Here is a 70,203-nt window from a genome sequence, read left to right as displayed (position 1 = left end):
TTGTATTAATATGCCCCTTCAGGACCCCTCGGCTGAGCTCCAGACATCTAGGGACGAGCCCCCGATTAGTAGGCCAGACACCAAGACCCTTTACCCTCCCTTACCCGAGGGTACAGCCCCTTATGCATTTAATTACCCGGTGTTCAAGAAACAACCCCTCCGAGAGTCCCTCAACCCCGCAGAAGAGGCAACCCTCGAAGAGGAAGCGGCCCGATATCACAATCCCGAATGGCCTCCTCCTTACGTGCCCCAGATTTGCGCACCTTCGTCAATGCCTCCCCTTACCATGCCCTTGCTTTTGCGTGCCAAAGAAGACTTAAGTCAAAGGGTTACGAAATTAAAGGATGTCTTACAACTTCAAAAAGAATTTGCCCAGCTTTCCAAAGATTTGTCCTCCCTCCAAGATACGCTTAAAGATTCTGTCTTCACACTCTACAAAAAAGACACCTGCACTCGAATGTTTATAGCAGCACAATTCATAATTGCAAGGCTGTGGAAACAGCCCAAGTGCCCATCAATCCAAGAATGGATTAACAAAATGTGGTATATATACCATGGAGTACTACTCAGCTCTAAGAAACAACGGTGATATAGCACATCTTATATTTTCCTGGTTAGAGCTGGAACCCATACTACTAAGTGAAGTATCCCAAGAATGGAAAAACAAGCACCAGATATACTCACCAGTAAACTGGTGTTAACTGAGCAGCACTTAAGTGGATACATAGGTACTACAGTAATAGGGTATTGGGCAGGTGGGAGGGGGGAGGGGGGCGGGTATATACATACATAACGAGTGAGATGCGCACCATCTGGGGGATGGTCATGATGGAGACTCAGACTTTTGGGGGGAGGGGGAGAAATGGGCATTTATTGAAACCTTAAAATCTGTACCCCCATAATATGCCGAAATAAAAAAAAAAAAATATTAAAAAAAAAGATTCTGTCTTCATTAGCCACCCACGTCATGAGACCGCCCAGTCATACGCCACCTTAAATAAAAAATCTTTAAAGTCCTCCCATAAAGCCCTAGCATTCCCAGTTGTTATTCGGTCTAATAGGCGAGAAGACCTTGCCGCCCCTTCTTCTAGTGAGTCCCCGCCCCAAGATTCAGATGACGAGAATACAGAAGAGAAAGAAAGGGAAAGTGAAGGTGATGACCCCCCGGAGGAGACAGTCCCGGGGCCCACTGCAGAGCCCACTGAATTTCGAAGACTAAAATTTAAAACCTTAAAAGAACTGAACTCTGCCGTGAGGGCGTATGGGCCCAATGCACCCTTTACCTACTCCCTCCTAGAGGTAGCCTCAGGGGGAGGCTACCTGCTCCCCGGACAATGGGTCAAGCTAGTACAGGCGGTCCTTTCTCGCGGACAGTTCCTCTCTTGGAAGGCCGACTTTCTCAACCGCTGTCAGACCACGGCTGCTAATAATTTTAAAAAACCCAATTCTGCATCTTGGACCCTTGAAAACCTTAGTGGACAGGGGAGATTTGCCACTGAACAGCGCCAAAGGGGACTCTCAATTGGACTTTTGTCCCAGACCGCCGCAGCCGCCTTCGGGGCCTGGCGAACACTTCCCTCTACGGGATCTGTCCTTACTCCCCTGACAAAAATCACCCAGAGAGCTCAAGAGGGTTTCAGTGAATTTGTGGGCAGGCTTGTAGAATCTGCTGAGAGGACCCTCGGACACGAAGATGAGAATAATAGGCTTATTAAACAATTAGCCTATGAAAATGCCAACAGCACTTGCAGGGCCATCCTCAGGGGTAAACTCAAAAATAAAGACCTTAATGACATGATTAGAATGTGTAATGATGTTGACCCCTTCGCCCATAAGGTATCGCAGGCCGTGCAGCTTGCGGTTGGGGCCGCCATCCAAGGGACCGAGGCACAGAGGGACTGCTTTAAATGCGGTCAGCCAGGGCACTTTGCGAGGCAGTGCCCCCTGGCCGCCTCCTCTGCTGCCCCTAACCTCAGTGAGCCGCCAGGCAGGCCAGCCCAGCCCCCCTCCCTCTGTCCCCGCTGTAGGAGGGGAAAGCATTGGGCCAATCAATGCCGCTCCAAGACTGATGTCTTTGGAAACTCCTTGCCCCCCCTTTCGGGAAACGGCCTGAGGGGCCAGCCCTGGGCCCCCTGTCCTATTCAATTCCAGTCGCGCTCGGCCTCAGGGAACAGCCGACAAGAGAGCCCCCAGGCTCTAGACTCCTCTGAGCAACCACAGGGAGCGCAGGAGTGGACTTGTTTGCCTCCTCCGACACAATATTAAGACCTGAGGATGGTGTCCAAATTTTGCCCACTGGCTCCTTTGGACCCCCACCGGCTAACATGTTCTTTTTTATTCTGGGCCGAGCCTCCTCCACTCTTGCAGGGCTCCTATTCCACCCCTCCATAGTAGATAGTGACTTTACCGGGGAAATTAACGTCTTAGCCAGTGCGCTTACCGGCCCTGTGTATGTCTCCAAGGGACAGCGCTTAGCTCAGGCGTTGCCCTTGCCCCTTAATACATCCTTCTCAGCCATCGCCTCTAACCGAGGTGCTTCCTGCCCTGGCTCTTCTGATCTCTATTGGGTCCAAGCTATCACCAAAGAACGGCCCAGCCTGCGGCTAAAATTAGATGGTAAACTTTTTGAGGGCCTTCTTGATTCAGGCACCGATTCCACGGTTATTGCCCAAGACGCCTGGCCCAATTCATGGCCACTGCAGCCTTCCCTTACGCACTTGCAAGGTATAGGACAGTCTAGAGATACTCTCCAGAGCTCAAAAATTTTGACGGGGGAAGACCCTGAGGGAAACAGAGGTACTACTCAACCCTTCGTAGTCCCGAGCCTACCTGTTAACTTATGGGGGCATGATATCCTTGCACAAATGAATGTCATTATGTGCAGCCCCAATGAAGTTGTAGCCAGCCAAATGCTTAAACAGGGATTCCTCCCAGGACAGGGTTTGGGAAAAGAGGGTCAGGGACTAAGAGCACCCTTAACCACCCTCCCTAAGTCAGATCAGGACTAGGGTTCAAAGACCATTTTTCGTAAGGGCCATTGATCCCCCTGCACTTCAGGCAGATAAAATCACTTGGAAAAGTGACTCACCTGTCTGGATCGATCAGTGGCCCCTCCCATCTAACAAACTAGCCGCAGCTACAGCGTTGGTGCAGGAACAATTAGCTGCCGGACACATAGAGCCCTCTACTTCACCATGGAACACCCCCATTTTTGTCATTCAAAAAAAGACTGGCAAGTGGCGGCTGCTACAAGACTTACGGGCTGTTAACCAAACAATGGTTCCCATGGGGGCACTCCAGCCTGGTTTGCCTTCGCCCGTAGCTATCCCCAAAGGCTACTATAAGATAGGCATTGACCTAAAAGACTGCTTCTTCTCCATACCATTGCACCCAGATGACTGCAAATGCTTTGCATTCAGTCTCCTGGTAGTAAACTGTATAGTACCCTCTCCGCGATTCCAATGGCGAGTATTGCCTCCAGGCATGGCCAACAGCCCCACCCTTTGCCAAAAATATGTAGCTCAGATAATTGATTCTTTTAGAATTCAACATCCTCAGCTATATATAATTCATTATATGGATGACATTCTTTTCGCTGGGGCCGATGAGGCTACCTTACATCAAGTTACCATGCAGGTTGTCTCGGCCTTACAAGCTCGAGGCCTCCGCTTGTCTCCTGAAAAGATTCAGGTCTGCCCCCCTCACCTGTTTCTAGGCTTTGAATTGTTCCCCAATAAGGTCCTCTCTCAAAAGGTACAGATCAGAAAAGACTCTCTTCAATGCCTTAATTATTTTCAGCGCCTTCTGGGCGACATTAATTGGCTTCGCCCATATTTGAGACTCACCACAGGACAGTTAAAACCCCTATTTGACATCCTGCAGGGAGATGCCAATCCAACCTCTCCACGCTCCCTAACTAAAGAAGGGCAGCAAGCGCTTAATTTAGTGGAGCAGGCCACAAATGCCCAGGCCATTGGCTACTTCTCTGATTCCCCCTTGTACTTCATTGTCCTTCCCACCCCCTTTTCGCCCACGGGACTCTTTGGGCAGGGCAAGCCTCTCTTTTGGTGTTAGATGCCTGTCGGCTTCCCCCCCTAAAGTCCTTCCCACCTACCCTTACTTAGTAGCTAAGATTATTCGCTTGGGGCGAGAAAACTCCCTTAAGCTCTTTGGAAAGGATCCAGATATCATAATACTCCCTTACAATGCTTCTCAAATTTGGTGGCTAATACAGAATGATGATGACTGGGCAGTTAACTGTATGTCTTTCCAGGGCAAACTAGATAATCATTACCCCCCTGATAAACTAATTTAGTTCCTCTATCGGACACCAGCGAACTCAGATAGAGCCTAGAGACCCATGATGGCCTGACACTCAGCCAGGTCACAGGCCTAGGCCTTTGCCTTCTAAGCCCAAGAATGCTCCCTCCCGCACCCTTAGAGAAAATATGCAATCAGCCAATTACTGTCAACTCCACTTTTCAGTATATTCAGGCATCTAACACCTCTTATTTTGCTTGTTCTTCCGGCCTTACCCCATATGTAGTCACTGCAACGTTTCTTGAGCATAGAGAATATTGTGTGTTAGTTATGCTCTTCCCCAGACTCACTATACGTCCTGGGGACGAATTGCTCAAATTTTGGGAGTGCGGCACCACAATGCCCCGAGAAAAGAGAGAGCCCATCATGCCCATAACACTCGCAGTTGTTCTAGGCCTTGGTGCCACAGGGGCTGGAACAGGCATAGCCTCTCTAGTCACCTCCAACCAGCAGTACCTGCAGCTCTCTGCTGCCATCGATAACGATCTCCGAGAGCTACAGCAGGGCCTAAAATATCTCAAAGAATCCCTCGCTTCACTTTCTGAGGTAGTGTTGCAAAATAGAAGACGTCTAGACTTAGTGTTCCTCCAAGAGGGAGGTTTGTGCGCAGCACTCAAAGAAGAATGTTGCTTTTACGCAGACAAAACAGGTCTGGTAGAAGATAGTATTGAAAGGGTTAGACAGAGCCTAGAAGATAGATAAAAACGGAGAGAACAAAGTGAGGCATGGTATCAAAATTGGTTTTCTACATCCCCCTGGCTATCCACATTGCTTCCCAGTGTCTTAGGGCCACTTGTAGGCTTTCTGTTGCTCCTTACCTTTGGGCCTTGGGCAATCAAAAAACTAACTGATTTTGTTAAGTCACAGGTAGACGCAGCCACACAAAAATCAGTCTCCGTGTTTTACCAACGGCTAGAACTAAGAGGCTCCAGAGAAGACCTCCATGAAGAGTCTCCCAATACACCCACTGAAGGTCTAAATTTCTCAGACCTTGCCTCAGACATGGAACGCAGTTGGTTCCAAAGGCTGTGGAGACGCCCATGACAGGATTATCGCGATGCCGTGTACCAGGTGCACACCCCGCCGACGGTGAGGTGACTCCATGATGGGAATATTGTAGGTCCATGCCCGGGGGCACACTTCATAATCAGAAGTGCCGGAGCTGGATGCCACCTACATAGCCTAAGACAGAGGCCTCACCTTCACGTTTATCGCCCGATCTTATATTTGGGGTGCTGGTCGCGGAAGCCCATCGCTTAGCCTAAGACAGGCTCTCCACCAACCTATATAAATCTCCCTCATATTAATAAAGAGAGGGGGAGATGTTAGAAGCTGGGACCCTCACACCCCTATGACTCGTCCTATGCACGGGCTTCGCCCTGGAAAATTCCTAGGACAAAAACAGCACCCCATCCTCTAGCTGTAGCTCCGAAAAGAATGCGTTCCATGATGTGCTGACCGCCAAATGCTCCAGGGTGTGCTAACTGCAATTGTTCCCGACCACCTGCCATGTTGGGGTCGAGTAATCAGTCACAAACAACCTCGATACTGATACCAATAAGACACTGATTGGGGCTGATTAGCCCAAACCCAAGACTCACCGTCACCCCACTGCATTTTTTGTTTCTACTTCCTTGTTTCTGTATGCTTATAAAACCTACAAAGAATCTAAGTAAACTAGACCTTGACAACCCTTTGCTTGGTCTCGTTCCTTTCTCTCACCCATCTCTTTCAGGCAAGGTCCCCCTTGACCCCCGAGAGTAACAGAAAGTACTGCGGGCCGGGACAGTCCTCAAAACTACACTTGTTGTGTGACCTACATTTTCTGAATGACTTAAAAACACTAGTTGAGGCCGGGCGTGGTGGCTCACGCCTGTGATCACAGCACTCTGGGTGGCCGTGGCGGGAGTATCGCTTGAGGTCAGGAGTTCAAATCCAGCCTGAGCAAGAGCAAGACCCCCATCTGTACTAAAAATAGAAATAAATTAATTGGCCAACTAATATATATAGGAAAAATTAGCCGGGCATGGTGGCGCATGCCTGTAGTCCCAGCTACTCGGGAGGCTGAGGCAGGAGGATCGCTTGAGCCCAGGAGTTTGAGGTTGCTGTGAGCTAGGCTGACGCCATGGCACTCACTCTAGCCTGGGCAACAAAGCGAGACTCTGTCTCAAAAAAAAAAAAAAATACTAGTTGAGTATACTTCTCTCCTCAGGGTTTAAATATCACCTCCTCAGGGAAGGCTTTCTGAGGCACCAGACCAGCTTGAGCTTCTGCGGTGACGATGGCCTCCCACGGCACCGGGTGACCAGAGAGCACTGGTCACGCCTGCCACTTAATCGGGGCCTGGTTTGTTTTCTGTCTCTCTCCCCTGCTAAAAGCCAAGCTTCACGGTTGTTTGTTTGTCCATGGCGGCGGCATCCCAGAGTCTAGCACGGTGCCTGGCACAGGAGGGGCGGAATCCACACGTGTCAGCTGATGCAATCCATGGGGGTGACAGGCCCCGCAGAGCAAAGCTGATTTTGCTTCTTATCTTAGGGCCATGGGGAGAACCCTTCACTCGAATTATGAGAAGAAAAAATACAGGATTAAAGACTCAGGGATGGCCGGGTGAAGGGCTGAGATTAGCACCCAGATGGACGGTGCATGTCTGCAAACACATTAGTGCAGTGGGAGCAGAGAAATCCAGACTTCTCCCATCCGCTTCCTGGATCAGGCAGGACTCCTTAGCTCCTGGCCTTGGGGGGCTGCCTTTCTTGGCCAAGCGCCTGGTGGAAAGTTGACCTGAGCCCCGTGGGTCATCATTTACTGGCAGGATGGCTCATCACCTCAAAATGTGGGGGACCCCTTCCGAAGGCATTTCTTTTCTTTTCTTTTTTTTTTTTTTTGAGACAGAGTCTCACTTTGCTGCCCAGGCTAGAGTGAGTGTCATGGCATCAGCCTAGCTCACAGCAACCTCAAACTCCTGGGCTCAAGTGATCCTCCTGCCTCAGCCTCCTGAGTAGCTGGGACTACAGGCATGCGCCACCATGCCCGGCTAATTTTTTAAAATATATTTTTAGTTGGCCAATTAATTTCTTTCTATTTGTAGTAGAGACAGGGTCTTGTTCTTGCTTGGGCTGGTTTTGAACTCCTGGCCTTGAATGATCCTCCTGCCTCGGCCTCCCAGAGTGCTAAGATTACAGGCGTGAGCCACGGCACCTGGCCGGTGAAGGTATATTTTGAAAGCACTAAAAATCAATAAAGTAGACCAGGCGCGGTGGCTCACGCCTGTAATCCTAGCACTCTGGGAGGTCGGGGAGGGAGGATTGCTCAAGGTCAGGAGTTCGAGACCAGCCTGAGCAAGAGTGAGACCCCATCTCTACTATAAATAGAAAGAAATTAATTGGGCAACTAATATATATACAAAAAATCAGCTGGGCACGGTGGCGCATGCCTGTAGTCCCAGCTACTCGGGAGGCTGAGGCAGGAGGATCACTTGAGCCCAGGAGTTTGAGGTTGCTGTGAGCTAGGCTGATGCCACGGCACTCACTCTAGCCTGGGCAACAAAGTGAGACTCTGTCTCAAAAAAAAAAAAAAAAAAAATCAATAAAGTAGACACCTCCAGTCTCTGGAGGCAGCTTTCCTTTGGTGTCCCTTACCGTCCAATGACAGTTTACCTTGAACACACAGCGTGTATGAATTCAATGTTTTGGAGACACACGTACACTTACAATCACCCCCAAAAATGTGAGGGTGAGCAGGCCGGCAGGGAGACATCCAGTCTTGGCAGGCTTGGTGGGGTGACACAGAGCTGGGTGTGTGTTTTCAGCCCTTCTGTCCCCAGCTTTCATTTTTGAGTGAGAGTGGTTGTAACTGCAGTTAGCATGAGCCAGTCCTTTCTGACTTTATCAGTTTGGATTAAGCTCGGCTGTAAGTAAGAGAAAAATTCCAAGTAAGTGGTTTCATAAGATAGAATTTCATGTCTGCTACATTTTTAAGAAGGCAGGAGGTAGTTTATCAGGGTTCGTTTGGGGATTCATGGTCCGGGATCTTGCATTTTATTGCACCCCAAATGAAGGTGGCCCCATGGGCCATGGTGGATGCTGAGGATTCAGTCACACGTCTGATTTTCATTCAGGCTGAGGACCTTTGCCTTCAAGGACACTTCTTAGCAGTGACACCCACACTTGTGTTTACATCCTATTAGCCAGAACTTTCTTTTGTGACCACATGTACCTGCAAGAGAGTCTGTGAAAGGAAGGTTTTGTCCCAGGAAGAAAAAAAAAAAAAAAAATCCCAGCCTGAGCAAGAGTGAGACCCCATCTGTACAAAAAAATAGAAAAATTATGGGGCGAGGTGGCGCAGGATTGTAGTCTCAGCTACTGGGGAGGCTGAGGCAGGAGGATCGCTTGAGCCCAGGAGTCGGAGGTTACAGCCAGCTATTATGATAGCTGGCTGTCTAGCTGGGACAGTCTAGCTGGCTGCAGTCTAGCTGGGACAACCAAATGAGACCCTGTCCCACCCCCTCCCCCCCCAAGAAAAGAAAAAATAATCAGAGACTATATTACTAAGAAGAAAAAGGAGACTGATTGGAGGATAATGTGATTGGAAGACAATATTCAATCTTTGTTGCTGGAATTATGTGTGCATTTTTTTGTTCCTAAACGTGAACTCTGTGTCAGTCTCTCCAGTGCATGGGGAGGGCTGGGAGGAGGGGACAGAAAGCTAGCATTTGAGTATCCTGAGGACGAGGAACTGGCTTTAATCTTGCTTTGGGTCTTTGAATGATCCGAAATCCAAATGTGGATACAAATGGATTTTTAAGAGTACAAATGAGGAAAATAGTCATTCACTTTGAGGAAATACAAAGTTACCAGATATATCTGGCTACAATGTATCATGCTGGATTTAGATGCTGAATTTCAAGGCAGCTCTTGAAATCCAACCAGCTCCCATTGTATGGATTGGGAGACATCAGTTGAATATTCAGGAGATAAAGATTCCCTGATTGGGCCGGGTGTGGTGGCTCACGCCTGTAATCCTAGCTCTCTGGGAGGCCGAGGCGGGCGGATTACTCGAGGTCAGGAGTTCAAAACCAGCCTGAGCAAGAGAGAGACCCCATCTCTACTATAAATAGAAAGAAATTAATTGGCCAACTAATATATATATATATATATATATAATTAGCTGGGCATGGTGGCGCATGCCTGTAGTCCCAGCTACTCGGGAGGCTGAGGCAGGAGGATCGCTTGAGCCCAGGAGTTTGAGGTTGCTGTGAGCTAGGCTGACGCCATGGCACTCACTCTAGCCTGGGCAACAGAGCGAGACTCTGTCTCAAAAAAAAAAAAAAAAAAAAAAAAAGATTCCCTGATTGTTCTTTCTCTGTATCTTCTCAGCTTACTGGAAAATGCTAGAGTCACCCAAATTTCTGTCTTGGGTTTTCTTCTCATTTTAATCCTTCCCCTGAGCTTTTCCAAATGCATCACGTTTAAATGTGAACTCTTCATCTTCCTTCCCAAATCTGTTCCTGGTTGTCCCCCAGCTAAGTAAACGGCACCAGCTATGGACTAAGCCGGGGACCGTTCTCCCCCTCCCAGCTCACAGTCTTGCCTAAAATTCAACTCGGCTCCAGTCTTGCCTCTCCTGCAATCAATCCTGGTACTTCCACAGGACTATTTACAGATTCCAGAAGTCCTTGGCAATCTCGCCTCCTTCTTGCTGCTTCCCTTCTGGAGCTTTCCAAGTTCCAGTCTTGCCAAACTTCCTTCTCTCCTGACGACCTCATCTTCTCTGTCACCTGGAAGCCCGTGTCCACGAAGGGTTCCTCCCCAGTTAGATCCTTTTTTTTTTTTTTGAGTCAGAATCTCACTCTGTTGCCCAGGCTAGAGTGTCATGGCGTTGGCCTAGCTCACAGCAACCTTCCACTCCTGGGCTCAAATGATCCTCCTGCCTCAGCCTCCCGAGTAGCTGGGACTACAGGCATGTGCCACCATGCCCGGCTAATTTTTTTTCTATATATTTTTAGTTGGCCAATAAATTTCTTTCTATTTTTAGTAGAGACGGGGGTCTCGCTCTTGCTCAGACTGGTTTCCAACTCCTGACGTTGAGCGATCCTCCCACCCCGGCCTCCCAGAGAGCTAGGATTACAGGTGTGAGCCACCGCGCCTGGCCCCAGTTAGATGCTTATTCTTCTTAGGTTGGCAGAGAAGATGACCCTTCCATCTAAGAAGCCTGTCTGAGCCTCCAGGTGGGGTTAGGCTCCTCCCATGTCCTGTGGTGTCACTATGTACCTGCAACATGGCTTGTAGCATTATATTGCAACTTTATGTGTCGTTGATTTTTTTGCTCTACTAGTCTGTAAACCCTGTGCTGTCTGAGCTGCATCCTTAGATTTCGGGCATTTTAGGCTCAGTTAAGTATCGATTGTATTGAATTATAGCACGTAAGATTGAACATGAACAACGCTATTTATTTGGGATATTTATTATATCCCAAATATATAATAAATAATCATCATATTAATATGATGATTATTCCCCATTTTAATGGCCGAACAAAGAGCCTGGCTTCCTTCCACTGCACAATGTCTCTCTGCTGAAGGCTTTGAAAAAATATATCGCAGGGCTCTGCTATCCTCCTGGGACTTCCAGCGGACAAGGCCCTTTCTCCTGGCAGGCTGGCCTCCACCAAGCCGGCCCTCCTTCTCCTCCCAAGCCACAGCTGTGTGTTGAAAAGCAGGACGCCCAGGCCCCTAATAGAGAGCAGACCTGCCCACCCCCTCCTCCCCTCCGCTCCGGAGCATGCATTTTCAAATTAAAAGTAACTAAAACTTAAGGCCTAAAGAGAAGGAGAGGCAAAGTAGGAGGCACAGCAATCTCCCTAGATTGAAGAAAAGGGTATCAAAAGCCAGAAGAGAGGGTCCAGTGTCACCACCACGTCTGTCCCAAGCTCCAAGGAGGAGTGCAGGGCCCGCGGTGGCGGCTGCGTTGTGCCACCAACAAGATGTCATCTTGAAGCAGGCCGCGATGTTAGCAACCTCTGCAGAAGGGGCAGCGGGTCACTGTCCACAGGGAACTGCTTTCTACCTGTCCCTGGAGAGAGGGGGGCCCCCAGGAACCCAGAAGAGAGGCTGCACTTTGAAATGCAGCCAGCAACCACGGAGAAAAAGAGGCAGGGGACTGGTGGAGAGGAGATAATTGTCGCCCAAAGTTACACGGACCCATCCGGACCCTGTTGGAGCACTCTTAGTCCTTTCCCAAGACTTGGGCAGCTTAGAGCGTGCAAAGAGCCTCCTTGGAGCTACCTTCCCAGCCTGGGCTGTGGCGGATCCGAGGCACGAGCCGTCGCCCCTCCGCGGGGACCTCGCATCTGTGCGCCATGCCACGTCCCCGGAGCCCTCCCGGCCAAGATCCTTGCGCTGGGCCCCGGGAGGAAACCCGAGGGGGTGGGAGGAGAGGCAGTGAACTCCGTTTTCTTTTGCAAGCCACCAAACGGCCCTTCGTTTTCAAATCGTGAAGCCAGACTCGGCCCCGCCCATCAAGTTCATAAAAAAAAAAAATTCACAAGTTTAAATGAGATTTTCACAAGTAAGGGCTTTGATAACTGTTCCGTTCTCGAATCTTCTACAGCAAAAGGACCTTCTGAATTCTCCGAGGGAAGTGGAATTGGGGGGCGGGTGGAATAGGGGAGCAGAGGAAGAGAAGACACAAAAAGCCACCTCTGCGGGGGACCTCCCACGAAAGCCCAAGGGGTGGCTGCAACCCGAGAGCCAGCCCAGGGGACAGGGCAGGGCGTGGTGAGATTTTGTTTTTGTGTTTTCAGTGACTCTTTTGATCTGGCTGCAGGAAGTTCAGGAGGCCAACCTCCTTTTGAAGGTTGGCTCATCGACTGTACTTCTTTGCACCCTGGCAGCTAATGTCACTCCTCCATTAGGCCAAGAGGTGCGAGGCCAAGGCCAGAGGCCGGCTCCCAGCCTCATCCCTGAACTCCCCGGCCCAGACCCACTGGCAAGTCCGGGCTCCTTTCTCTTGCATCGCAGCTGCCGGGATTCCTGGTTTGGGGAGAAAAAAAAAATCCTCATTCTTAACCCCTTGATGATCCCTCTAGAAAAAAACCCCAAGAGGTTGAACATCAAAATGCATGCTCGGTGGCCAGGCGTGGTGGCTCACGCCTGTAATCCTAGCACTCTGGGAGGCCGAGGCGGGAGGATTGCTCGAGGTCAGGAGTTCGAAACCAGCCTGAGCAAGAGCGAGACCCCTGTCTCTACTATAAATAGAAAGAAATTAATTGGCTGACTAAAAATATATAGAAAAAATTAGCCGGGCATGGTGGCGCATGCCTGTAGTCCCAGCTACTTGGGAGGCTGAGGCAGGAGGATAGCTTGAGCTCAGGAGTTGGAGGTTGCTGTGAGCTAGGCTGACACCATGGCACTCACTCTAGCCTGAGCATCAGAGTGAGACTGACTAAAAAAAAAAAAAATGCATGCTTGGTTTGACCTTTCCATAGCTGCCCGTGGAGGTGAAGGTCACTCCTTGGGGTGCCCAGGGCGGCGAGGGAGCAATCGGGAAGGATCCCAGAACAACCCTGCAAGAGGAGCACGGCTTGGCCCAGCCCCTAACTCCCCGACACCCGGGGCAGAACCACGGTCGCAGGCCCGACCTCTCCCGAAGCCTCGGCCCAGCCGCGGAGGGCGGAAAACACGGTTCAAACCCGCCTATGAGCACTGGCCGGGGCGGGGGCTGCCCCGGGCGGGGGGCAGGACTCGGTTTAAGCAACCAACCGCCTCGGTTCGAGGCCCGCCGGCCCCGCAGTTGCTCCTGACCACTGGGTTTATTTTGCTTTTTGCAGGGGAGGCAGATGTTGGCCTCTCTTCTTTGCAGGGTCCGGACTCGGCGACATCTACGCCACCCCCCGCCGCCCCCAGCCATTTGCTTCGCTGCGCCACCCCCCACCAGGGCGCTGTCCCCGGAGTCGGCTCCCCGGGCCTTTAAACCTTCCAGAATGTCACACATGGAAACCTTTAGCAAATGTTTGTTAATGATCGTAACAAAGGCATCATTCAAATTAGGCAGGTAATTACTACCAGAAGGGCAACTGGGCGCCCGCTTGGGCATCCATTGCTCTCCGCTTTAAACGCCCCAGGAGTTAAAACGCTCCGGGAACCCCCCGCCCGGCCTGTCTTTGGGGCCCCTTTAAACCGCTCTGAACTGAACTGCGAAGTTACCATTTGTGGGCGGGCAGCGCTGGGGCCCTGGGGACCGGAGACCCCGGCGTGACCGGGCTGGCCCCCCTGAGTAGGCTCCCTGCCTCGCCTCCTCCCCCCCTCTTGGTTACCTGGCGGAAAACTCAGATGTCCCCTGTAGTCATGGCGTGAGACCCAGCACCCACTTTTCATTTGCACTCCGCACGCTGACGTGTTGGGGGGGGGGCATTTGTCCGCGCGCGTCATCTACAAACATTACGGTATCCTGTTAGCATTCCGAACAAGGGGCTGTTCATATATTTGCCTTCAATGATTTCCTGGAGGAACATGTGGAAGTAATAGCGAGCGCGCGGTCACCCGAGCCGAAGACGCACGGGAGGCGGGCGCGCAGAGGAGCGGGGAGCAGCGGGGCCCCCAGCGCGGCCCCAGGCGGCCCCCTCTCCAGCCTGACACCTCAAGATCCTGGCCCAGCTGGGCGCAGCACTTCTCCGCCCCCCTCCTGTGCCCGCGTCCCCGCGTCCACCCTCCGGGCCAGGGAGAAGGTGGTGGCTGTTCGACGTGCGGGTCCCCGCCCGGCCGCCCCGGCCACTTGCAGAGCGCGAGGGAGAGGGTCGGGGGTCCCCGGGAGGGGGGATGGGAGACGACCCACCCCCGCCCCCAACGACAGGAGAATTCAAAAATCCGAGAAAGCCGGGAAGGGGGACCGCGCTCCCCTCCCCCGCTCGCAGTCGGAGCCCCGTCCGCCCGGGGCTGGTTCCTGGAGCGTCGGCGCCCCCTTTCCCCCGCGCGCGGCATCGCTGTCCCCGGACAGGGACAGCCGTCCCTCCTCGCGCCCGGGCACCGGCGTAGGGGCCCGGCTTTCGACCCCGGGGCAGTCGCAGAGTCCGCCCCACGAGGGAGGGGACGCAGGGAGGGCCACCGTGCGCTCTCTCCCCGGACGCGGGGGAGGCAGACGTGTGTCGTAGCCGAGTCCCCCTCAGCGCCCGAGCCTGAGCCTTTTTTTTTTGTTGGCGAGATAGAAGCCTGGGCAGCCTCGCCCAGATAACCCCGAAAACAAAGGCGCGACAAGATAAGTGGCTCCGAGGGAGCAAAGGGCATTCTGCAGGGCGACGTTGCAAACCTGCACAGACCCCCAGTTTTTTGCACCCCATTTGAGACTCCATCCAGTCTTTCAAAAAAGGAAATAGGAAAAGAAAGAAAGAAAGAAAAGAAAGAAAGAAAGAAAAGAAAGAAAGAAAGAAAGAAAATCGTCATTGTCATATTGGACTCAACAGTTTGCCTAATCCCATTAAAGGATTAGCAACCACACGCAGCACTTTCCCTAAGACCCCTGGTTCAAAAAGGCGCAAAAACCGCTTGGAGATTTTTCCCCCCTCCTGAGGGTCCCGTTTCTAGCTGGGCTAGGAGTTTCCACGGAAGGGGCATCTCTCGATTTCAGATTTCCATGCTCCCTGGGCATCGACCGCAATCGTACACGTTCTTTTTCTACTTTTCAAAGAGAACACAGAACTATAGCAGTGCAGGAAAATAACCCCCAAATTGGGAGGCAAACTCATTCTGGAAATGATGGGCTGTTTGCAGTTTCACAAAAAACGTCTTTCCCGGCAAAGCATCCACACCTCCCCCTCCCAACCCCCCCCCCCAGCCCATCTGGTCTGCTTCTCCCCGCCCCCCCCCAGTTGTTGTCGAAGTCTGGGGGTTGGGACTGGACCCCCTGATTGCGTAAGAGCGAAAAGCCCAGGCGCAGTCTGGAGACTGGGAGACTCCGGGCGCTGGGAGTTGAGAACAACTTTTATTTTGAAGAGGCCAACGTAAGGGAGGGGGGGCTTTATTTCCTGACAGCTATTTACTTAGAGAAAATGATTAGTTTTAGAAGGATGGACTATAACATCGAATCAATTCCAAAACTCGGGTTTTGAGCGCGTTTGCAGTCGGCGCTACGAGGAGAGGACCGGAGGAAGGGGCCGCGGCAGAGTTTTGCAGGCCGTGGGCACCCTTTTTGCTCCATGTGTAGGATTTTCATTGCAGACTGACCTACGAGGAGAAGGTAAGGGAGAAGAAAAAGGGATTTTTGTTTCTAAGGGGAGTCCCTGATCAGAATCCGGTGCTGGAACCAGGAGCGAAGTAACTTCAAACTTTGGGCAGTAAGAAAGAAAAAAAATGGAGTGAATTCCGGTTGTGTGTCCAGAGAGTAATTTATTTATTTTTTTTTTGAATAAACTTCACTTGGAGAGATAACCGTAGAGTTAGAAAGTCTAGGAATTATAACACACACACACACACACACACACACACACACACACACACACACACACACACACACACACACGTTTTCCAGACCTATTTTTAAAAGCGATGTTTTTCTAACAACCCTATGGCCTCGCAAAGAAATTGTTTAGGCTTACATTTTTGAGGTCGCTTTTGGGAGCGGGGGTGGCATTCGTGAGTGCTGGGACTGACACCAAGTGACGCCGGGGGTGGTGGCAGAGGTGTTTGCCCTCTTCTTGGCAGCGGGTCCTGGAAGGCGACAGGTTTTAAATGAGTATTTTCTTTGCTCGCCTGCGGTTTGGCGGGACGGCCCTGCAGCGGGTGGCGTGCGGCGCGGCTGGGGACGGGGGAGGTGGCGAAGAGGAGCGCAGAGTGGGGCGCTGGAGGGGTCCGGGGCCGGGGGAGGCGTGAAGGGCTCGGCTGGAGGAGGCCGGAGTCCGCGGTGCGGGCCGGGCGCGCGTGGCGCCAGCCGAGCGCGCGTAATTGCTGGACGGCGCTGCGCCCCGTGCGAGCCGGGGCCACATTAAGCACCGCGGAGGGGCGGCTGCAGGACAAGCCGGGGGGACGCGGGCTTTGGGGACAGACCGGGGTGATCTCTCGGCCTGCGAGGTGCGAGGGACAGCGGACGCCCACCGGGCAGTGCGCTCGGGTTGCACGCCCAAGCGCGGGGGCGACAGCCGCGGCGGCGGCGCGGGCGGGCGGGCGGGCGGTCTGGAGTAATGACAAACACATTTGGCCCAGAGTGAAGGAGTCGCCGTCGCCTCGCATTCCAGCAACTGGGATTTGAGGAATTTCGAACTGCACTCCAAGGGGCCCTCATTGTGCGCGGTGGTCCCCCGCCCCCACCGGTCTCCGCGCGCCCCTTTCCTCGGTTGATCGTTTCTGCGAAGCCCGGGGCTCTGCCGCGACTCGGTCCCCGCCGCCGCAGGCAGGAGAAGAGGAAAGGTCTCCTGGAAAGTGACGAACTTCTTGTAAGGAAGTTAGTTAGGGACGACTTGGAACCGGAGAAAGTTGGCTGCAGGTAAGACAAAAAGGTGGGAGGCGAACCGCCCGCAGCCTGTCCCTCGGGGCGCCCGAGCTCGGGTCCCCTCCCCGGTGTCCCTCTGCGCGCGGGGATGCGTGGCACTTGCCGCCGCGCGTGCCCTGAGCTGCGTGGTCCTCTCCAATCGCGCTTTCCTCTCCCCGCCGGCCTCGGAGCCGTCTGTGCGTGCTCCCCCTGCGCCGCCGTCGAGCCCCGCGGAAATCGGTTTTTACGCGGGCAGCGCCCGGGGGGCGGGCGGCGTCCGTTTGGCCCTGAAACTGGCATCAGCGGCTCTCTTCGGAAAGGGTGTCGGCCAGCTCAGAGCAAGAGGGAGTGTGGCCCGACCGGAGTACGGTCGGGTCGCCGGAGGGAGCCAGGAGCCCGGCCAGGCGCGCAGGAGCCGCGGGTCGCCTGGCCTGTCGCCTTGGTCGCGAAGTGCGGGACTGGCTGGCTGTTCGCGGTCTGGGTCTCCCGCGGCCAGACAGCTGGGCCCGCACGTCGCTCCCCAGCCCTGCTGAGACTTTAGAGGTGCGGGGAGAGTGTCTGGAAGAACTTGCCACTCCCTTGATGTCCCAGGGTGGGAGGCAACAGGCACCGATGGCCCCTGTCGCGTCCCGACCGCCCCGCGCCCGGCCGAGCAGCCTGCAGCAGCCCCGGGCCGGGCGGTGTGGGAAATGGCTTTTTGGCTCCGTGGCCGAATTGCTCAACGTTTTGGCCGACTCGCCTCGCCGCGGTCGCTCTCGACCAGAGCTAGACAGATTTTTGGAGCAGCGGTAGGCATCCAGGGAAAATGAGGCACCGCAGTCCTCAGCCACCCATCTCACCGGACTAAGGTCCCCGCAGGAGGGGAGGAAGGTCCCCGGGCGTGCGCCCCCACCCGCTGCTGCGCTGGCTCTGACGTCCACCCCACCCCGTCCCCCCAATTTGTCCAACCTGGACCCTGGCTCTGCGGCGTTGCGTCCCCTCCCCCGTCTCTGTCTCTCTCCTCCGACCCCTCTCCACAGTCCTCACGGCGGGGGGCCCTCCCTCGGCTCCCCGACAGGCGTGGGGCCGACCCGCTTGTCTTTGACACCTTGGTCGGTCCCTGCTCCGGAGCTCTCGCGCGGTCCTGCTCTGGGATTGACCAAGTGCAGCCAGACCTTGCTCACCGGAGCGGGGGACGGGAGGAGAGGGGGCGCCGGCACTGAGCCCGTCGCTGGCCCCTGGTGCCCCTGGTGCCCTGGCTCTTGCTCCGGCCCTTGGAGCGAGAGGGACGGAAGCAGAGTGCGGCCCCCCGCGCCCGGGCCCTGGGCCGCCTCCCTCCCGGGACGCGGGGTGGGCAGGGACGCAGGGGGAGGGGCGTTGGGCGGGGCTCTCCAGCTGCAAAAGCGTCTGGCGCCGAGGCGGGCCCGTTTGGTGCCTCCTGGGGACAGACCGTGGGCGGCGCGCCTCTCCGGGACGCGTTCTGGGGACGTGGTGGCCAGCGCCTTCCCGCAGACCCGCAGGCGGGACTCCCTCTGACCTCCAGGGAGCCGCGACCAGGTTACATGTTGCGGGGGGCGGTGGGGAAAGTGGCAATTCTGGGGAAAGAGCTAAACGCCCGGCTGGGTGACCAAAAGGTGCGGCTCTCGGCGTCGCTCGCGTCCAGCGTTCGGGGTCCGCCCGCAGCATCAGACTTAGGAGGGGCCTTCGGGCTCGGCCGGGTGCGAGCTGCGGGGTGGGGGTGCATGGCCGCCCCCTGCGCCCCAGTCCCGCTCTGCCCACGCTGGTCTCGGCCGAAGTGGCTCCGCGGCGTTTCCTTTTGTTTTGAGCCGAACGGCAGCGCAGGCGTGGGGTGGAAAAGTGGGCTGCGGGGGGGGGGGTGTAAGGGAACCTCGGACTTGGGGTACCCCCTTCCCGGCCTCCCGCTGCAGCCCCCGCTCCCCTGCGACAAGGGAGCCGGAGGCGCGACGGGCGCGGGGTGGGCGCGACGGGCGCGGGGTGGGCGGGCGACAGCCCAGGTGGGCACCGGGCTCTTAAAAACCGAGGGGGCGCGGGCCTCCCCATCGCCAGCCTCCCCGTGAGCCGCTGCCCGCGGCCGTGCTGCCGTCGGGCCCGTAGGAGGCGCTGGCGCGCGCCTGTAACCCTAAACCCTGCGCCCGGCTCCCCCGCCGCGCCCCTCGCCCGCCGCGCCCCTCGCCCCGCCGCGCCCCTCGCCCGCCGCGCCCCGCCGCTCCAGGCTCAGTGGGAAACAGTGCGAGCGCCGAGCGCGGGGCCTGGGGCGCGCCGGCCTCCGCGGCTGTGAGGTCGCGGGCGCGGGTCCCCGAGCAGCGGCGCGGCCGGCGACCCGGGCGACTGGGCCGCGGAGGAGGCGGGCGGTGCCCGCGCGGAGCCCGGGCGGAGGCGGGCGAGCCGCGGTCCCGCTGCGCTGTCGGGGCCGACCGGGCGGGCGAGCGGTAAGACCCGCGGGCGGCCGCGCCCTCTAGCGGCCCGGGCGCAGCGCAGCGCAGCGCGGGGACCGGGGCCGAGCGGGGCCGCCTTTCCCCGGCCGGGGCCGCCACTGGGAGCCGGGCAGACGCCGCGCGGGCCCGGGAGGCGCCGCGTGGACGGGAGGGCCCGGGGTCCCGGCTCTGGGGCTGGAGCGGGGCGTCGTGCTGGCGGGACGGGTCGGGTCCCGCGCGCTCCCGGGGACGGGCGCCCCTCCGCGTCCCAGCCGCGCGGGCTCCTTGGTTCCACGGCCCCGCGTCGTGGTGCAGCGGCACGCCGTCTCCACTCGCGCCCCGGCGGCGGGTTTGCGGGGGTGGCCGTGGCCCTGATCGGCGACGCGGCCCCGGCCCCGCCTGGCCAGGTGCGCCCCTGCCCCGAGGGGCGCGAGCGGGGACGCACAGACCGGGGGCGAGTCCCGCCCAGCTGCGGCTGCAGCGCCGGCTCCCGGGGACGGGGACGGGGACGGGGACGGGGACGGGGACCGGGACCGGGGACGGGGACGGGGACGGGGACGGGGACGCGCGGCGCGCCCCTCGCCAGCTCCCCTGGGCCCCGACCGCAGGTAGACGTTTTCGCAGCAGCGCTTATTGCTTATTCCTGCCTCCACTCCGCGGGCTTTCCACTGCGGTCACCGCGAAGCCCACGAGTACAGAGTAAGAACGGAAAGGATTGGAGGTTACGATTTGGGGACGTCGTGGCTCAGAATCCGCGTCTGCGTCTCCGCGGACCCCGGTGCTCGTCCGTGGACCAACACCGCCATCTGCCGGCCGCTCCCGAGCACTGCCGCCATCCCCTGGGGAGTGGGCTTAGCAGGAGATTGGGAGCGAGTAGTTAGTTAGTTGCATTAGGAAGATGCAATTTTGGCCCATTAGGACCGTAAAAGATGGCGTAAAAGGTCTTCTTTTCTTGCAGAGCTACAAGGATCGTTGGACAGTCATCATTTATTTTGTGGACATGAGTGTTGCTTTTCTCCTTCGTTGTTAATCTTTTTCTTGCACATGTTGGGCATCTGATTATCATTGCAGGCCTGTGCTAGTTTGGCAGGCAGGGCTGTCTGTGTTCTGGTTTATGAGTGAGGGGACTGAGCGTGGGGGCTTGGGGACCTCCAACCCCATGCCTAAGTGTACTCCAAGCTGCTCCTCCTAAGGCTGTCCCTTTAGGAGTCACACCCGTTTGGTGACAATCAAGAGGAAGTGCCGCTTTAGTCTCCTGGGGTTAAATATCTGGTGCAGGGAGGGGAGAAAGGTTTATGAGCTCAGATTGTGCCATAAAATGCTCCTGTGTAAAAATACCCCAGCCCCCACCCATCCCTGGAATGTCTGACGGAGCTCTGGGAGATCAAAACAACACAGCAGCCTCTGGTGGGTTGCGGAGGTCCCGGTAAACACGCTCTGCTGGGAAACAGGGAGAAGCTGCCGCCAGTGTAGACCTGCTGTCCGGTGGCCTGGGCTGAAGTTTCGAGGCTGAGCAGGACGTTCGTTGCAGAGAAAAAAAAAATCAGATGTGTAATTTTCACAGTTAGAATTAACTTAGGAGAGAGCTGGAATTAGCTGAACCTCGGAAATTTGAATCTTGAAGTCAGCGGTGGCTTTGGGGGCTGCAAGGGAGTCTCCCGTGGCTTGTAATCATGCGAGAGTGGAGTGAAACTCAATATTCTATAGTTCGGCAGCGGGAGGTGCTGGTTGGTTGGGTGACGGGGAAGCTGGCTCTCTGGCTTCGTGAGAAGAATAGTTCTCAGTTCTTCTGGAAATAGAGCCTTTGCATTGCTTGCCATCTGTTTACGTTGTAGCTTTTCAAATAGAGTCACGATCAATGGCTCTTCAATTAATTCTGTTTGAGTGGGAGGACATAGCCCCCCGTTAAAGAGAAAGGATAGTAGCTGCAAACAGATTTGTATATTTGGTTCATCCTAAAGGGGTCTTTTTTGTTAGACAGAGTCTTGCTCTGTCCCCTGGGTCAGAGTGCAATCGTCTCATCACAGCTCGCTGCAACCTCAAACTTATGGGCTCAAGCAATTCTCCTGCTTCAGCCTCCCAAGTAGCTGGGACTACAGGGGCACGCCACCATGCCCGGCTAATTTTTCTATTTTTTTTGTAGAGATGGGGTCTTGCTCTTGCTCAGGCTGTTCTTGAACTCCTGGCCTCAAGTGATCCTCCTGCCTTGGCCTCCCGGAGTGCTAGGATTACAGGGTGATCTGGCCATAAACTAGTCTTTGTAGCTATCCCAGGCTGGAGGTAGCAAGGGTAGGAGTGGACTACTGGGCACTGGCCCTGGGCACAATCAGGGTTCAGATCCACTTCCGCAGTAGGCAGGAGGGCAAGTCATATGGTGTCTGGGGCCTCCCTGTCTTTTCTTAGGAAGGAGGAGTTTAAGTAGCTACCTCTGACATGCTTCTCATCTAAAACATCTTAGAAATCTGCAGAAAAAGAGTCAATATGAAAACCAAACCACTTTCAATTAAACTGTCTAGTTTAGTCCTTACTAGTCTGTTCTGATTAGTCCTGATTTACAGAAGAAGAGACTGAGGTTCAGAGTGGATCCCAAAGTGTCATATTCGGGATCAGTACCTAGGCCAATCTGATTTCCATCATATCTTCTGGGAGAAAGTATAAGAAGGACAAGAGGAAGGGGAACCCACAAGTCACCTGCCTGACAGCGAACGTGGCAGAGGTCTCTTTTCCTGGTTTGTTTCGCTAACTGTGGCAAACGCTTTTTGAGCTGTGATTACGGAGGACTGAGGCTCAAGTTCAACATGTAGTCGGCATGAAAGAAATCACTGTGATTTTTTTAAAAAAAATGATTTGTATAAAATCCGTTGTCCCTCCCTGCAAAGTGGCTTGTCCACAGTGACTCTTAGGGTAGCATGTTCGTTAGAATTTGGAACCTCCGTTACTTAACACTCTGACTTTGGATGCAGCTCTGACTTTTGGATGAGCTCCAGGATGGCAGTTACTAATTAAGAATGAGCATTCACCCCCAGAGTAGGAATGTCTTGCCGGAAATAGCAAGACTCACTCTCAGATTCTCAGTTATAGCGCCAGCAGACGAGCAAAGCGTCTGTCTCTCTCGTTGTTCTCCATCACCTCACTGTGGGTTATTTGCAAGCAAATTGTCCAAGGTACAGCTGAGGAATGACATGAAACCTCACAAATCCGCCTGGATTTCTAGCCAGGGAAAACCGATGTGATCAGAGAAGGGCGTTCTGAAATCTTAAGCAAACACATGTTGATTCTCAGCATTTGCATCATTATCGCTTGCCCAGGGGCCCCGTTTTCTTTGCCCACTTTGCGTGTCAGTAAATGATCCTCCCTGGCAGCAGGGCTGTGTCATATCTAGATGCACAGAAGGAAATCTGGTGGGGCCTGGCCAGGGCGAAGCGCTCCCGAGAGCCTGGGCTGCAAAAGCAGCAAGCCCCTCTTGCTGCGCCCGGGAATACTTTCGAGATGCATCGTTGGCAAGCCTTGCGAAAGAAATGCAGGATGTAGATGTGATAAAGCCCAAGACACCCGGCTGGCTCTGGAGGTCTCCTTTGAAGTTTGCTAAGTGGATTATCGGTGGGAGGCTGATATTTATATGTACAAACGCACAGGCGTTTCTGCTAATTGTGGTAAATCAGGCTGGCCAGCCTGGCTCTGGGGCCCCCGCTGTGCCCGCCACTCTGCATCCCGGGCACATGCCAGGGACCTGGGGAGCCATCAGCCACCCAGCACTGTGCACATTGCATTTGGGCTCCCAGCGCTGAAATCCTGCAATCCTGCTTCTCCTGCAGTGGGGAACAGAAAAGGAAAGGGGTGCTCATTTGCATAAGGAAATAGTAGGGCATGGGGGGGAGGTGGGGGGGGAGCGCAGGGGTGGGACATGGCTGAAACACCAGACTTCCCTCCAGAGAGAGACCACATGGCGGAGTGAAGAGAACACATAGCTTTTGCATCTTTTGCGTCGTGCAGAATCCTGGCTCTGCCACCATCTGTGTGACTTCGGGTCATTCACTAAACCTCTCTGAGCCTCGGCTGCCCCGTTCTTAGAATCAACTTGAAATAATCACAGGGTTACTCTTAACAAGCTCGGCGTAGCCATGAACACGTTGGCTCAGTAAATAACGGTTTCTCTGTAGCGTGCGATGATTGCACCTGTGAATAGCCACCAAACTTCCAGCCTGGATGACGGGGCACGGCCCCCCATCTCTAAATAAATAAATAAATAAATAACATCAATACAATTTAATAAAATTAATGGTTTCTCATTCTCTTCTTTTTTTTTTTATTTTTTTTTAATTTTTCTATCTAGCCTGCCCCCTTCCCATTCCACCTTTCACTCTGTCATTTTTTCCTCCTCTGTTTTCCTGGTGGAACTCAGTAAAGAAATCTGATTTCTGCAAGTAGGGCCACCTTGAAGCAAACAGACACGATCAGGCACCACCAAAACTGCATTTAGGCTGTTCTTTACCGGATCTTCTCCAACCAACCAACCAACCAACCAACCAACCAACCAAACCAACCAAAAAACCCCCAAACATAAAAAGCATAAAAACTCAGGATCCCAACTAGGGGTACACACAGGAATCCACTGGATTTTTCTTTTCTTTCTCTCTCTTTTATTTTTGAGACAGAGTCTCACTTTGTTGCCTGGGCTAGAGTGCCGTGGCGTCCGCCTAGCTCACAGCAACCTCAAACTTCTGAGCTCAAGCGATCCTCCTGCCTCAGCCTCCCAAGTAGCTGGGACTACAGGCATGCACCACCGCGCCTGGCTCATTTTTATATATATATGTTTTTAGTTGGCCAGTTAATTTCTTTCTATTTTTGGTAGAGATGGGGTCTCAGTTTTGCTCAGGCTGGTTTCGAACTCCTGACCTTGAGTGATTCGTCTACCTTGGCCTCCCAGAGTGCTAGGATTACAGGCGTGAGCCACCGCGCCAGGCTCACGTTCTTAATTTAAGTGGTGTAAAAGGAACAGTTCACCTGTACTCCTGGACACGTTCTGGAACTTTTCAGAATTTAAAGGCTGCAGCGGTCACAGGGGGTCCAGCTTCAGCCGGCTCCTGTCATGATCTTGGGGCCGAATTGGGCTATTATCTTCCCAGGCATCTCACTGTTTTAAATCTTAAACTTGGGACATTTTTGACTAAAATGAGGCTGTTCATGTTTTCCATTATGCAGACCACAAAGAAGGAGAAGTAGGGTCAAGTGTTGCTTCTTTTGGCTAATACCGTTTCTGTTTGACTTTTGCAGTTTTCCAGAGCTATGGGGACTTCCCATCGGACGTTCCTGGTCCTAGGCTGCCTCCTCACAGGTACGGATCCCACCCCTCCCTGAGTTAGTTGTCCTGGGTGCCTTGTTTTCTAAGTTCTGTGTTCTGTGGATTTGCACAGTCCAAAAGCATGAAGAGGAATAGAAAATTTATAAGACATTATCTAGAACGACCCTGAACCTGCAGTTGTCCCCTTTGCTGTATTTGCACTGATGCCATTTCAAAAAGAATGTTCTCCAGTGGCAGTTTTTGTATATGGATAATCTTGGCATTGCAGTGTTGTTAGTAATAATAGTCTCAATTCACTCCCTACCCTCGTCCTGTTCCTAGAGCTTCCAGTAGAGATGGGTCAGATAAGTTCAAGACTACCGTGTTTCCCCGAGAATAAAACAGGATCTTATATTTATTTTTCCTCAAGAAGACACCCTAGGGCTTATTTTCAGGGCATGTGTTATTTTTTTTTTAAGTAAGGTACAACAATCTACATTGATCCAAATAGAGTGAAGTCGTCGTCTTCTGGAACATCATCCTCACTCTCCAAACCCCGAATCCCATCCTGAATGTCTTGCGACTCTATTTCCTTTAGAACCACTGGCCCCATCTCTCCTGTGGAGCACTAGAGCTCTCACGGGGCGGATGAGAAGGGCTGCTCGTGTCCTTTCCCGCTCCACAACGACACGCATGGGTTGTGCAGATGCGCTGCGCAGCCACGCCCATCACTAGGGCTGATTTTCATAGCCACGCCCATCACTAGGGCTGATTTTCATAGCCACGCCCATCACTAGGGCTGATTTTCATAGCCACGCCCACCGCTAGGGCTGATTTTCATAGCCACGCCCATCTCTAGGGCTTATTTTCGGGGTAGGGCTTCTATTGAGCACATGCTTAGAAATCCTGCTGGGGCTTATTTCATGGGTAGGGCTTATTTTTGGGGAAACACGTATTTGGCTGGGGCCAGGAGTGTGCTTGTAGTCCCAGCTACTGGGTCAGTTGAGACAGGATAGCTTGAGGCCGGAGTTAGAGGCTGCCTCGGGCTGCGATTGTGCTTGTGAGTACCCACTGCACTCCAGTCTGGACAACATAAAAAAAAAAAAAAAAAGTTCAAAGGGAGTAAATAGAAAATTCTTGCCCAGGAAATCATTCCTTTCTTAACAAAAGATGCTTACATGGCTTCACAATGTCAGATTTACCTTTCTCTTTGAATCCAGTTGGTAGGTGAATGCTTGGCTCTCGGGAAATCTTATTCACTCTTTCTTTTCCACCAGGAGTATGGCACTGGGGCCGTCTGTTGACTTTATTGGAGTTTCTTAGTTTCCACTTATTTATGAGTTGCAGGTGTTCACCGTGAAACACAGTGCTTCTCTAGCGTGAGGAGTTAACTCAGCCTGTTAGTGTCCTTAATTTGAGTCTTATCCATTTGAGTATGGTGGAATTGAGCAAGACCAGAGATTTCGTGGTTCTAAGCTGCCCCAAGTGTACCCCAACCGCAGGGCAAGAGGGGATCCAGATGCATTTACAACTCCTGTCTCAACAAGCTTCAGGAATCATGATTATGTACTGAAATTGAGCAGGATTCCCCTATCAGGCTCCCAGGGAGGTTAGAGACCATTAATTAATAATTAATGAGGTCATTGTGGCGGTTCTATCCATTTTAGAGACAAGGGAAGCTAGACTAAAATTGGAGGCTCTGAGATGAACTTAGAGTTTTCACTCTTGAGCTTTACTCCTTCTTTGTGAGTTAGAATCTGCATCATCCGCCTTTGGCCCTGGAAGTCACCAGGGAGGGTCAGCACTCCGGGGGTGGGGGGCGCTGTTAGGAAATGGAAGGTACGTAATTCTTGAGCACAGATCTGCTTTGGGCTGTGTTCAGCCTATTCCCTGCCTCTGTTCTCATCCCGTTTTTTTTTTTTTTTTTTTTTTGAGACAGAGTCTTGTTCTGTTGCCAGGGCTAGAGTGCCATGGTGTCAGCCTAGCTCACAGCAACCTCAAACTCCTGGGCTCAAACGATCCTCCTGCCTCAGCCTCCCCAGTAGCTGGGACTACAGGCATGCGCCACCATGCCCGGCTAATTTTTTCTATATATTTTTAGTTGACCAATTAATTTCTTTCTGTTTTTTTTTTTTTTTTTAGTAGAGATGAGGTCTCACTCTTGTTCAGGTTGGTCTCAAACTCCTGACCTTGAGCGATCCTCCCACCTCCGCCTCCCAGAGTGCTAGGATTACAGGCCTGAGCCACCGCGCCCGGACGGAAGATATATAATTCTTGGGCTGTGCTCAGCCTATCTTCCTGCCTCTCTTCTCATCCCAGTTTGTTTTTTTTTTTGAACTCAGGGAAACACAGTAAACAGCCCTATGTGTTTGCATGTATGCCCTCTTGGAATATTTTGTGGTCACACATAAGAGTCTGAAATATGGAATTGGAATCGGGCTCCTCGATCCATTGGAGTGTTTGGAGGGGTGGATCTAGGGGGGCTTGGGGGGCTATTGAGGCTCTTGGAACATTTGCTGCTCTCAGCAGATGCAGGGGCCGTTATAAGTGGGCGCCTTTCATGGGCGTCCAAGCTAACGGATTTTTGCGCAGAAATGCCCGTTGTTCATATAAGCTGCCACTGTGGCCTCTCTCTGTCCCCCCGGGCCAGCGCGCCCTCCCTGGCTGCGTCCCATTCACAGCGTGTTTCCTCTTCCAGGGCCCGGCCTCATCCTCTGCCAGCTTTCAGTCCCCTCTATGCTTCCAAACGAAAATGAAAAGGTCGTGCAGCTGAATTCGTCCTTCTCTCTGAGATGCTTTGGGGAGAGCGAACTGAGCTGGCAGTACCCCATGTCTGAAGACGACAACCCCAACGTGGACATCAGAAACGAGGAGAACAACAGTGGCCTCTTTGTGACGGTCCTGGAAGTGGCCAGCGCCTCGGCAGCCCACACGGGCTGGTACACTTGCTACTACAACCACACGCAGACGGAAGAGAGCGAGCTCGAGGGCAGACACATCTACATCTATGTGCCCGGTGAGCCCACGGGTCCTGCGGTGTCTCTCCTGTTCGTCGTACTAAGTTTCTTTCTTTCTTTCTTTCTTTTTTTTTTTTTTTGAAACAGAGTCTCGCTTTGTTGCTCAGGCTACAGTGAGTGCCCTGGCGTCAGCCTCGCTCACAGCAACCTCAGACTCCTGGGCTCAAGCAATCCTCCTGCCTCAGCCTCCCCAGTAGCTGGGACTACAGGCATGCGCCACCATGCCCGGCTCATTTTTCTGTATATCATTAGTTGGCCAATTTCTTTCTATTTTTAGTAGAGAGAGACTCTCGTTCTTGCTCAGTCTGGTTTCGAACTCCTGACCTTGAGCGATCCTCCCGCCTCGGCCTCCCAGAGTGCTAGGATGACAGATGTAAGCCACTGTGCCCGGCCTCTTTATTTTTTTATTTTTATTTTTAGAGACAGGGTCTCGCTCTTGCTCAGGCTGGTCTCGAACTCCTGACCTTGAGCGATCCTCCCACCTCGGCCTCCCAGAGTGCTAGGATTATCATTGTGAGCCACCACACCTGGGCCATGGTTTATTAAAAATATAAAAATAATAAATATCTACTAGACAAAATTTGAAAACTATAGGAGAACACACACAAATAAAGATCCTTTGTAATGTCATTATCGGAAAATATTTATTGTCAACATTTCACAGCTATATTCAGTTTTTTTTTTTTTTGAGACAGAGTGTCACTCTGTTGCCCAGGCTAGAGTGCCGTGGCATCAGCCTAGCTCACAGCAACCTCAAACTCCTGGGCTCAAGTGATCCTCCTGCCTCAGCCTCCCGAGTGGCTGGGACTACAGGCATGCGCCACCATGCCCGGCTCATTTTTTCTATATATATTTTTAGTGGGCCAATTAATTTCTTTCTATTTTTAGTAGAGATGGGGTCTCGCTCTTGCTCAGGCTGGTTTCGAACTCTTGACCTTGAGCAATCCACCTGCCTCGGCCTCCCAGAGTGCTAGGATTACAGGTGTGAGCCACCGCGCCTGGCCTTATTTTTCAGTTTTTTAATGGGCTTCCTTTCCTGTTCTCCCTAACTATGGGCCTCCCCAGGGATTTAGAACTTTTTCACTTCTTTCATGACACTCTTATCCAAATGAACTTTCCTTCTTAACAGTAAAAAAATTGGCCGGGCGCGGTGGCTCACATCTGTAATCCTAGCACTCTGGGAGGCCGAAGTGGGAGGATCGCTCATGGTCAGGAGTTCGAAACCAGCCTGAGCAAGAGGGAGACCCCCCCATCTCTACTAAAAATAGAAAGAAATTAATTGGCCAACTAAAAATATATGAAAAAACTTAGCCGGGCACTGTGGCACATGCCTGTAGTCCCAGCTACTCGGGAGGCTGAGGCAGGAGGATCGCTTGAGCCCAGGAGTTGGAGGTTGCTGTGAGCTAGGCTGACGCCACGGCACTCACTCTAGCCTGGGTGACAAAGCGAGACTCTGTCTCAAAAAAAATATATTTTTTTGTTTTAAAATAGATGGGTATTAGAGCATCACCCCAACTTAATTCATACTTGGGCTCTTTCAGCAAAATCTTTTCAGTGTGGAGGGATTTTTTTCCCTCTGCTGGGAAGAGAGTTCAAGAGTCCTGAAGTTCTGATCCACCTAAGATTGTACAAAAATTCTTCTTGTACCCTCTGCCACCCGCCCAGCACAAACACCACCCAAGTAGCCCCTGCATTGCTGTCCAACAGAGATCTTTTTTTTTTTTTTTTTTTTGAGAAAGAGTCTCGCTTTGTTGCCCAGGCTAGAGTGCCATGGTATCAGCCTAGCTCACAGCAACCTCAAAATCCTGGGCTCAAGCAATCCTCCTGCCTCAGCCTCCCGAGTAGCTGGGACTACAGGCATGCGCCACCATGCCCGGCTAATTTTTTTTCTATATATGTTAGTTGGCCAATTAATTTCTTTCTATTTATAGTAGAGACGGGGGTCTCGCTCTTGCTCAGGCTGGTTTCGAACTCCTGACCTCAAGCAATCCTCGTGCCTTGGCCTCCCAGAGTGCTAGGATTACAGGCATGAGCCACTGTGCCCAGCCAACAGAGATCTTTTAATAGCAATAATGGAGACTTAGGGGCCATTTCTGCAGCTAATGCTTTTTTTTTTTTTTTTACCATAGTAGCTTAAGTAGCTGGTTTTCTTTTGGAAAGGAAATTTCAGGCTATGGAATTATAAATTTTACGTATTACTCAAGGGATTACTCTTTCATAAATAAATTTCTATTTTATTTCTCAATAGTACTGACTATAGGTGATAGGAGTTTTTAAAAAGCATTCTATAATTTAAAAATTAAGAGTATTTTTTCTTGTTTTGAACAGAGTTGGACTATAGCATCTTATTGGCTACTGTTGGTTTTAGTGGTTGCTTAAATTTGATCTAGATTACTGGCTAGTATTTACATTTATCGTTAGCATTTGTTGTTAGGGTGCACGCAACTTGATATTATTCATATTTCAAAGTCACCTTCTAGCCATCACAATGATTAGTGTCGGTGGGGCGAATCTTCTGGATATTTGTGTAAAGGTACAATTCGTACCTGGTAAGAATAATGCCAGTGGGGTGGCGTTTCTGGATTATATGTGTGAAGATGAGATGAATGCCTAACAGAGTCTTCTTTCTTTTTGTAAACCACAGACCCGGATGTAGCCTTTGTGCCTCTCGGAATGACAGATTATTTGGTCATCGTGGAGGATGACGAGTCCGCCATCATTCCGTGTCGCACGACCGACCCTGAGACGCCCGTGACCTTACATAACAGTGACGGGGTGGTCCCCGCCTTCTATGACAGCAGGCAGGGCTTTAATGGGACCTTCTCTGTCGGGCCCTATATCTGCGAGGCCACTGTCAAAGGAAAGACCTTCCAGACCATACCATTTAATGTTTATGCTTTAAAAGGTACTTGTGCCCTCTCTCTCCTTTAAATCAGAGTGACAGGCAAAATCATCAGATGCATGTAGGATTTTTTTTTTCCCCCAGCAATCACCATCCCTGGTGTTAGAGACCAGAAATTCCGATTTGGGGATTTAGGGCCCCGCCTAATACGATGTCAGGCTGACCTCTATGGCTATAATAATACTAAGCTTAGAGTCACCAAAGGCTAAAGCTTGCCTACCCCTATAAGAATTCACCTTTCATCAGCTGACTTCGAAAATACTGTAAGGAATTCTTCCTTGCATAAGCCTCTTACTGTTTTATCCACTTTTCCTGACTAAAAAACAAACAAACGCCTGGGGAGGTTGGACGCCTAGATTAATTTTAGTGACTTAAGAAAAGTGACTTCAATTTGGAGGAAAGATTGTGGGGGTAGATTTCATCCCTTTGATGTGAGTGGTCGGTATAAATGGGGGAGTATAATACACTCTGGAGTCAACAGATTTTTTTTTTTTCATTTCAGCATATTACGGGGGTATAAGTGTTAAGGTTACGTATATTGCCCATGCTCCCCCCTCCCTCCTTGAGTCAGAGGTTCAAGCGTGGCCATCCCCCAAATGTTGCACATCTCACTCATTATGCTTGTATATACCCATCCCCTCCGCTCCCCTCCCACCTGCCCGACTCTCGAGAAATGTTATTCCTATATGTCCACTTAGGTGTTGATCCCTGGGATCAACAGATTTGAGCCCTAACCCTGTGTGGAGCAAGAGTATGGCATTGTAAAATCAGAGCCTGGCTTGTTTTAGGATGGGGTAGGACGCAAATTGCCCAGAGCAGTGTGGGTCAGTAGAGGTTGGTTGAATAAATGAATAAACACATGGGTCAAGGTGATTATAGAAGAATATAACCGTAATGGCCCCAACTGCTCAGGAATGTGGTGTTCTGTTGAATTGGAAATTGATTTTTACTGTTATTGTGACTTTTTATTTCTGCATCATAACTACATGCCAGATTGTAGACCAATTCAACATCAAGACTTCTGAGACTTTCTTGATTTTTGTCTCCATCAAACTGGTTTGCAAATTATTTTCTAGAATTTTCTTTAAAAAAAAAAAACCAAACCTTATGAGATCCTGACTGTCCTATGGGTTTTTAGGTGCTTGTGTTTGTTCTTTCTTCTAGCAACATCAGAACTCGATCTGGAAATGGAAGCTCTCAAAACCGTGTACAAGTCAGGGGAGACCATCGTGGTCACCTGTTCTGTCTTCAACAACGAGGTGGTTGACCTTCAGTGGACCTACCCGGGCATGGTGGTAGGTACCCCTAGACGTGGAGGGGCTTCAGCAGAGCGCAGCGGGGTGCAAAGACCTGAGCTCGAGTTCTGCCTGTCCCTGACCTTCTGTGGACCTTCACTTCCCATCTCTACAATGCGCACATTTGATCGGATGGCCTGCAAGGTTTCTCGATCAGTGGGAGAGTTTGAGATGATGCTAGCTGGACCAGGGCCTTCAGGATGCACAAAGAGCGTGCGCCGAGTCTTCTTTTTCAGAAGTCAGAAAGAAACAGGAAGGTCCTTTGGCAACATAACAACCAAAAAAAAAAAAAAATCAGAAAGCAACTGGATTGTCTCCAGTCTGCTAATTGTTGGGACAGTCATTCATTCTCACTGCTCTCCCATGCCTTTGGGTTTCGAGGCATCAGATAGTGTTGGTTGCCCGCTCCCCTTCCTTTTCTGCTTTGCTGGCACCCGGGACCCTGTGCCATCCTGTAAATTTCTTGTAAATTTCTTATAAATTTCTTCTAAGTTTCTTCTGAGTTTCTGCTCCCTGCTCTTCCTGGCATTTGATGGCTTTCTCTCCTTCCATCCATTTCTCTGATTCCTGTTGTCCAATTCTCTTCTTGCATTTGCTGCCAGTCTTCTTTTGTTCCTGGGCATCTGATGGAAGGTGGGCATCTTCATGCATTGCCTTATAAATCTCATGCTTTGAAAGGACCTTTATAGTCCAATATGTGTACATCTTCCCTGGAATACGAAGCGGTTTGGTTTTTCTGTTCACACTTGAGTGCCTTTAATCCTTAAAACATAAACGCTTCTTTCCATTCATAATGGGAGACAGAAAATTCTTACTAAAGTGCATTGCTGTTTGGCTCACAAATGTATAATCAAAGCATTGTTTTATAAAAACCATTTTTTTCTTTTCTTTTTTATTTTAGAGAGAAACATAGGATAGCGATTTGCACTTTAAAAAAATGTTATTGTTAAAACTTTATAAAATATAGACCTACAGAGGAAAAGCTACTTCCCATAGCATCACTGTTCATATTTTGGGGAGATAAATCCTTTAAATACTTTTTGCACATAGATAAATGTTTAATAATTAATAGGTATTATTCTTTTTTTTTTTTTTTTTTTTTGAGACAGAGTCTCGCTATGTTGCCCGGGCTAGAGTGAGTGCTGTGGCGTCAGCCTCGCTCACAGCAACCTCAAACTCCTGGGCTCAAGCGATCCTCCTGCCTCAGCCTCCCGAGTAGCTGGGACTACAGGCATGCGCCACCACGCCCGGCTAATTTTTTTTATATATATTTTTAGTTGGTCAATTAATTTCTTTCTATTTTTGGTAGAGACGGGGTCTCGCTCTTGCTCAGGCTGGTTTCGAACTCCTGACCTTGAGCAATCCGCCCTCCTCGGCCTCCCAAAGTGCTAGGATTACAGGCGTGAGCCACCGCGCCCGGCCTAGGAGCGAGCTTTTGACAGTCGGTTTTCTGCCCGTTCTGCTGCAGAAGGGCAAAGGTGTCACGATGCTGGAGGAGATCAAAGTCCCGTTCATCAAGTTGGTGTACACGCTGAGCGTCCCCGAGGCCACGGTGAAAGACAGCGGAGACTACGAATGTGCGGCTCGCCAGGCCACCAAGGAGGTCAAGGAGATGAAGAAAGTCACCATTTCTGTGCATGGTATATTCCGCTTTCTATCTATTTTTATTTTTAAATTTTTTTTTTTTTTTGAGACAGAGTCTTACTCTGTTGCCCAGGCTAGAGTGAGTGCTGTGGCGTCAGCCTAGCTCACAGCAACCTCCAACTCCTGGGCTCAAGCGATCCTCCTGCCTCAGCCTCCCGAGTAGCTGGGACTACAGGCATGCACCACCATGCCCGGCTAATTTTTTCTATGTATATTAGTTGGCCAATTAATTTCTTTTTTATTTATAGTAGAGACGAGGTCTTGCTCTTGCTCAGGCTAGTTTTGAACTCCTGACCTTGAGTGATCCTCCAGCCTTGGCCTCCCAGGGTGCTAGGATTACAGGCGTGAGCCACCACGCCCGGCCTTAAATTATTTTTTCTTGCATTTTTTTTTTTTTTTTTTGAGACAGAGTCTCACTCTGTTGCCCAGGCTAGAGTGAGTGCCGTGGCGTCAGCCTAGCTCACAGCAACCTCCAACTCCTAGACTCAAGCGATCCTCCTGCCTCAGCCTCCCGAGTAGCTGGGACTACAGGCATGCGCCACCATGCCCGGCTAGCTAATCCTTATTTAATGGAAACTCTCCCCTGCGCAGAGAAAGGGTTCATTGACATCAAACCCACCTTCAGCCAGTTGGAAGCCGTCAACCTGCACGAAGTCAAACATTTCGTGGTGGACGTGCGGGCCTACCCTCCTCCCAGGATATCCTGGCTGAAGGACAACCTGACTTTGATTGAAAATCTCACCGAGATCACCACCGATGTGGAAAAGATTCAGGAAATAAGGTAAACAAATACCCTTCTCAAGTATGCCTTTTTTTTCGTAGCATGTGTACCTAGATAGACAGAGGTTTGTGCATGTCTTACAACCCAAACCCAAAGTCAATCTGTAAAATGTGGCAGTCTGAGTTAAGAGATGTGGAAATCATTATAACATTGCAATATGGTAATAGTATCCTGGTAACTTAAAACATGATAACATTGCAATATGGTAACTTATTGGTAACTTAAAACATGATAACATTGCAATATGGTAACTTATTGGTAACTTATAACATGATAACATTGCAATATGGTAACTTATTGGTAACTTATAACATAATAACATTGCAATATGGTAACTTATTGGTAACTTATAACATAATAACATTGCAATATGGTAACTTATTGGTAACTTATAATAACATTGCAATATGGTAACTTATTGGTAACTTATAATAACATTGCAATATGGTAACTTATTGGTAACTTATAACATAATAACATTGCAATATGGTAACTTATTGGTAACTTATAACATAATAACATTGCAATATGGTAACTTATTGGTAACTTATAATAACATTGCAATATGGTAACTTATTGGTAACTTATAACATAATAACATTGCAATATGGTAACTTATTGGTAACTTATAACATAATAACATTGCAATATGGTAACTTATTGGTAACTTATAACAACATTTGCAATATGGTAACAATATGGTAACTTATAACATGATAACATTGCAACATGGTTACCTAGTTTCCTGGTAACTTATAACATTATAACACTGCAATATGGTAATAGTATCCTTTCATTATAACATTGCAATATGGTAATAGTATCCTGGTAAGTATTTAACAATAAAATGAGAAGAAAGAAGAATTAAGATGCTTTGACCCCCAGTGAAAGACAGGTCACCGGATTCAGTGAAGGGTAGAGGAAAAGAGTACAGTTGGACCCACTTGGATGGAATATATTCCTTGATGTGCATCATCCATATTGCAAGTGGCGGCAACGTCTGGTGATTTTCCTTGCGAAGCAATTATCACATAAACTTACATGAAACAAAACTTCGTTGACTTAATTTGGAAAATTTTTGCCCCAGTGGAGGACTCCACGGGAAATAAGAGGAGATCCTGGCTGCATTGGGTCAGGAGAGAGATGTGCAGTGACTCATCTGGGATCCCTGCTTTTTTGAACAGAGGGGCAGATCACTCTCCTCTCTTAACCAGCGTGGAGTTTTGGGCAAGTCATCCCTCAGCCTCAATTTCCTCGTCTACAATGTTGGATAAGCAATATCTCATGTTCTTCAAGGTTAGGAATTGGATCAGATGGTATCTTGAGATCTCTTGCAGTTTTCAGCTAAGACTAGCACCGAAGTCAGAAAATGCATCTTTTTTTGTTTGTTTGTTTGTTTTTGAGACAGAGTCTCACTCTGTTGCCCAGGTTAGAGTGCGGTGGCGTCAGCCTAGCTCACAGCAACCTCCAACTCCTGGGCTCAAGCGATCCTCCTGCCTCAGCCTCCCGAGTAGCTGGGACCACAGGCATGCACCACCATGCCTGGCTCATTTTTCCTATATATATTTTTAGTTGTCCAGCTAATTTTTTTCTAGTTTTTTTAGTAGAGACAGGGTCTTGCTCTTGCTCAGGCTGGTCTTCAATTCCTGAGCTCAAACGATCCACCCAGCTTGGCCTTCCAGAATGCAAGGATTACAGGTGTGAGCCACCTCGCCCGGCCTAGAAGGTGCATGTAGAAGGGCCCAGCGAATTCAGCACTATACCTTTGTCAGAAATCATCCCAGACAGACAAAAGTCCAGTCCTATGTTTCAAGCCTCTAGGAAAGGGGAGAACAGAACCTTTCTCATCCGTTCACTCAACGTCAAGATTTGCTTTCTTCTTTCTGGACTAAATTCCACGTGTAATGGAGAAGCATGTCCGAGCAATGGAATTTTACCACCTCTAGAGAACAGCGAAGGGCAAGCGAAGTGGAATACTAAATCTGGAAGGCTTGCTGATGGCATGACATGAAGGTGCACAAAGACAGGGGGGGACCTTCCACCTGGAACTTTCCACCAGGCCAGAGGGGAATGGGGTACTCCTGGCACAGCTAACGCTTCAAGCGTGCACGTGATCACTGTCTGCAATGACGAGACAAGTTCGCAGAACTGAGCGGTTCTGGAAAGCTGTCCCTTAGGGTGATTTAAGAATCCTTGAGCACGTGTTTTTCTCGTTCCTCTTACGGGCCAGAGAATACCAGAATGGACATGGTGGGCGGGGCGTCTGGCTTAGAGCTCTTGAACCCACTGGCTTTCTTGGCTGAACAAGAAGGAGCAATGAATGACAGAGGATCGTTTGGCAAACCGGCTCTGCCTAAAAGGGCACTCTGAGGAAATCCAGTCCTGAAGCTCAACCAGCGTCAGGTGGCAGAGAAAAAGTCACCCCAGCCTCTTCTCGGAGATCCCAACGCCCAGCGTTTGCAGAGTGCTTTTGAGCCTAGGAAATGCTTTCCCTTATATAATGTCATTTAATGAATCTTCAGAGTGACTCTGTACTCAGTGTACAATTATCGCATTTTACAGATAGGGAAACTGAGGCATGGAGAATTTTACTGACACGAGCCATGGTCTTCTCTCACTCCATGAGCAGTGTGTTCCTTCTCCCTTCTGGTTGGTTCTCCACACTGTGATGATTTATAAAGGACAAGCAAATGGGCAAAGACTATATTTATGCGCACACACACAGGGCCAATTGCCATTTGTAATTCATGTAAAATCTCCTGGGGAAATTTTCTTCCAGTGAAGTATGAAGAGGTATATTTTTTTCTAACTTAGTTTTTTGAATAGGTGATAGAATCCCAAGCTTCAAAAGGAATCAGACATAAAGAGGATGCATGTGAGAAGCCTCACTCTACTCCTGTCTGTGCCTGTCTAGTTCCTCCCTCCTCCCCAAACGGAAGTACCTTTGTTAGCTTCATTAGGTGCTTAGGAAACCTTAGAGTTTCTTTAAGCAAATCCAAGCAGGTAGGAATGTTACAAACTAGAGACCTCCCCGTGTTGATATGTAGACTGGATCCTCATTCTTTTCTCCATTGTGTTTTTTTTTTTTTTTGAGACAGAGTCTCACTTTGTTGCCCAGGCTAGAGTGAGTGCCGTGGCATCAGCCTAGCTCACAGCAACCTCAACCTCCTGGGCTCAAGCAATCCTCCTGCCTCAGCCTCCCGAGTAGCTGGGACTACAGGCATGCACCACCATGCCCAGCTAATTTGTTCTATATATTTTTAGTTATCCAGCTAATTTCTTTCTATTTTTAGAAGAGACAGGGTCTTGCTCTTGCTCAGGTTGGTCTCGAACTCCTGACCTTGAGCAATCCTGCCTTGGCCTCCCACAGTACTAGGGCTACAGGCACGTGCCACCATGCCTGGCTAATTTTTTCTATATATAGTTGTTAGCCAATTAATTTCTTTCTATTTTTAGTAGAGAGGGGGGGGTCTCACTCTTGCTCAGGCTGGTTTGGAACTCCTGACCTTGAGTGATCCTCCAGCCTCGGCCTCCCAGAGTGCTGGGATTATAGGCGTGAGCCACCACACCTGGCCTCCATTGTATTTTTGGCTGAACCACCTAAACGATGTGATATTTAGGGGAGGCAAATCTTTTTTTTAAAAAGGTAAAATCAAGAATTTTTGAAAAGAGAAAAGCCAGTAGGCTGTGTTCATTTCCATTCACAAGTCAGGTCTTAGCAGAACCGACAGCTCTTGGCAATGGCCATTGCTCATCTCAGAATATCTGGTTTTTCTCCCGTAAGAAATCTGTGTGTGATTCAGACCTTTGGCATGTGGGAAGCATACTGAGAATCCCAGGAAAGAGGTGATGCGGACAAGAAACCAAAAAAAAAAAAAAAAAAGATGTTTTGGCTTTTTTGCAAAAATAAAATTTAAATGAAGACTGTCGTTGCTTAAATGATGGGAATTTATGTAGCTACTGCTTGTTGAAACAAAATCCTTTTCTCTTAAGATATCGAAGCAAGTTAAAGCTGATCCGTGCAAAGGAAGAAGACAGCGGCCACTACACTATTGTCGTTCAAAACGAGGACGACATGAAGAGCTACACGTTTGAGCTGTTAACTCAAGGTATGTGAAGGCGTCGGGAAGAGGATGCTAGCTCAGCGAACGAGGCAATCTGTCCCCCGAAGAGAGCCTGGAACTTTCCTCACAGGTTGTGGAGGAAAAGCAACACTTAAGGGGGAGAATCGGGGACTGGGGATGTCACACATCAGGGGTAGCTTTGCTGGACTCATGAATTCAGGTGTTTCTGGAAGGTTCTGGGTTACTCTGGAGCAGTCCAGGAATTCTCCAGGTTCCACCAGCTCTCTTAGCGCCCGATTCTCAACACGGCGCCTCCAGTTCTGAGAAGAGGGAAGCGATGCTTTTTGGTCCAGGTGACCTTGAATTGTTCCGCAGGGTTTTGCTTGGCTGCCCGTGTAGACACGGTGTGGGGGTCCCTGCCAGAGTGGAGTGCCCAAATCCACTTACACTCAAGTTCAGCACCTGTTCACCGAGTCTCTCCCGTGTGCCCCGTACTGTGCTAGGTGGGCTCACTGGAGTCTCACAGTGAGTCTGTGATACAAGTATTAGCATATCTCTAACGTACTGGTCCCCTAGTTCGAGACCAGCCTGAGTAAGAGTGAGACCCCATCTCTACTAAAAAGAGATGAAAGAAATTAATTGGCCAACTAAAAATATATTAGCCGGGCATGGTGGCGCGTGCTTGTAGTCCCAGCTGCTCAGGAGGCTGAGGCAGGAGGATCGCTTGAGCCCAGGAGTTTGAGGTTGCTGTGAGCTAGGCTGATGCCACGGCACTCACTCTAGCCTGGGCAACAGAGTGAGACTCTGTCTCCAAAAAAGAAAAAAAACATACTGGACCCCAGATTAAAAAGAGAATCTTTAAAATCTAATAATATCCCACATTTGCCCTTTGGTGGATGCTGCTTTAGATTATGCTTTAGCGGAATCCATCACTTGCATCCTAAGCTATGACATAGTTTTAAGAGCCTCTTTGCCTTTCAAGCCAAATAACTGCAGGAACTTTTCACTTTCTTCACTCCCGATTTAAAACACCCCAGGCATAAATTCCCAAAACACCGAAACTGCGAAAACGCTCTTGACCGAGTGGGTCTGTCTACACAAGGGCACCTGGTTTCAGGTCCTCTGGGGTGACTCCAATGCCACGTGGACGGGTTCTGAGCGCAGGTCCCCCTGTGCCGTGGCCCGTTTACAGGACGGAGGATGAACCCAGAACATAAAACACAAACGCAGAACACAAAGAAAAATGTAGACACATGTACAAACGGTTGACTTGAGTAATAATACACTGGGTCAGTTTTATTTGTATACTCTAAAAAATTAAAGTTAGTTCCTTGTACGTAACCGCCCAGGTGTGGCAGTGAGAGCCGTAAATTCTGGAATAGCCTTAGGGAAGCAGACTCAGAATCTCAAGATGGTTGCTCTAGGCCCTAGGAGTAAAGGACCGAGATTAGCAAGGATGGGCAAGGTGAGCCACAGGGGGCATTTCTCATCCCCAGCTTCTCTTAGGGTGACCCACTAAGATCTTCGGCTGAACCCCGGCGGCTGTGCCTGGCTTAGGTCGCCCTTCCCTTGAGGGGTCTTACCCGTCATTGACTAACCAGCCATCTTATGGGGTGTACGCAGCAATCACAGGAACAATGGGTTTATCGTGTGGCCTCCAGACCCCCAATGCTGTGGGGCAGGGCAGCTCTTGCTTACTTGCAACTCAGGTCCTTTGTTATGCCCCCAGGCAGCATCCTTGTTTATCACAAGGACCTTGGCCGGAACACATTACTTTCAAACACTCTGGGCAGAACACGGACATTACTGACTAACTTTAATTCTTGAACTAGGAAAATATAATGTCAGTCCCCTACATCCCTGTCCCTGCAAGATCTGGGACTCTTCAGGTCTGACCCCTGTCCACCTCTTGCAGTGCCCCCCTCCATCCTGGACTTGGTTGATGACCACAACGGCCCGACAGGGGCCCAGACGGTGCAGTGCACGGCCGAAGGCACGCCCCTGCCCGACATCCAGTGGATGATCTGCAAGGATATCAAGAAGTACGGGGACCAGATGTTGCTTCTTCTTCTTCTGTGGTCGGAATGCCTCTCCCTTGACACAAAGGGCCACAGATACATTTCATTTCTTCTTCTGTTGGCCTTTTTTTGGGTATTTGTGAGTCGCATTTGGCCTGAGGCCCACGCTGCTTACAAATGATGAGACAGGGTTCCGAACAGGGCGTGCGCATGTGCCCATGAGTCGCTGGGGGAGGAGGTCCCTGGCTGGCATCACGCTCTCAAAGAGGGCTCTCATCTGAAAAAGGATAAATTTTAAGAGCCACTATCCTGGCTCACGCCTGTGATCCTAGCACTCTGGGAGGCCGAGGCGGGAGGTTCGCTCGAGGTCAGGAGTTCGAAACCAGGCTGAGCAAGAGTGAGACCCCGCCTCTACTAAAATTGGAAAGAAATTAATTGGACAACTAAAAAAAAACACAGAAAAAAAATTAAAAAAAAAAAAAAAAGAACCAGTATCCTAAGAAAATTTTTGCTACCCTGGCCCACGTTTTTATCTCATGTTCCTTATCTGGTGAACTTTGGTGGCTGGCTTGGCACGTGGATGTAAATGACAATAGTGCCGCGTGACCGCTCACGCCCTCCTGCACCCGGGTTTAGGGGGCGTTAGCACACCGGCTCCTCCTTCCTTACCTGATCCGACAACTTTCTGAATGGCCACGTGGGCTACACTAGTTCACTCTTCCACCCATGGTGATGGTTGTGCCCAGAAGGTTCTATGGTTTCTTCCTGAAGGCTGAGACTTCTGGCCCTGCCCTCTCCTGGGGCTGGCGGGGGTGGACCTGGATGTTGGCTGGAGCTTTGGTAGATCCCAGGCTGGAGCTGGAATCTAGGCCTTACCTCGGGGTCCGAAGGATGGCTGTCACCAACCCCGGTGACCGACTGTCGGGGGCTCTTGCCAGTGTGGGCGGTGAGAGGGGAGGGTGGGCGCCAGGCCTTCTAGAAAGGGGTGGAAAATTGGGATCCTCAAACCTGCTTGAAGTGTAGCCATTCGGTTTGCTCGTAGGGGTTCCAGGCCGGGGAAGGGCCATCATATTTTATCAAACGTGTTTCCCTCTGGCTCCTTCCTAATCAGCTTTCGGTTATCCGTGAGTGGGTTATTCCCGCCTGAGCATGTGCAAACAGGTCCTCGTGTTAAATCTGCACGGGAAATGTGACAGTCGGGGTGTGGCGCCCCCAAATGTCGCAGGGGCCAGCACCCCTGAAGCCGTCTCAGCCTATTCTCGTTGCTCCGCTCGAGTGCGTGACTGTCAATCATTGGCCCTGTACTTAGGCTCTTTTTTTTCCCTTTAGGTGTAATAACGAAACTTCCTGGACCATGCTGGCCAGCAACGTGTCAAACATCCACATGGAGCTGCGGCCCCGGGGCAGGAACACCGTGGAGGGCCGGGTGACGTTCGCCAAAGTGGAGGAGATCATCGCAGTTCGCTGCCTGGCCAAGAACCTCCTCAGCGCTGAGAGCCGAGAGCTGAAGCTGGTGGCGCCCAGTGAGTTGCCCTGCACTGAGGACAGCGAAGGAGCTGAGCCCTGTCTCCCTGAGGCGGGACTTGGAATCCCACCCAGGGTCCCGTGGGAATGAAGCCCCCAAGGCAGACACTCAGCTGGGAATGCCCTGGAAGGCACCTGGGCCCTTCTTTCCAATTTCAGACCCCAAACTGCATCTCACAGAGGCTCCTTGACGTTGTGCACGGCTAATAACACAGCTACTCAGTCTTATCGTGTTTCCCCGAAAATAAGACTTCCCCATAAAATAAGCCCTAGCAGGATGTCTAAGCATGTGCGCAGTAGAAGCCCTACCCCAAAAATCAGCCCTAGTGATGGGCGTGGCTATTAAAATCAGCCCTAGTGATGGGCGTGGCTATGAAAATCAGCCCTAGTGATGGGCGTGGCTATGAAAATCAGCCCTAGTGATGGGCGTGGCTATGAAAATCAGCCCTAGTGATGGGTGTGGCTATGAAAATCAGCCCTAGTGATGGGCGTGGCTATGAAAATCAGCCCCAGTGATGGGCGTGGCTGCGCAGCGAATCTGCACAACCCATGCATGTCGTCTCGGAGCGGGAAAGAACACGAGCAGCCCTTCTCATCTGCCACATGACAGCTCTAGTGCTCCACAGGAGAGATCGGGGCCGGTGGTTCTAAAGGAAATAGAGTCACAAGACATTCAGGACGGAATTCGGGGTTTGGAGAGTGATGATGATGTTCCAGAAGAAGACGACTTCACTCTATTTGAATCAATGGAGATGGTTGTACCGTCCTTAAAAAAAAAATAACACATGCTTTGAAAATAAGCCCTAGGGTGTCTTCTTGAGGAAAAATAAATATAAGACCCTGTCTTATTTTTGGGGAAATACGGTACTTGGTCTGAGCGCCTGTGTATGGGGAGGGAGGTGTGGAAGGAGGGTCGTCTATCTCATCTGTTCCTTACAAATCAATGAAGCCAAAAGCAATAGGAGCAAAATACGACCTTTCAAAATGAGCTTTATAGAAGTAGAAGTTTCTAGATGTATAGTGGCTCTCCATCCCATTGACCGATCTTTATTGTGCCTGTTCAAACTCTGTCTGAAAGGTTACTATTGGAGAAAGCTTTGAGCTCCCCTGATGGAATCGTGTTCCTCTCTCATCTCAGAGAAGAACGGGCATAGTGTCCGGTGTGCAGGTGTTTGAGAGATGGTACTGCCTGTCCCCAAGGGAGAGCCAGGCAGCCTCACGCCCGCAGCAGCAGAGAGAGGTCCCCGGCCCAGCCACCCCCACCTCCCCGCGCCCCCTGCATGTCCTTAGGAAATCTTTCACTGTCCCTCTCTCTTGTCCCCAGCCCTGCATTCGGAACTCACGGTGGCAGCCGCGGTGCTGGTGCTGTTGGTGATTGTGATCATCTCCCTTATTGTCCTGGTTGTCATTTGGAAACAGGTAGATATTTCCCCAAAAGAACTAAAAAAAATCTTCGACGCCAATAAGAGCGAGAAGAATAACCACCTAGTTCAGGGCTTGGCACAGAGAAAGAGCTCAGTGATTGTATGTTGGATGCATGTTGTTGGATGCTGTTGTGTCTGCCTGGCTGCTGTAGCTGGGCTTTGGTGCATTGGGACTTTGGTCACTCACCAGTTGCCCGTCCTGGTCACTTATAGAAACCGAGGTATGAAATTCGCTGGAGGGTCATCGAGTCCATCAGCCCTGACGGACATGAATACATCTACGTGGATCCCATGCAGTTGCCTTACGACTCCAGATGGGAGTTTCCGAGAGATGGACTCGTGCTCGGTAAGCACCTGGGGGGTGGTCCCCTGAGACCCCCTTCTCCCTTGCACACGCAGCTTCACCCCGTACAGGCCCCTGGCAGGAGAAGGGACCTGAGCTTGTGCTTAGCCAGCGCTAGGCCATAGACACCTGCTTTCGGAAATATATTTCCATCTTGACAATCAGTTAATTGGATCACTGCAATGATTTTTTTTTTTTTTTTGGAAAACATCTCATTCCATCACAAATCATGGTTAAAGAAAATTTTACAAAGGGAGAAGAGAATGCGAAGAGGCCTGGCAAATATACTCACCAAAATAGCTTTGCTTTGGAAATGACACAAATCGAAAATGAGATGAATCTCTGGGCCTAAAAAGGAACAGATGAGAAATGAATGAGGACAACCACAATGCAGTACATTCTGAGGACGCATCGGAGACTTCTTTATATATATATGTATTTGGAGTATGCAATATAAAAATATAGGTACATTTTAAAGCAAAAGATGTAAAAATAAGTCCAGCCGAATTATCACAAGCTTTTTAAATATTTCAATCCTGGGATGAGACCAAGTATATGAAGCTTTAATCCAAGAGATTTTTTCTTTTTTAATCACATTCTGAATGAATGAAAACAAGACAAAGGCAAATGAAAGTTAGAGGTAGACGTTGTGTCATGATGAATAATCTAATGGCACGTACTTTGAAAAATGTGGATATCGTTTTTTAATGACTCACCTGTATCTTCCAAAACACGGACCCCAGTGTAGGTCTTCCCAGAGAGTTACTTAACTGAAATCAAACAAGACACCCGAGCTGTGCCCAATTTCAAGCGCTCACATCTAAGCTTTCTTTATTATATTTTTCCCATCTTTCCCCCAAAAAAGGGGGGAAAGGGAGGTTAGGGAGGTTAAAAAGTAATAAAATATGGAGATAAGGGCACAGTTCCTAATATGCCAATAGGCATTTCTCTGTCTCTCTGTCCTGGGTCTTGCCAAGTTGCTGGTGGAGCAGAGCCTTGCCAGGTTCAATGGCCAGCAACACAGACAAGCGGTCAGAGGCAGTGTGGACTGATGGCGTCTTTTATGAGCTGAGTCTTTGCCTGGCGTGGCTATCCATGGTGAGACTGCCTCTTCCAGAAAGGTTCCTCTTAGACTGTGAACTCTCAAAGGGTGGGGATGACTGCTTCAATGACTTTTTGTAACTCCAACATGCTGTGCTCTTGGTGCACAAGACTGCCCAAGTCTTGTGTAGTGACTTGTGTAGTCTTGTGTAGTGCCCCAAGTCTTTGCTGTAGTGACTGTCCTGACCACAGGCAGCCAGGAGTCCAGCCTGAAGTGTTTTGAGTCAGAGTCTCACTGTGTTGCCTGGGCTAGAGTGCCGTGGCATCATCCTGGCTCACAGCAACCTCAGACTCCTGGGCTCAAGCAATCCTCCTGCCTCAGCCTCCCAAGTAGCTGGGACTACAGACATGTGCCACCATGCCCAGCTATTTTTTTTCTATGTATTTTTAGTTGTCTAATTAATTTCTATTTTTAGTAGAGATGGGGTCTCGATCTTGATCAGGCTGGTCTCGAACTCCTAACCTCAAGCGATCCCTCCTGCCTCGGCCTCCTGGAGTGCTAGAATTACAGGCTTGAGCCACTGCACCCAGCCCAGCCTGAAGTTTTAACTTTAATCACTCCCTGGAATCAGTGATATTTGGAATACTGAAATATTTCCAGTGGTTAAGGATTTTTTTTTCTAATTTGTTTTTTTTTTAAGGATTTGTTGATGCAAAAGATGGCCCTGTTTGCACGTGGAAAACAAAAGGGTAGATGACCCGGGGATTTGGGCAAGGAGTGTAGACAGCAGGTGCAGAGGAGGCCAGGGTCGAGCCCAGCACGGAGCTGGGAGACAGAGCGCTCCCACCCAGGGACGACTGCACCCTCCTCTCTCCTCCTCTGTGCTTTCCTTTCCCTTGCAAATGTTATTTCGCTAAAGCAATTACGCTAATTTCCTTCCCTTGTGGGCTCCATTCTGATCTTGATGTGAGGACTTGGAGGACTCGTCATGCTTACTCAGTACTGAAAAACACCCCCCAGCTGTGCACCCACGACAGCTGGCCTGGCGGCGGGGAACCGAGTGGAGGAGAGGCCTGGAGTCTGCCTGCGTTCATGGTTCTGGTTGTCTGCAGGTCGCGTCCTGGGATCCGGGGCATTTGGGAAAGTGGTCGAAGGAACAGCCTATGGGTTAAGCAGGTCCCAGCCTGTCATGAAAGTCGCCGTGAAGATGCTGAAACGTAAGTGCCCCTCCCTGGGGAGTTTTGAACATGGAGGTACGAAAGGGAATCGCTCAAAATCACACGGCTAGTAAATAACAAGTTTAGGGCTGAGTCTTGGTTCTTTGGACTCTAGATCTTTTTTTGTGTGTGTTTGAGACAGAGTTTTACTCTGTTGCCCAGGCTAGAGTGAGTGCCGTGGCATCAGCCTAACTCACAGCAGCCTCATACTCCTGGGCCCAAGCGATCCTCCTGCCTCAGCCTCCCGAGTAGCTGGGACGACAGGCATGCGCCACCACGCCCGGGTAATTTTTTCTATGTATTTTTAGTTGGCCAATTAATTTCTTTCTATTTTTTAAGTAGAGGCTGGGTCTCAATCTTGCTCAGGCTGGTCTCGAACTCCTGATCTTGAACGATCCTCCCGCCTCGGCCTCCCAGAGTGCTAGGATGACAGGCGTGAGCCACCGTGCCCGGCCTTGACTCTAGATTTCATGTGCATTTACACTATTGCGTCAATTTGGTTTATTTAGATTGCTCCTGTTGCCCACGTACTGTGACATCAAGAGTTATTATTTCTAGTGACTTCTTTTGGCCTGAAAGACTAGGGATTAGTTAGTGACTGGAGTCGAGACTGAGTCACTATCTTGGGAAATAGAATTTTTGATATCCCAGTGGCAGGACCAGTCCTGTCCTTGGCGTATTGTGAGAATGGGAAGTGGCACCCCAGTGGAACTGATAATGTGATTTATTTCTTCAACAGCCACGGCCAGATCCAGTGAGAAACAAGCTCTCATGTCTGAACTGAAGATAATGACCCACCTGGGCCCACATTTGAACATCGTGAACTTGCTGGGAGCATGCACCAAGTCAGGTAACCTTCCAGACCCGGAGCCGGAGTAGGGATTTTTATTGAACACCTGTGGTTGTGAAAACTGCTGAATTAGGTGTCAGTCCTCCTCTTTGCACCCCCAAACATGCCAGGGGGTAGGAGTCCCTCAAATGCAGTTGACTTGCTCCATTGAATTGAACTGATGGAAACTCATATTGTTTTCGCGCAACATCTCTTGCGAGTCCGAACAGAGCAGTTCATGACCTTCCTGTTCTTCATTTTCACACCTGTCTCCTGCCGGTTTTGGTCACCACAGGTCCCATTTATATCATCACTGAGTACTGCTTCTACGGAGATCTGGTCAACTATCTGCATAAGAATAGGGACAGCTTCCTGAGCCACCACCCAGAGAAGCCAAAGAAGGAGCTGGACATCTTTGGATTGAACCCCGCTGATGAAAGCACTCGGAGGTGGGTGCATGGAGAGACATGGCCACATATCTTTGTCTCGCAGGTGGGAAGACCTGCACCTTGCACGAAACTGCCTGCCCACCTCCGAGCTTCAGATGCTGGTCCTGACCACGCCTGGACCAATAAGTCAAGCTCACGATAGTCATTCTCACTGCGGCAGCGTGCCGATGGCTGTAGAGAGCTCTGTAGATACAAACTTTTGTAAGATCAGAAAGTAACATGAGTTTGCTTCGTATTAAATTACTTGATGGGGCCGGATGCAGTGGCTCACGCCTGTAATCCTAGCACTCCGGGAGGCCGGGGTAGGCGAATCGCTCAAGGTCAGGAATTTGAAACCAGCCTGACCAAGAGCGAGACCCCGTATTTACTAAAAAAATAGAAAGAAATTCATTGGCCAACCAAAAATGTATAGAAAAAATTAGCCGGGCATGGTGGCGCATGCCTGTAGTCCCAGCTACTTGGGAGGCTGAGGCAGGAGGATCGCTTGAGCCCAGGAGTCTGAGGTTGCTGTGAGCGAGGCTGATGCCAGGGCACTCTAGCCAGGGCAACAGAGTGAGACTCTGTCTCAAAAAAATAAAATAAAATAAAATAAAATAAAATAAAATAAAATATAAATTACTTGATGGGCACCAAATGGGTCCTACATTTATCGGGTAGCAGGAATTGTCTGCCCAAGCCCCATGGCCCCACGGCCCAGGTTCATGGCTTATGAGTTGAAAAACAGAAAGAATAATGACAGATTTAATGTAATGTACTTTTCAAACTTTAAACATAATAGAATTGGAAAATGTTATGAGTCTATGGAAACATAGCTCCACTGTCTTAGACGTGGCTCTTTAGGGCATCTGTGCTCTTGCATAAGATGAGTAGGGGCTGATACATGAAACAAACAAATACTAATCATCATAGCCAACATTTGCAGAGGGCTTTACACGGGCCGGGGACCACACCAAGTAGCCCCCCCATTGCATCGAGGGAGGCTCAGTCCCAGCCTTGTGAATGGGATTCATTCTGCCTCTTTAGAAACATGCCTCTTCGACTCCCAGATTGAGTCATTGTCCTTCTGTGCTACCAAGACCTTCCTTCACAGCACATCTGAGTTTCAGTGAGTTATTCGTTCAGTGCTCATCTCCCCAACTGGACCACCACCCCATGAAGGGGGCGGCTTGGCTCTGCGGTGGCTTGCCCTGCAGCCCCCACACCTGCTACAGTGCCTGACACCTTGTGGATCCTCCAAATCGTCATCCACTGAATGTTGAATGACCACTGCAGAGGGGCAGCCTGGGCAAGGTTTCTTTTTCTGTTTTTTTGCAGCTACGTTATTTTATCCTTTGAAAACAATGGTGACTACATGGACATGAAGCAGGCCGACACTACACAGTACGTGCCTATGCTGGAAAGGAAAGAGGTGTCCAAGTATTCCGACATCCAGAGATCCCTGTATGACCGCCCAGCCTCATATAAGAAGAAATCCATGTTAGGTAAGAGTGTCTGTTCGCACTCTGGGTATTGTGCTCTTGCAGTGGCTTCATACGATACTTACAACCAGGGCTCCTCAAACTTGTCAAACAGGGGGCCAGGTCACTGTCCCCCAGACCATTGGAGAGTGTGCACTGTGGGCCGGGGACGAGCCGGCTGCTAAGCAGGACAGGCAGCGGCGGCAAAAACACTCAGAGGGCTGGATACATGTGCTAGGCGGCCCGCATGTGGCTCTCAGGCCGTAGTTTGAGGACACCTGCTTAAAACATTCAGAGGAAGGTGAGCAGGGCTGGTAAGCAGACCCGGCAGCCTGTGTGGTCCCTAAATGTCCATCTGCACAACCGGGTCTGTGACATGTTTTCATAGGCTTGTGGTCCGTGAATTGAAAACAATAAAGACAATGGAATGATTTTTTCGAACTTTAAATGTAATCATTTTATTTATTTATTTATTTAGAGACAGAGTCTCACTCTGTTGCCCAGGCTAGAGTGAGTGCCGTGGCATCAGCCTAGCTCACAGCAACCTCCAACTCCTGGGCTCAGGCGATCCTCCTGCCTCAGCCTCCCCAGTAGCTGGGACTACAGGCACGAGCCACCATGCCCGGCTAAGTTTTTGTAGATATATTTTTAGTTGGTCAATTAATTTCTTTCTATCTTTTTAAGTAGAGACGGGGTCTCGCTCAGGCTGGTTTTGAACTCCTGACCTTAAGTGATCCACCCGCCTCGGCCTCCCAGAGTGCTAGGATTACAGGCGTGAGCCACTGCGCCCGGCCTAAATGTAATCATTTTAAAGAATTATTTTTTTTCTGATAGAATGTCCTTCCTTTTTTTGTTGTTGTTGTTGCTAACATGATTTTCTTTAAAAATGAAAGTATAGTGATCATTGATTTTTTTTTTTTGTTCGATGCCCTTAGTTGGCAAAATTAAATGTTGACAGTCTTATGTTGGTCTCTCATATTGGTTTGCTTCTGAAGTTTTATAAGTCTCTGATATCTGTGAGTTCAAGAACTCTTGCTTTTAGTTTTCCTAACATCCAATTTGCGATAGGAACTGCAGAGTGGACAATCTGAGGTTACGTTTTCTGACAAGGGTCTCTATGGGATGTTTTTTTGAAGGTGGATCAGTCTGTTTTCCAAGCAGAGAAGTGTGTGGCAGGGTCGAATTGATTCATAAACCCCAGGGGGCCTCGCTGAGGCCCACAGCAGATGGGCCACCTCACATCTGCTCAGGTGGCCCCTCTGGGGCTCTGGTCTAGTGGCAGAGTTGGCATTGGGAGGCCAACATTTGCTCATCCTGTGATCTTGTCTTCTTATGTCTGAGCCCTCCTATTGGTGGTCCATGCAAAAAAAAAAAAAGGTGTTGAGCTGCCGTGGAAATTGTTTTGGAACTCACTAATGCTCTCTGAATGCTTTCAGGGTTCTTAAGTGAAAGGCACAACGCATTAAAAAAAAAAAAAAAAGAGAATGTGCTTGTTTTGCAAAGCTCAGTACATAATAATATTTTCCATTCCTGTGGTTCCAAGTTCCATTCACTTCTCATTGCCAAATGGGTGAACTTCCAGGCGCTTTTTAAAGATTAGCCAGTGAGACTTATCGGAACCAGTGCTTCCTCTCCCCTTGCGTAGTGTTAAAAATAGTTCACGTCCCTCCCCAGGCCGGGCTGGTGGACTTGGCATCAGATGTCAGAGGAATCTCAGTCGTGCTCGAGGCCAGGCCCTGCTGGCAGGCACACCGCTCTTTCTGGCCTTGCTGGAGCTGGCTGGAAAAATGTGAATGGCTAGCGCTACTCTTCACTCGCCTGGGAACTGCCGGCCTACACTTCCTTCTTCCTCGAAAATTCTGGGGCCCTTCCAGATGGGACTAACCAGGGGAAGCAGATTAGTTACAAACCAAGGAACTCAGTGCAAGGTCATTGGCACTGATTTTTGATTGCCAACCACATCTGATTGGTGGTGGAGTTTATTGTCAAGTGGTAAGCTAAGTACTGTGAAGGTGGCTTTAAAAAAGAAAGTAAAGCAAATGCTAGAAGCTGCTTTCTCAGGGGGCCGTTGCCTATGTCATCATGGAAGATATTAGTGTCTGTGTCTGGGTATGTGTGTTTTAAAGGTGGCAGAGGTGGGATTTGCTAACTGTGATTTGAAAAAGAAATTTCAGGCCGGGCGAGGTGGCTCACGTCTGTAATCCTAGCTGTCTGGGAGGCCGAGGCGGGAGGATCGCTCAAGGTTAGGAGTTCAAAACCAGCCTGAGCAAGAGCGAGACCCTGTCTCTACTAAAAAAAAAAAAAAATAGAAAGAAATTAATTGGCCAACTAAAAATATATAGAAAAAATCAGCCGGGCATGGTGGAGCATGCCTGTAGTCCCAGCTACTTGGGAGGCTGAGGCAGGAGGATCGCTTGAGCCCAGGAGTTGGAGGTTGCTGTGAGCTAGGCTGATGCCACGGCACTCTAGCCCGAGCAACAGAGGGAAACTCTGTCTCAAAAAAAAAAACACCAAATTTCAGAGGCAAATAAAAAAATTCTGTATGAGAACTCATTAGAGAGACCAGTAGATATGTATAAGATGCATATATACATAAGTATAAAAAATAATTTTTTAATCCTGTATGTGTTGATGCATGCACATTTCTGTTTTAAGGCAGAATTTTTGCATAGTTTAGGCATTCACCTGTGAGGTCTAGGAATGCCGTGAGAAGATGCTTTCGGGTGTGTTCTCTGGGCAAGCCTCAGCAAGCCCCCAGGCAGCCGGCCCGGCCCAGCGGATGCCCCTCCCGTGGGTGACATGTCCCCAATTCCTGCCAGCGCCAACACGGTTAATTCCCTTTCTGCAGACTCCGAAGTCCAAAACCTCCTTTCCGACGATACCTCCGAAGGCCTTACCCTGTTGGATCTGTTGAGCTTCACCTATCAAGTTGCCCGAGGAATGGAGTTTTTGGCTTCAAAAAATGTAAGTTCGAGCAACAGGGACGTTTTTAGACGCAGCCACAGATTTCTGGAAGGAGACGGGGCTGGTAACGATGGCTGCCTGTCACTTACCCAGCTCTCTTCCTCTTCTCCTGCGCTGGGCCGGGAGTCCCGTGTCACCGGGTATCTACTTTTTTTCTAGAACTTTCTCTCTCTCGTAGGCGCTGGTGGGCTGAGAGCCAGGGGGAAGGCAGCCTTCCTGCGGGGTGCGCTGGTAGCTCCAAGCGCCACCACGGAGGGGCCGGGCTTGCAGGGCTGCTGCTGTCCAGCCCCCGGTGGCCTGACCCTGCGGCCGCTTCTGTCCTTTCCCTGCAGTGCGTCCACCGGGACCTAGCCGCCCGCAACGTCCTCCTGGCACAAGGGAAGATCGTGAAGATCTGCGACTTTGGCCTGGCCAGAGACATCATGCACGACTCCAACTACGTGTCAAAAGGCAGTGTATGTGTCCCCTCTTCCCTGCCTGGGCATAGTCGCCCCCCTCACCTGCGTCTCAGGCCGGGCGCGGTGGCTCACGCCTGTCATCCTAGCTCTCTGGGAGGCCGAGGCGGGAGGATCGCTCAAGGTCAGGAGTTCGAGACCAGCCTGAGCAAGAGCGAGACCCCGTCTATACTAAAAAAAAAAAAAAAATAGAAAGAAATTAATTGGCCAACTAAAAATATATATAGAAAAAAATCAGCCGGGCATGGTGGCTCATGCCTGTAGTCCCAGCCACTCGGGAGGCTGAGGCAGGAGGATGGCTCAAGTCTCGCGGGGCTGGTTGCTCCTGGCCATTCCGAGCCCACAGCTGCAACGGGGAGTCCTCGGGCTTCCCGGGTGGCCGCAGCGGGGACAGTGTAGCGCACACAGGCTGGCACCAGTGCCGGCTCCGCCACGGACTCCCACTGGGATTTGGGGTGGCGACTTGGCCCTCCTGTACCTTGGTCTCCCCGTCTGTCGCAGGGAGGCGCTAATCATACCTGTCTGCCGAGTCGCTGTGCAGATTAAGTCAGTGAATTCATGTAAAGTGCTGAGGACCGCGCCTGCCATATAGACGTGTCAATATGAGTATGTAAACTGCATGTATGCATGTCCAAGCATGTGTTTCCAATGACAGTGTCTCTAGTTTTTTTTTTTTTTTTTTTTTTTTTTGAGAGAGTCTCACTCTCTTGGCCAGGCTAGAGTGCCGTGGTGTCACCTAGCTCACAGCAACCTCTAACTCCTGGCTCAAGCGATCTTCCTGCCTCAGCCTCCCGAGTAGCTGGGACTACAGTCATGCGCCACCATGCCTGGCTAATCTTTTCTACATATTTTTAGTTGGCCAATTAATTTCTTTCTATTTTTAGTAGAGACGGGGTCTCGCTCTTGCTCAGGCTGGTCTTGAACTCCTGAGCTCAAACAATCCGCCCACCTAGGCTACCCAGAGTGCTAAGATTACAGGCGTGAGCCACCGCGCCTGGTCTAGTTTTTAAGCTATCAGATTTCCAGAAGCCATCTGTGATCCCTAAAATGTTAAGATTATTTGAGTTAATGTATCTTGGAGGCACAGTTCTCATAAAGATAGTCATTTTCTCATATACTTGAACCGTTCTCTCTCCATCCGTCCCACCTCTAAGTGGATGAAGTAGCCACCTGTGGGAACAATTCCAAATCGTCCCAGTGTCCTGGCGTGAGACAGCTCACAGGGGCTGCCACCCCACCCGGAGAGAGACACTGGCTCGTGTCCTTGCTCCGTGTGGTTCTTGCACTCGTGTGGCCGTGACCGTAGCCGGAGGCTCTTCCTGCACAACTTTAGGCATCTCGGACTAAAATTAGCATCACTGGACTTTGGGGGAGGCAAGTTCTCACCTGTCTGCATAGGGTTATGTGTCCCTGGTCTCCCTGGCTGTCTCAGAGGGTTGAGGGATGCCACGTGGCTAATTTATGCATCTGCCTCTGTTTAGCATTGTTCCAAAGGCGGGGCCAAAGTCACAAAAGAGGCCGCAAAATTCATCATTCATTAACGTCCAGCTCTTTGCAGTGGTGGGTGGGAAATGACTATTTCTTTTTTTTTTTTTTTTGAGACTCGTTTTTTTGCCCAGGCTAGAGTGAGTGCCGTGGCGTCAGCCTCGCTCACAGCAACCTCAAACTCCTGGGCTCAAGCAATCCTCCTGCCTCAGCCTCCCGAGTAGCTGGGACTACAGGCATGCGCCACCACGCCCGGCTAATTTTTTCTATATATATATATTAGTTGGCCAATTAATTTCTTTCTATTTGTAGTAGAGACGGGGTCTCACTCTTGCTCAGGCTGGTCTCGAACTCCTGACCTCGAGCCATCCTCCCGCTGCGGCCTCCCAGAGTGCTAGGATTACAGGCGTGAGCCACCGCCTGTAAGAAGTGACTGTTTCTTGGAGTGCAAAAGCTGCAGTCTGCTCGCACATGACTGGCTCTGTTCTTCATTTCGTTCCCAGGAATGTCTAAAAATAGGGGACACGCTTTTTGAGTTAAAAATTCAGGATTCAGCGTTTTGGGGTGTTACTCCTTTGGAGGGCGCAAGAGGCAACATTAACCACTGACTGTTCATCAGATGTTTGCTGGCGCCGAGCACGCGGTAAACTCAGCACACGGGTGGCACTCACCTGGGGCAGGACTCAGAGCAAGTTGCCGAGAGCCCAGGGACAGTCCTTGCGTGTCTGCAGCTGCGATCGTCGGGGCGCAGACAGACGTGAGCTGATTTCCTCCTTCCTTCCCTGCAGACCTTCCTGCCGGTGAAGTGGATGGCGCCCGAGAGCATCTTCGACAACCTCTACACCACGCTGAGCGACGTCTGGTCCTACGGCATCCTGCTCTGGGAGATCTTCTCCCTCGGTATGGGCCTGAGGTCGCTGCTTGTGTCGCGCTGTTCCGGGACAGCCCCGGAAGGGAAGCGGGGTCTTCCAAGCCCCGGCACGTAGACACGGTTAAGATGCCTGGTGGGAGTCAAGCCACTTGACACCAGGCATTGGACCCCTGCAGGTGCAGCTGGGTCTCAGTATGCTGGGGGGGGGGGGCTGCACCGTCCCCCCAGCCTCTGCCCCTCCTCTCCTGGGGGCCACGCCAGGGTGACTTCCTCCCCGCTGCACGTGATCCACTCCCTGGCTGCGTTTTCCTTTTGGACTTTGGGTTCGCTGGGTTCACCAGGGGAGACTGGCCCTGCCTCACCTCTGGTGATTGATGCGCAGGTGCAAGGCAGGGTGGCCAGGGGAAGGGGCGTGGCCCCTCCTGGCCAATCACCCTGCAGGAGAGAAACCCCCTCCCCAGGCCCCCGGCCAATCAGCTGCCAGGTGAGGGCCGGAGAGAAGGATGCGTCACACCCATGACCTCTGACACTTCTTCTGGGCAGATGACACGCACACACTTAGTGGCCAGCTGTGTGGTTCTGATTTCAAAAGGAAAAAGGCCTCCTGGAATAGGCTTTCGAGAAGGAACCGAACTTGGCCTGGCCTTGGCTATGAAGGCGTGTGAGATGTCGCATGAATGTATCTGTTATCCTGACATGGCTGGAAACGGGGTCTCCCCCCACCCCCACCCCCCGTCTCCTTTTTTATCTTAGTCCTTTCTCCATGGCTGGCCACCGTGGGCCATCCCAGTGTGTGGCCTGGAGGAATCTCGCACTCCTTTAAAAGCAGAGATTCATCCAGACGTTTCAGGCCCCAAATTTGACTTTTTTTTTTTTTTTTTCGAGACCGAGTCTCACTTTGTTGCCCAGGCTAGAGTGAGTGCCATGGCGTCAGCCTCGCTCACAGCAACCTCCAACTCCTGGGCTCGAGCAATCCTGCTGCCTCAGCCTCCCGAGTAGCTGGGACTACAGGCATGTGCCACCATGCCTGGCTAATTTTTTCTATATATATTAGTTGGCCAATTAATTTCTTTCTATTTCTAGTAGAGACGGGGTCTCGCTCTTGCTCAGGCTGGTTTCGAACTCCTGACCTTGAGCAATCCACTTGCCTCGGCCTCCCAGAGTGCTGGGATTACAGGCATGAGCCACCTTGCCCGGCCCCAAATTTGACTTTTGCTTTAATTGTTTGAACATTTCTGGTAGAAACGACTCTCTTGGCCTCAGTGATTCGGAATTTCTCTTTGCCCTTCTAGTTCACTTTGTATATCGGCTCTAGTCGTCAGTGCATTGAAAAAAAACACTTTAGGGTCTTTTCTAAAGACGTAGGATTTTTGCCCTAAGGTGCTTGGACCGGACCAGCCTAGAGTCCTCGTTAAATTTAAGATTTGAGCAGGTGCCTGAAGTCAAGGAGATGACGCTTAATTTCCTGGCGGTGTTCTGTCGTGCAGAATGTTCCAGCAATGTCCTGTGCGTGTGTCAGTCCTGGTGTTTTCTTTGGCTTCTAGGTGGCACGCCCTACCCCGGCATGATGGTGGATTCTACTTTCTACAACAAGATCAAGAGCGGGTACCGGATGGCCAAGCCGGACCACGCCACCAGCGAAGTGTGAGCTCCTTCCCCAACACAGGGGCCCGAGTTCGTGCCCAGAAAATCTGGGAGGTGGGGGGGTGCCTTGAAAAGCCCCCCAACCCCATGCCCACTCTGGGTTCTCTTGCCCGCAGCTACGAGATCATGGTGAAGTGCTGGAACAGTGAGCCGGAGAAGAGACCCTCCTTTTACCACCTGAGTGAGATTGTGGAGAATCTGCTTCCTGGACAGTATAAAAAGGTGCGTGGGCTGAGTAAGGGGGAGGGGAAAGGGCCTGGGCACAAGGAGAAGAGAAGGACCAGAAGCCATGCCAGAGAGCAGTGCTGTTTGACACTGTTCTTTTTTTGTTTTGGTTTTTGTTTGAGATAGTCTCGCTCTGTTGCCCAGGCTAGAGTGCCGTGGCATCAGCCTAGCTCACAGCAACCTCCAACTCCTGGGCTCAAGCAATCCTCCTGCCTCAGCCTCCCTCCCGAGTAGCTGGGACTACAGGCATGCGCCACCATGCCCAGCTAATGGCCAATTAATTTCTGTCTATATTTTTTAGTAGAGACAGGGTCTCGATCTCGCTCAGGCTGGTCTCGAACTCCTGACCTTAAGCGATCCTCCCGCCTCGGCCTCCCAGAGTGCTAGGATTATAGGCGTGAGCTACCAAGCCCGGCCGTATGACACTGTTCTATTTTTTTTTTTTTTTTTTTGAGACATAGTCTCGCTTTGTTACCCAGGCTAGAGTGAGTGCGCTCGCATCAGCCTCGATCACAGCAACCTCAAACTTCTGGGCTCAAGCAATCCTCCTGCCTCAGCCTCCCAAATAGCTGGGACTACAGGCCTGCGCCACCATGTCCGGCTAATTTTTTCTATATATATTAGTTGGCCAATTAATTTCTTTCTATTTTTAGTAGAGACGGGGTGGGGGGGGCGGGTCTTGCTTAGGCTGGTTTCGAACTCCTGACCTTGAGCAATCCACCCGCCTCGGCCTCCCAGAGTGCTAGGATTACAGGCGTGAGCCACCGCGCCCGGCCGTTCCACACTGTTCTAAAGGAACGTTTTCAAAGGAGGAAAAGGATCGTGTGATCCAGGGGGTGGGCGCTCCATGGCGTGCCCCACGGGCCCCGGTGGCACTGATGAATGGGACCCTCCCCTGCCTCCGGGCCACACCTGTGAGCACTTTATCCCGCAGATGCTGGCCTGTCTGAAGCCCGTGCCCAGTCAGAAGTCTCAGGGCGGCCCTGGCCATTAAATCGCTCATTTGAATGCACTTAGCTCCATGCGCAGTTGGCTTTTCTGCAGCTGATTGGAAGGAGCAACCTCAGCTGCTCTGGGTGGCTCCAGCTGGGTTTTTTGTGGCATGGGAGGCATTGTTCAAAGGAACAAATGCAATTTCATGGAACCAGGCAGGATCTGTAAATGCATGAAACAGCTTTCTGCCGAAGCCTGAAAGGAAACCCACACGTCCATCCGCTCAGTTGCTTGGATTCAGATGAGTCATTGTGTAGACTTTCCATGCTTTTGCTTCTCAGAGAGGAGTGGCATCAGGAGACGGTGCTGCGGAACGGGAAGCTAAGTACTTTTGCGTGTTACCTCGCTGCCCTTTACAACTGCCTGCAGTGAGCGAGGAGGCAGAGAGAAATCAACCTCGGGTTGGTCAGGGAGGCCCTGATTGGCGGAGATGTGCTGGTGGGAAGAGGTTAAAACTGCTCTTGAAAATAGTCTTTTCAGACCAGGCTCTCGGCTGTAATCCCAGCACTTTGGGGGGCGGTAATTCCTTGAGGCCAGGAGTTCGAGATCAGCCTGGGCAATATAGCGAGATCCCCATCTCTACAAAATGATAAGAATAATTAGCCGGGCATGGTGGCATGCACCTGTTAGTCCCAGCCACTAGGGGAGGCTGAGGCAAGAGGATTGCTTGAGCCCAGGAGTTCGAGGCTGCAGTGAGCTGTGGTGACACCATTGTACCCTAGCCTGGGCAACAGAGTGAGACCCTGTTTCTGTTTAAAAAAAAAAAAAAAAAAGAAAGTTTTTTCCTATCAAAGGTTAGGCTTCCCCAGTGCTTAGGGGTCATGAAGGCTTTGGCTATCATGCCCCCAGTGGACGTCCCCACCTCCTCTGGGGACCCATCCAAACCCTGCAGAAGTGACGAGAGAGGGTGTGATGGGGCCGGAAGGGTTCACGCTTGTCCTGGGTGGGGATGGGGCAGGGATGGCGTCTTAGCCACTGACTTGGAGAAGGGGCTCTTGGTACCTTTTTTTTTTTTTGAGACAGAATCTCACGCTGTTGCCCGGGCTAGAGTGAGTGCCGTGGCGTCAGCCTCGCTCACAGCAACCTCCAACTCCTGGGCTCAAGCGATCCTCCTGCCGCAGCCTCCCGAGTAGCTGGGACTACAGGCATGCGCCACCATGCCCGGCTCATTTTTTCTATATATATGTTAGGTGGCCAATTGATTTCTTTCTATTTTTTAAGTAGAGACGGGGGTCTCGCTCTTGCTCAGGCTGGTCTCGAACTCCTGACCTCGAGCGATCCTCCCGCCTCGGCCTCCCGGAGTGCCGGGAGGACAGGCGTGAGCCTCCGCGCCCGGCCTCCATTCCTTTTCCCGGCCCGGCGGGTGGCGCCCGACTACACACGTCCCGATGCGCGTTCACAGAGCTACGAGAAGATCCACCTGGACTTCCTCAAGAGCGACCACCCGGCCGTGGCGCGCATGCGCGCGGACCCGGACGGCGCCTACGTGGGCGTCGCCTACAAGAACGAGGAGGACAAGCTGAAGGGCTGGGAGGGCGGCCTGGACGAGCAGAGGCTGAGCGCCGACAGCGGCTACATCATCCCGCTGCCCGACATCGACCCCGCGGCGGAGGAGGAGGAGGACCTGGGCAAGAGGAACAGACACAGGTAGCGGGCGTGGCAGCCCCGGCGCCCCGCCCCCTGCACACCTGGCTGGGGGGGGGGCCCTGCCATTGCTGATGAGGCTCTCGGGGTGGAGACTCGACTCCACTGGGGGAGCGAGTTGCAGAAGCCCCAGGCCCGGGGGTCTATGTAGGGCTTGCAAACATTAAAATATATTTTTTGACATAGGGTCTTGCTGTGCTGCCCAGGCTGCAGTGCAATGAAACAGTCATAGCTCACTGCAGCCTCGCCCGCCTGGGCTTGAGCGATCCTCCCGCCTCGGCCTCCCCAGGCACCTTGGCCCAGGGGGGGGGTTGATGTGGTTTTGAAACGGCTTTCCAGATGATTCTAATGTGTGTCCACCCCTGGGGCTGGGGGAGGAGGGGTGTGTGTGTGGTGGGGCAGGGGGACACACTTCCCTGGCGGAGGATCTTTGACCTAAGTCCTTGGGTAACTTGACCAAACCCGCACGGCCGCTGTGGTTACTGAGATGATACAAGCCTCTCCCGACATTGTCTTGGGGGCCCCGGGTTCATTGGGTCCAATAACTGGGTCCAGTAACTGGGTTATTGGATCCTGCGTCAGTGGTTCTTAACTCAGCTGGGGAGATTTTAAAACTACTGATTTACAAGCCTCACCCTTAAAAAACACGTTAGACTTTCTGAGGGTGGCGGCCATGTGCTCGCTGGCTGATTTCTTTTTTTCTTTTCTTTATTTATTTTGAGACAGAGTCTCCCTCTGTGGCCCAGGCTAGAGAGCCGTGGCGTCAGCCCAGCCCATAGCAACCTCCACCTCCTGGGCCCAAGCGATCCTCCTGCCTCAGCCTCCCGAGTAGCTGGGACTACAGGCATGCGCCACCATGCCCGGCTAATTTTTTCTATAGTTGTCAAACTATAGTTTCTATAGTTTCTATAGTTGTCTTTAGTTGTCCAATTAATTTCCTGCTATTTATAGTAGAGACGGGGTCTTGCTCTTGCTCAGGCTGGTCTCGAACTCCTGAGCTCAAACGATCCTCCTGCCTCGGCCTCCCAGAGTGCTAGGATTACAGGCGTGAGCCACCGTGCCCGGCCTCTTTCTCTCTTATAAATTTTGTATTCACATAGTAGAGTGAGCTGTCAAGTGTTCATCACCCTGCTTCAGTGTTTGTGAACTTGGCCGGTCTGGTTGCATGTGTACCCAGATCTCCTCCTCAGCCGCCTCTGGATCATTTTGAAGCAAATATTAGACATCCTATCATTTCATCTATAAATAATAATATTACAGAATGCATCTCTAAGAGATAAGGGCTCTCTTTTAAAGAATAACAACAGTGACTACAAAAGTTATTAAAAATAGCTGCCATGCCATTATTCCGTCCAAAAAAGGGACAGTCAATTAAGTGCATCAGATAGATATGCAGAGTTCAGATCGTCTCACAAATATTATTGCACGTTGGGTTTGTTCTGTTCGAGATGCAGATAAGAGTCACACGTTGCATTTGGTTGCTGTGGGTTCGAGAGTTCACCCTGCCTCTTTTTCGCCCCTTGCGTTTTATTTGTGAGGAAATGAGAGTGTTTGCCCGTAGAGTTCCCACCGTCGGAATTTTGCTGGTTACATCCCCGGAGTGTCCTGATCTTGCGCTTCTTTCTCCTACGTTTGCTGCAAACTGGTAGTTGGCCTAGAGCAGGGGTCCTCAAACTTTTTAAACAGGGGGCCAGGTCACTGTCCCTCAGACCGTTGGAGAGTGGGGTGCACATTCCACACATGCGCACTGTGGGCCCGGGACAAGTCGGCTGCTAAGCAGGACAGGCAGCGGCCGCTAAGCAGGACAGGCAGCGGCTGCTAAGCAGGACAGGCAGCGGCTGCAAAGACACCCTGCGGGCCGGATAAATGTGCTACATTTAGGCCGCATGTGGCCCACAGGCCTTACTTTGAGGATCCCTGGCCTAGAGGCTGGGTGTGACTCAGGTGAGATCTTTGGCAGGCGTGTGGCAGAGGTGGCACTATTTGCTTCCCTTGGGAGGTGCGTACCCTCCCGTTGTCCTGTCTCCTGGGACAGTAGTGGCTGCTAGTGGTCACTATCCAGAACGCTGCTCTTAGTGCCAAGGTGGTGCTGATGGCAGGCAGGACTGAGCACCAGGGCTTCACGTGGTCCCCTTACTCCTTGCATGGCCCTTGGGCAGAGGCGGGGGAAGGTGTTGGTAGTGACCCCTGGGTTCAAGGTTGAAGTTGCTTATGAGTCTCCTTTTCTTCCTCTGTGTTCAGGGCATGGTTTTCCCTTCTTACCCGTCACCAGTTAACTACTACAATTATTTAGGCAGAAGCACACAGCATTATCTTGGAGGCTGATGACCGTGGTCTCTCTTAACCAGTTTATTTATCTATTTATTTATTTTGAGACAGTCTCACTCTGTTGCCCGGGCTAGAGTGCTATATGGCGTCAGCCTAGCTCACAGCAACCTCAAACTCCTGGGCTCAAGCGATCCTCCTGCCTCAGCCTCCCGAGTAACTGGGACTACAGGCACGCGCCACCAGGCCCGGTTAATTTTTTCTGTATATATATTTTTAGCTGGCCAATCAATTGCTTTCTATTTTTTTAGTAGCGACGGGATCTTGCTCTTGCTCAGGCTGGTTTCGAACTCCCGACCTCCAGCGATCCTCCCGCCTCGGCCTCCCAGAGTGCTGGGATTACATATTTATGTGTTTATTTATTTTTGCTCAGTTGTTTGAAGCTAAGTAGGAAACACCAAGATGCTTCATTCCCAATGCTCTAGCACGCGTTTCCCTAAGAGTAAGAATACTCTTCCTACATAACCTTAATATGACAACCACATGTAAGAAAATGAACAGCTATTCCCTGGTATCGTCTAATATTCAGGCTCTATGCAAATTTGAGTAAGAGTTTGCATGACAATGACAGCTAGCATTTACTGGGGAGGAAGAGTAGCTACCAATAATTGGCAGTGTGCTCAGTGCTTTATGGTTATTACTTTCTCTGATCTCCCTAACGGGTTTCTCATTAGGCATTATTGTCGCACCATTATATAGGCAAGGAAACAATTTCAAGTTCAGGGGGTGAAGTGACTTACTCTGAAGCCACACGGCTAGCTGGAGGGTGGCCCAGAAAGGATCCAGCCATTGTCACTATAACGAGAGCGGTTAGGTGGCTGGACAGCTGTTGCCATGTGCTGGGGCCACTCCAGACCTAAGGCTTTCTTTTTTTTTTGAGACAGAGTCTTGCTTTGTTGCCCAGGCTAGAGTGCCGAGGCATCAGCCTCGCTCACAGCAACCTCAAACTCCCAGGCTCAAGCAATCCTCCTGCCTCAGCCTCCTGAGTAGCTGGGACAACAGGCATGCGCCACCATGCCCGGCTCATTTTTTCTATGTATTTTAGTTGGCCAATTAATTTTCTTTCTATTTCTAGTAGAGACACGGGGTCTCGCTCTTGCTCAGGCTGGTTTCGAACTCCTGACCTTGAGCAATCCTCCCGCCTCGGCCTCCCAGGGTGCTAGGATGACAGGCGTGAGCCCCCGCGCCCGGCCCAGGCATTGCCTCTTTTCTCTTGCACTAGGGTCTAGTGGGGAAAGTAGAAATTGTTTGTGTGCAACTTTGATGAAAAAAAAAAAAAAAAAAAAAAACCTGGCAGAAAAGGAGGAGATCTGCAGTGTGGACATGACCGGGGACCTGGGTTTCCCCAGCACGGCGTGTCGGGCTGGGTGGCAGGATCTCGCCACCCCGGGCAGCCCGAGTTTGGAGGCGGAAGGCTCGTTGCAGGGAGAGCCCCTTTGCCTTGGGGGTGGCGGGGCGCCCCCAAAACGCGGCCGGCCTCGCCGCTCTGCGTGCGGGCCCGACTTTCTCCGCCCCCCTCCCTCCTCCAGCTCCCAGACCTCCGAGGAGAGTGCCATCGAGACGGGCTCCAGCAGCTCCACCTTCATCAAGAGGGAGGACGAGACCATCGAGGACATCGACATGATGGACGACATCGGCATCGACTCCTCGGACCTGGTAGAGGACAGCTTCCTGTGACCCGGGGGGTGCGGGGTGCCTTCCGCGCCCCTGGATGCATTTCGGAAAACCACTTTATTGCGATGCAGAGGTTGAGCGGAGGACCCTGGGTGATGCGTGAAGAGAAGATCCCAGCCGGGGGGCCCCAGGGAGCCTCCCTCGTGGGAACGGATGGGCCATTTATTTTTTTTTTAAGATGAACTTTCTCGGCGTTGCTTCCTGCATGGCTTCTGCAGCCCCTCAGCGGTGTGCGAGGCTCGGAGGTCGATGGGAGAGGGAATGATAGGCCACGGGAGACGGACTGTGTCTTTCAAGGGCATTGGGGACATCCCGATGTGCACCGTTTGTGCTGCAGCCAAACCCCAGCATTGTAATTATGTAAATAACTCTAACCCAGGATGTGCTCAGATTCGTATTTTCTCTGGACTCCTAAAGAGACCACTCCTTCCCTCCTGAACCCTGGTATTAGCTGCTGTTGGACTGTCTTACGAAGTGCATGAGAAACCACTTTTGAACCTTAAAAGGTACTGGTACTATATAGCATTTCACTTTTTTTTTTTTTTTTTTGTAGTGTTAAAGAGATAAAGGCTAATTATTAACCAACCTGTTTAATAGATTGGGGTCATTTAGAAGCCCAAGAACTCATTTTCATATTGTAATCTACGTTTATACTACTACTACTACTGTTATCAGTTACGCTAAACGTATAATATGTAACATGATTACCCTACAGAGAAAGCACAATTAAAAAAAAAGAAAAAAACAACCCTTACTAAGTAGGTGACAAGTTTGACATTTATATGAAATAACACGTTTCTCTATAAAATATGGTAGTAGCTTTAGTGGATTTAATTTAGTTGGACATAGAGAACGAAGTAAAAGTAGTGTTGTCCAGAAAGTCAGAATTTTTCATTGTGTACTAAATAGGTTCCCCAACTGATTGTGTTAAAAACAATTAACTGCCCTCTGAAATAAGGTGATTAGAAACAACAAACAAAACCCCTAAGTCCTAAATGTTCTCAGTATAAATACACAAACCCATGCTGAACATGATTTCTGTTCTTACCCAGTGGAAAATATAATTGTCAGCAGAGAGACTGGATTTGCAGAGGTTTGCTGCATGCCTGCTGGTAATTTTGGTGGCTGCCAACATATACAACTATGTATGTATATTTTAAATCTGTGAACCTTAAAAGGGTTATAACGATGCCTGGACATGAACCCCCTTCTTTTATCTCTTACCCCTAAAAGCACAAGTTTGAAACTCTGAGGCATGAAGGCATTGTTTAGCAGAGGCCGTAAACATCCTTAGCTTGCACCCTTCGTTCTCAAATGTAATTGGCATCAGATTCTGAGATTCTGAATTATTAAGTCTTGGGGGAAGCAGGAACCTGTATTTTTTTATAAACTCCTCGGCTGTTTGCATCAGCCAGTTTTCAGAAACACCGTCTCAGGTTACAGGAAGTTGCCATGGGAAACAATTTGGAATTTGGAATTGGGCTACAAGTCAACCACATAGGAAGCCTGCTATTTAAATCCTTGGCTTCGGGTCAGTGACATTTAATGCCACAGAGCTGGCGATCGCCACCCATTAATTTAACTTTCCAGTCTTAGCTGAGGCTGAGAAAGCTCAAGTTTGGTTTTGGCAGGTCTTCCAGATGTAAAGGCACTGCTTCCTGGGGAGAGGGATCTACAAAAATGATGCAATTCAGTGTGCCAAGGCTCTGTATAGCCAGGTCAATATTTTGGTGGAAAAAAAAAAAATTAAAAAGTTGTACTGATACTGTGGGATCTCATGGGAGGATGAATTGTCACCTCCATCCAGACTGTCAAGCTGGTTGGCATGGGTTTGCTGGCATTCTTTGCGATACTGCTTAATCGCTGACACCATATGAAAGAAACCTGGGCTGTGATGACTGCACCCGCTTTTACGGTGCTAACCGCAGGTGAGGCTTTGGAAGCGGTAGAAGCAATAACAAAATACTTGACTACCTGCTGGTGTCACTGCAGATGCCAGCCCCAGCTTTCTTAATTCACCTTTTTTCATAGTAAGCGCAGAGACTGAGCCAGATCGGCCAATTAAGAACGAAAACCTAACCAGGTTTTGTAGAGCCAGTTTAGACTTGAAATACATCTGTATTTCTCGAATCACAGCGGAAGCATGCTGTCTGTCACTCACCGTCCCTTTGTACAGCCTTATCGTGTTGGTGCTTTGCATTTTGATGTCACTTCGAGCCTTTAATGACATCACGGGGCTGGAGGGAACTTCTCAGACCACCAGTTTCCAGTCCCAACAAGTGCTCCCACCTGAATTTGAACACGAGTGCATTTTAAAAAAGTGTTTTCAGCCTATCCCAGATTTGTTTTTTTTTTTGGCCTTCTGCAAAATCCCCAGAAGAAAATTTGCCAATCCTTCCTTGCTTTCCATTTTTTTATGACGACAATCAAACCTGGCCTGAGAAACACAACGTGTGACTTTTTAAACGATCAATGATGCCCTTAAAATGTGGTCTGCCAATCTGTACAAAATGGTCCTATTTTTGCGAAGAGGGACATAAGATTAAATGATGTTATACATCGATGTGTATATATGTATTTCTATATAGACTTGGAGAATACTGCCAAAACATTTAAGACAAGCTGTATCACTGCCTTTGTTTATATTTTTTTAACTGTGATATTCCCCCGCCCCCCCCTTCCACTGGCACATTAACTGTTGCACTTTTGAATGTCCAAAATTTATATTTTAGAAATAATAAAGAGAAAAATACTTAACATGTTCCCAAAACAATGTCGTGGTGACTGTGAGAGAGGAAATAATTCAATAGGGACAGTCTGCAGATCCAAGATGTATATTACAAGTGCCCCTGTTCGTGTTTCTGTCTTAAACCGTGCAAATGAAGATCTTTATATTTCAATAAATGATATATATAATTTAAAGTTATGCTAAGGTCCCAGCATTTGTGTTTGTAGTTTAATTACAAAAATGAAAGCGATCCTCCTGTTCAGCATGCTTTCTTAGCGACATTCTAGTAGGCCTTTATGTTAGGCCTTTGGTGAACTAGTAGAAAATGCAAAACATTAGTTGAGTTCTCAGACACAGCATTTGACTTAAAGATGGCCCACGTTGGCTTATCTTTGATCTTACCATTTTTTTTTTTTCTTTGAGACAAAAATCTCACTTTGTTGCCCAGGCTGGAGTGAGTGCCATGGCGTCAGCCTCGCTCACAGCAACCTCAAACTCCTGGGCTCAAGCGATCCTCCTGCCTCAGCCTCCCAAGTAGCTGGGACTACAGGCATGCACCACCATGCCCGGCTAATATTTATTTATTTATTTATTTTTGAGACAGAGTCTCGCTTTGTTGCCCAGGCTAGAGTGAGTGCCATGGCGTCAGCCTAGCTCACAGCAACCTCAAACTCCTGGACTCAAGCGATCCTCCTGCCTCAGCCTCCCAAGTAGCTGGGACTACAGGCATGCGCCACCATGCCCGGCTCATTTTTTCTATATATATTAGTTAGCCATTTAATTTCTTTCTATTTATAGTAGAGATGGGGTCTTGCTCTTGCTCAGGCTGGTTTCGAACTCCTGACCTCGAGCGATCCTCCCGCCTTGGCCTCCCAGAGTGCTGGGATTACAGGCGTGAGCCACCTCGCCCGGCCAATTTTTTATATATACATATTTTAGTCATCCAATTAATTTCTTTCTATTTATAGTAGAGACGGGGTCTCTCCCTTGCTCGGAGCTGGTTTCGAACTCCTGACCTTGAGCGATCCTCCTGCCTTGGCCTCCCACAGTGCTAGAGGCATGAGCCACTGCGCTCAGCTTGATCCTATCTTGTTTGTTTTGTTTTTTATCTTTACTGTGGTGTTTTCTTCCCCAACATAAGGAATACAGGACTGCACTTACTCTGTAACATTCAGCGGTTGTAGACGTGTGTAAACTAAAATGTTAAAGTCTTCTTTTCACGTCTTCTTCCCCGTCCCTGTCCTGTTTCCCAAAGGCAAAACCGAATTATTGGGTGTGTATTCTTTTAGCATTTCAGTCCCTTCTTTGCATCTGCAGGTAAACAAATACATGCATCTCTACTTTTGCTTCATATTTTACCTAAATAGGATTGCAGTGTATGTAATGCTCTGTATTGTGCTTTTTCCTTTTTCTTTTGCAAACAGACCATTTATCATAGCAGATTTAGGTTCTCAGCAAAATCCAGCGGAAGGTACGGAGATTTCCCATCCACCCCGCCCCCACTCACAGCCTCTCCCAGCACCGACATTCCCTGCATCTGTCACAGCTGAGGAACCTGCATTGTGACTTGTCATCACTCTGCACAACCCATCATGCTTTTTTCTTTTAATGTTGTTTTAGAGATCTCTGTGAGGAGCATATACAGATAGGACTCTCTCATTTTTTATCAGCTTCATAGGATCCTATTATGTAGATGTGCCGTAATTTATGCAGTCTCGTTCCTATAAAATGGATTTTTAGTTTCCAATTCTTTGCCATTAAAGTGACTTTATGAACATTTTTTGCAACCTACATTCTTGCGCACATGCAGTAATGTTTTGTTAGGATAGACTCCGTCAAATGAAATCTCTAGGCCAAAGGGTGCCCAGAAATAAACTGATGTTGCCTTCAAGTCTTCAGATACTATTGCCACATACATCCTCGAATATCTGCACGTGAATCTGCTGGCTTTGCAGATTGTCTGCGGTGTTCTAGTCACCTCTGCCCGACATTGCCTAGGAGTCAAAATAGGATTGGAGGAGATGACGTGGTAAGTGCGGGAGTGTGAAGGTTTGTGTTCTGCAGCATGCCACAGCAAGTGACTTTGGGAATTTAAGAGAATGATAGAACACACCGTAGTTTTGACTCATGGATAATGGAAATTGATTACGTTATTAACAATCGGAATACAGCACTTTATTCCAGCATAACTTCTTTCTTTTCTTTTTTTTTTATTTGAGGCAGAGTCTCACTCTGTCGCCCAGGCTAGAGTGCCATGGCATCAGCCTAGCTCACAGCAACCTCAAACTCCTGGGCTCAAGCGATCCTCCTGCCTCAGCCTCCCGAGTAGCTGGGACTACAGGCATGCGCCAACATGCCCGGCTAATTTTTTCTATATATTTTTAGTTGGCCAATTTATTTCTTTCTATTTTTAGTAGAGATAGGGTCTCGATCTTGCTTAGGCTGGTTTCGAACTCCTGGCCTTGGGCGATCCTCCCACCTCGGCCTCCCAGAGTGCTAGGATTATAGGCGTGAGCCACCGCGCCCGGCCAACATAACTTCTTATTACCCAAATTCAAGTAGCCTGTGGATCACAGCTCCTTAAAGCTCCAAGGAGCTGGCTAGAGATTGGGCATTGGCTCTACCTCAGTTCCAGCCCCTGGGAGGAGACAGATCACTGGGAACGATAATCCTCCTGATTAAATAATAGCTACCCGAGACAGCGTCTACACAGGGTGCTCCAAGCTTGCTTGAAGAGTTCGTTTTGTCCTCCTCTTTAAATATATAATTCTTCCTCTTAATGCAATGCAGATCACTCTGCTAACTTTATCTAGTCATGATAAATAAAAATGACTTTTTTTATTTGGAGGGTTTTAAAACTTTTCAAAAATCCTTCTGCATTTACTTCTTTCGATTCTTACAATAACCCTTTTTTGATTCTTTTTTTTTTTTTTTGAGACAGGGTCTCACTTTGTTGCCCAGGCTAGAGTGAGTGCCGTGGCGTCAGCCTAGCTCACAGCAACCTCAAACTCCTGGGCTCAAGCGATCCTCCTGCCTCAGCCTCCCGAGTAGCTGGGACTACAGGCATGTGCCACCATGCCCGGCTAATTTTTTCTATATATATTAGTTGGCCTATTAATTTCTTTCTATTTTTATAGTAGAGATGGGGGTCTCGCTCTTGCTCAGGCTGGTTTCGAACTCCTGACCTTGAGCAATCCTCCCGCCTCGGCCTCCTGGAGTGCTAGGATTACAGGCGTGAGCCACCGCGCCCGGCCCCTTTTTTGATTCTTACAATGGGAGGGGGGGGGAAGACATTTTCTAGAAGAGGAAAACAAGATATCACAACACCCAGATAACTTTTTAAAAAATAATGTAACTGAATAATGGTAACAGTGGGATCAGAAATTCCAAACATACTAATTCCAGTGTCATTTACACTACAGCACATCACGGGAAAAGTAAGAAGGACTGGGGAAATATCAGCATTTCGAAGCATAGGTTGCTTCGCTCCTTGAGATATTTCAAAAAACAAGCCATGGGCTACTCAGCCTGTAGAACAATTCTACACGTTTGTTATCAGAACAAGTTCTTCCCAGGCTATAATACAACAGTTCTAATAATGGGTGTTATGATTTTAATAGCTATGGGCTTCATAAAATGCAGCTCAGGAAAATGGCTTAGAATATCAAAATCCATCATAAACGAGGCAGCTTTCTGTGGGACAACAGAGTGATAGAAATGGTTCATTATCTCTCGTCCCAAATACATGTAGGGACTAAATCCAACAGCATTGTTATGGCAAAATTATTATACTGTGTTTATAACGGATACAATTTTTTTTTCACACGCCCTTCCCTCCCCCATTCAAATATATCTGAAAATACATATGTGGCCTTCATTTGCAGATTATAACCCTCTGTTCCACCCGGTTAGGTAAATAGCACTCGAGTCCCAAAGAATAATGAGTGTATTCTCCAAAATATTTGCATGCATGGGTGATGTACCCATCACCCACGTTTTCGTTTACACGTTAAGCGATAGAGACATCAAGACTACATGGTCTCACATGGTACAGAGAACATCTTTGCTCCCTGTTTCTGGTTTATAGGCTAATTGGAATTTTAAAGAGATTTGCACATTATGCTAGCAGATGGTATTTTGCTTTATCATTATTCATGGGTATTAATGACTTCCCTCTGGAGCTTGTGTATCCTGTCTATTTTGAATTTCATTACGTGTCATGCTGACTGCTCCAAACGGGACCAGATCTAGTATTTTCTGTGCAGCTCGAGCTGCAGATTGGTTGGTTGGTCAAAGTTTTCCACTCGATTAGGAATTTAAGCAACTCTTTGAAATGATGAGAGCCTTTTTCTTCTCTGTCCTGGGTCACCCTTCTCGTTTCGTTCATGCATCTTTTATTAGACTGAGGTTATGAGACACACCTTTTCTTCCTTGCTGGAAAGGCTGGGGTTCGGTCTCCTACATGGAGAAAATGCACGAGAACACGATGGCATGATCCAGCCACAGAAAGTCACTTTCTCGTTGATTCCTTCGACAAAATATTTATGAGGGAACAGCCTCCTCTTTGTTTAGTTGATCTCTAATATGCTTAAGCCTGAATGAAGCAGCTGCCAAAGCGGATCCCAACCAGCTAATTGCCTAAAGGGCAGGTGACGTCACAGAGAAGAAAATCGTGGTAGGTGGAGGTCACAGTCCTTTCTTGGAGTGACTAAAAGCCAC

The 70,203-nt window shown here is 50.1% G+C and overlaps 1 protein-coding gene and 1 long non-coding RNA gene across 3 annotated transcripts; one reads left to right on the top strand and one right to left on the bottom strand.

Annotated features, from left to right (window-relative positions):
- Window positions 1-15,281: 15,281 nt before the first annotated feature.
- PDGFRA (platelet derived growth factor receptor alpha) lies at window positions 15,282-65,682 on the top strand. Of its 2 annotated transcripts, none has more exons than XM_075997881.1 (23): window positions 15,282-15,548; window positions 24,464-24,524; window positions 27,169-27,486; window positions 30,132-30,392; window positions 31,554-31,684; window positions 33,153-33,324; window positions 33,920-34,109; window positions 38,103-38,218; window positions 40,089-40,215; window positions 41,521-41,714; window positions 43,040-43,134; window positions 43,353-43,485; window positions 45,637-45,741; window positions 46,481-46,591; window positions 46,866-47,019; window positions 48,334-48,500; window positions 51,325-51,440; window positions 51,773-51,895; window positions 54,169-54,280; window positions 55,796-55,895; window positions 56,012-56,117; window positions 58,516-58,760; window positions 62,612-65,682. In XM_075997881.1, the coding sequence occupies exons 2-23, from the start codon at window positions 24,476-24,478 to the stop codon at window positions 62,757-62,759; spliced, it is 3,273 nt and encodes a 1,090-aa protein (XP_075853996.1). In that variant the 5' UTR covers window positions 15,282-15,548; window positions 24,464-24,475; the 3' UTR covers window positions 62,760-65,682. The 2 variants fall into 2 exon arrangements, with proteins under 2 accessions (XP_075853996.1, XP_075853997.1); XM_075997882.1 differs by lacking the exon at window positions 15,282-15,548 and adding an exon at window positions 18,190-18,311.
- Window positions 15,739-18,072, bottom strand: LOC142864741 (uncharacterized). Its single transcript, XR_012915088.1, has 3 exons — window positions 17,724-18,072; window positions 16,616-16,784; window positions 15,739-16,018 (listed from the first exon to the last, which is right to left on the bottom strand). It is a non-coding gene; the product is annotated as an uncharacterized LOC142864741 (long non-coding RNA).
- Window positions 65,683-70,203: the final 4,521 nt, after the last annotated feature.

The sequence above is a fragment of the Microcebus murinus genome, chromosome 26 (assembly GCF_040939455.1).
Source record: "Microcebus murinus isolate Inina chromosome 26, M.murinus_Inina_mat1.0, whole genome shotgun sequence".
NCBI lineage: Eukaryota > Metazoa > Chordata > Mammalia > Primates > Cheirogaleidae > Microcebus > Microcebus murinus.
This window is presented reverse-complemented; position numbering and strand designations above follow the sequence as displayed.

What these genes read in the sequence shown, in the direction of transcription:
- PDGFRA (XM_075997881.1), top strand. Translation starts at nt 24,476, where the DNA reads ATGGGGACTTCCCATCGGACGTTCCTGGTCCTAGGCTGCCTCCTCACA. An exon ending in ATCTGCAAGGATATCAAGAA is followed by an intron (nt 40,216 to 41,520) that starts GTACGGGGACCA and finishes TTTTCCCTTTAG; the next exon opens with GTGTAATAACGAAACTTCCT. An exon ending in ACTACGTGTCAAAAGGCAGT is followed by an intron (nt 51,896 to 54,168) that starts GTATGTGTCCCC and finishes CCTTCCCTGCAG; the next exon opens with ACCTTCCTGCCGGTGAAGTG.